Below are 72089 nucleotides of genomic sequence, written 5' to 3'. Positions count from 1 at the left end.
TGACCAATGAAGACCAACCGGGCCAATACATAGTCTCTCTTGGAATTCAGAGATGCCACAAATCCCCACTGATGATCACAGGGCATGTAAATTCTGACGATGTGACATTTTCACCCCTAGCCGTGAACACTGAGAGTAGAAAAAAGACGTCTGCAGAGAAATAACAATGGAGCAGATAGTCTAAGAATAGAGATATGAGTGAGGGAGAGAGAATTGGGGAAAGTGTGAATTAGTTGACTTGGTCCTGATACACTTCCCCCTCCGGGCCCTCTGACACCTGCTTGCACATCCTGAAAACAAGGTATTAAGTTGACTTCAAATATCCTTCTTTCGCTGTCCAGTTAAGGATACTTGAGCAATACAAGTCAAAACTCAGCAGCAGAATGATTTCCCAGAGCAATTCAGATTCCCCAAATTCAAGTATGTTCATTTACCACAACCTACTGATACATACATAAAAAATAGGTTCATCCGTTTTTTTACACTATAGCTTTTGACATAAAACACAGTAACGATCTGAAGTGAAAACATGAAAGAATTCCCAACAAACCCTTGTTTCCAGAGTCATCCCCAACAGCAAACAAAATTTGCCTATAGTTATAATTATACCATAACTGCTATATCTTTATGTTTAAGGCTTTAGTTTAGTTTTTTGGTGGTTATGTTTGTTTCCAAAATAATACATAGATATGGCTAAAAATTTTAAGTAGCAGAGAAGGGTCAAACTGAAAACCAGTGCTTTCTGAAAACCTGGGTTTCCCTGCCCTACCACTTTCCACTCCCCAACCCACTGTAAGAATCCATAACCTTTTACCTTTTATCTTCTTGGTCCAACAGTGATTACCTCCATGTTATAAATGAATGATTATATCGCTTTCTTGATTTGTCATCGTTTGACAGCAATAATTGATTTCCAGGTAAGAAAAGAAAGATGGGTTCACTTACATGTCAACCATGTATCCTCTCTTTCCAATTTTTTATATTTACCTTACCTTATTCCTTGTTTTAAAATTTTTTAACGTTTATTCATTTCTTGAGAGATAGAGAGCACAAGCAGGGGAGGGGCAGAGAGAGAGGGAGACACAGAATCCGAAGCAGGCTCCAGGCTCCGAGCTGTCAGCACAGAACCGATGCAGGGCTTGAACTCACGAACTGTGAGATCGTGACCTGAGCCGAAGTTGGACACTTATCCTACTGAGCCATCCAGGCGCCCCAACCTTACCTTATTTCTTATATTTACTTACATTGCCTACAATTTATAAAATTTTTTATACTTACCTAACTGTAGAAGCATAATGATTTTTTAGGCTTCATTACTGCATACCTTCCCTCATGGGAAGAGTTTAGTGTGATTTTTGCATGCATTATGCAATTGCCTATCTGTTCTCAGTTCATATCTCCACCTCTCTGTCTTTGCTAAATATTGTAGATCCTTTTAACGACAATTGTTAACCTCCCTTGCCTGTTGGCTTCCAGAGAGTTTTTGGCAGTGAAAAGCACTGGCAAGTTACTGGAAGGCAGTTGGAGAGAATAAACTCTTCCTTATTCCGTTTTCAGGCTGTGTCTCTGGCCACAACAGGGACACCAATCTTAATGATGGCAGCATCAATGGGACAGTGGTGGTGGCAGCAATGGGGGCTACAACATGCTGTGACTGAAAGATGCAGGGTTCCTAATCAGGCAGTGACTTCCAATAGCAAGAACTTTTGCAGCACTGTGCTGTTCTGGATGATTCTCTCAGAACTTTTTTCCAGTTAACCAATTCTCTCTTTGACTGTTTTTAATATGTTGGTTAACTCATCTACTGGGTTTCTTTTATGCTGTAATTGTTGCTTTGTTGATGGACAGACCATATTTCCCTCCCCCCCCCCCAATCCAAACGTATACTTCTTCAAAAGTCCTGGCCATGTGAGAGTCTAGGATCAAAGTCTCCAAAGAGGAGACTAAGACTAGGGATCATTTCTGATTTTCTCATAGCCATCAAAATAGAATTGCTTGGTTACCCTAATACCAGTAAAGCTTCACTTCCCACTTAGCACCTTGGTTTTTGGTTTCCCTGTTTGTTTTGTCCCTGCATATTTTTTCTTATACTTTCTTGGGAAATCACAAATGCACTTACAAAGATATTTGATATATTTTTCCTAGCATTTCTAGGTATTTTGTAGATTGTCCCCAAAATATATTTTCAGACAAGTTATGAAAACAAAACCAAAATCAGCATTTCCATCATTTTGGGCTAAGATTTAATTATCAGATTCCAACGCCATTAGAACAGGTAAGTAAATAAATGTACCTCTTTCTCACCACATGCACACATCAGTAGACTCTTGATCTTCTTTACTTTGAAGCTGAAAATGAAACACACACACACACACACACACACACACACACACACACATTTTATCCCAAAATAGTACTTCCTCTTAAACTAAGCTATAGCAACCTAGCTTTTTTTAAAGAATATGATTTTTTTAGTTTTATAAAATAATCTCCAATATATATTTGTAAAGCACTGTCACAACTATTATGTGAAATATGCTATCATTTATGTAAAAAAGCATGAGAGGGAAGTATTATATATATTTGCATCTACCTATCATCTATCTATCTATCTATCTATCTCAAAACAAAATAGGGGTGACTGGGTGGCTCAGTCGGCTGGGCGTCTGACTCCAGCTCAGGTCATGACCTCACAACTTGTGGGTTTGGGACCCGCGTCGGGCTCTGTGCTGACAGCTCAGAGCCTGGAGCCTGCTTCGGATTCTGTGTCTCCCTCTCTCTCTGCCCCTCCCCCATTCGTGCTCTGTCTCTGTCTCTGTCTCTGTCTCTCTCTCTCTCTCAAAAATAAACATTAAAAAAAATTTAAAAACAAAAAACAAAATGAAACGAGGGAAGGAGTCTTTCTATCTGCCTAAGAATAACTTTTTTAACTTAGTGATTTTTTAAAAGCACAGTACAGTATTTTTCACTGTAGGCACACTGTTGTACAAATCTGTAGAAATTATTCCTCTTGCATGACTCAAACCCTAAACCCATCAAAAAGCAACTCCCTGTTTCCCTCTCCCCCCAGCTCCTGGCAGTCACAATTCTATTTTCTGTATTTATAATTCTGACTACTCTGGGTATCTCCTATAAGTAGCATCATACGGTATTTGTCTTTTTGTAACTGGCCTATGTCACTTAGCATAATGTCCTCAAGGTTCATCCATGCTGTAGCACATGTCAGAACTTCCTTCCTTTTAAAGGCTGAATAATATTTCCTTTGAGTGTATATGCCATGTTTTCTTTATCTACTCATCCATAAATAAACATTTAGGTTAGTTCCATCTCTTGCTGTGTCGTGAATGATACAGCAATGAACACGGAGTGCAAATTTACCTTTGAGATCCTGCTTACAGTCCTCTTGGATAAATACCCAGAAGTGGAATTGCTGGACCTATGCTGGATCCATGCTTTTTTCCATAATGGCTGTGCCATTGTACATTTCCACCAACAGTGCATAAGGGTTTCAATTTCCCCCCATTCTTATCAAAACTTATTTTCTGGTTTTGTTTTGTTTTGTTTTGTTTTGTTTTGTTTTGTTTTGAATAAGGACAATCCTAATGGGTATGAGGTGTTATCTCATTTTGGTTTTGTTTCACATTTCCTGATGATTAGTGATATTGAGCATCTTTCCATATATCTGTTTGATACTTGTATGCCTTCTCTGGAAAAACATCTATTCAATTCCTTTGCCCATTTTTAAATAGGGATTATTGTTTCCTTGTCGTTGAGTTGTAGGAGTTTCTTATACGTTTTGGAGATTAACTTCTTACCAGATATATGTTCATATATATTTTCTCCCATTCTGTAGGTTGTCTTCTCACTGTGTTGATGATTTCCTTTGCTGCACAAAAGCTTTTCAGTTTGATGTAGTTTCACTTGCCTATATTTGCTTGTTGTCTACATTTTTTGGTGTCATAGCCAAGAAATCACTGCTGAGACCAATGACACAAAGTTTTTATGCTATGTTTCCTTCTGGGGTTTTATGGTTTCAGACCTTACATTTAAGCCTTTCATCTATTTTGAGTTGATTTTTGTGTAGGGTGTAAGAAAAGTGTCTGATTTCATTCTTTTGCATGTGGCTATTCAGTTTTCCCAGCACCATTTGTTAAAGAAACTATCCTTTACCCATTGTGCAGTCTTGGAATCCTTGTCAAAGATTGTTTCACCATATATTTGTGGTTTTATTTCTGGGTTCTTTGTTCTGTTCCATTGTTCTAGATTTCTGTCCTTATCCCAGTACCATATTGTTTTGATTACTGTAGCTTTGTAATATGTTTTGAAATCAGAAAGTGTGAGGCCTCCAGCTTTTTCCTTCTTTCTCAAGATTGTTTTGGCTGTTCGGGGTCCTCTGTGATTCCATATGAATTTCAGGATGGATTTTTCTATTTCTGTGAAAAATCCCATTGGGATTTTGATAAGGAGTGCACTGAATCTCTAGATGGCTTTGGATAGCATGGACATTTTAACAATATTAATGCTTACAATCTATGAACATGAGATATCTTTCCACTTGTTTGTGTCTTCTTCAGCTTGTTTCATCAAAGGTTTTTAGTTTTCAGTGTACAGATCTTTTACCTCCTTGGTTAAACTTATTTCTAACTATTTTATTGTTTTTGATGCTATTATGAGTGGGCTTTTTTTTTCAGATAATTTGTTAGTATATGGAAATGCAACTGATTTATGAATGTTGATTTTATATCTTGCAACTTTACTGAATTTGCTAATTAGTTCTAATCTGTTTTTGGTGAAGTCTTCTTCATATGCAATCATATCATCTGCAAACAAAGACAATTTTACTTCTTTCTTTCCAATTTGGATTCCCTTTACTTTTTTTTTTTTCTTGCCTGATGCCCTGCCTAGGCCTTCCAGTACTATGTTGAATAAGAGTGGTAAGAGTGGGCATGGGTCTTGTTTATTAGAGAAGAAGCTTTCAACCTTTCACCGCTGAGTGAGATAGCTGTGGCCTTGTTATATATGGCTTTTATTATGTTATGGTCCTTATATACCCAGTCTGTTGAATGTGTTATGAAAGGATGTTGTACTTTATCAAATGCTTTTTCTATATCTATTGAGATGATCATATGATTTTTACCTTTCATCCTATTAACATGGCATATCACACATATTGATTTGATATGTTGAACCATGCAGTTTAACATGCAGTTTGCTTAGTTAATATTTTGTTGAGAATTTTTGTATCTATGCTTATCAGGAATATTAATCTGTAGTTTTCTTTTCTTGTAGTGTCCTTATTGGGCTTTAGTATCAGAGTAATGCTGGCCTCATAAAATGGGTTTGGGAGTATTCCCTCCTCTTCAATTTTTGGAAGAGTTTAAGAAGAACTAATATTAATTATTCTTTAAATGTTTGGGAGAATTCACCAGTGAAATTATCTGGCCCTGAACTCTTCTTTCTTAAGACTTTTTTATTATTCCTTTTAGGTTTGTTAATATTTACCTTATATATTTAGGTTCTCCTATGTTGGGTGCATAAGTATTTACAAATGTTATATCCTCTTATTCACCTTTTATCATTATATAATGACTTCATCTTTTGTTACATTGTCTTAAAGTCTATCCCATCTGATATAAGTATAGCTACCTCATCTCTCCACCATTTTGCTGATATCACCAAGCTAACCCATTATTACTGACTCAGCTTTAGATTATTGACTCATCATAAAGAGAGCTAGCCTACTCAGAGAGAAATTACTTATCATGCATATATATTTTCATAAAATAACTTGATTTATTTTTATCATATTAATTATTTTAAATTTGGGTCTTTTTAAAATGTTTATTTTTGAGGAAGAGAGAAAAAGAGCATGAGCAGGGGAGGGGCAGAGAGAGAGAGGGAGACAGAGGATCCAAAGCAGATTCTGTGCTGACAGCAGAGAGCCTGATGCAAGGCTCGAACTCACAAACCATGAGATCATGATGTGAGCCAAAGTAGGATGCTCAACCAACTGAGCCACCCAGGTGCTCCTAAAGTTTGTTTTTAAATTAAGCCAACTTACTGCCATTATAAATAACTCTTACTCATGGCTAAAACAATGGTGTTTCCTATTGAAGGGGGCTATTAAGATTGTATGTTTAAGTAAAAAATGATCGCAAAGTAAATTTAAGTAATAACAATACAGGTTGTACAAGATACGGCAAAACTCATATGAATAAAATGTATCTGATAGAGCATTTTCTTGTTTTATACACCTGCAAAAGTACGGTTGGACTCACTTTCGTAGAAGATAAAGATAAGAGGGCCCATTTTGCTTCTTTCCACTTGTCTTCCTTTCTCCAATTTCCAAATCTATTAGCCATAGGTTTGCACTTTCAAGATTGGTAAGATTTACATTCTGTTTTTTACCCTGATTAATTTCCATTCATTTTGCGTACTTTATTCTAAAAGTGTATAACTGCGAGCATTTATATTACAATTATGTTTTTATTCCATCACAGAGCCATGTAGCACACCATCTTTATTTCCCCTATTTTACAACCATTTCAGGTAGAGGAGAACACAACTGTGAAGACACAACGAACTGTTCTATTACATCCTACTATTTTTTAAAATTATGCCAAATTTCGGCTTCCTGCATACTTGGACCATGACTTTCTTTTACAGTTTTCTGTATATGATTTCCCTTTTTCTTTTAAATGTTTGTTTTTATTTATTTAAAATTGTTTAATGTTTATTGATTTTTGAGAGAGGGAGACAGAGACAGAGTGAGAGCAGGGGGAGGGGCAGGGGTGGGGGGGAGACCCAGCATCTGAAGCAGGCTCCAGGCTCTGAGCTGTCAGCACAGAACCCTACACAGGGCTCAAATTCATGAACCGGGAGATCATTACTTGAGCGGAAATCAGACGCTTAACCGATTGAGACACCCAGGTGTCCTTAAATGTTTATTTTTATTTTTGAGAGAGAGCATGAGCAGGGGAGGGGCAGTGAGAGAGGGGGACAGAGGATACAAAGCGGGCTGCATGCTGACAGGCTGACAGCAGCAAAACTGATGCGGGGCTTGAAGTCTCTAACAGCAAGATCATGAGCTGAGCCAAAGTCAGATGCTCAACCGACTGAGCCACCAGGTGTCTCTGTATGTGATTTTTCTAAAGTTTCTCCATGCTTTTCTGTTTTTAAATTGTTCACACATACATTGGTTAAGTATATATTGAGTATATACCAAGTGTCAGGCAAGGAACCAATAGTCAATGATCCCCGACCTCATGGAGCTTACATTCTCTAGGGGAAGAAGGCAATAAATAATAGAGAAAATCAATGAATCAATCATATCGCATTCTAATAGAACAGAAAAGGAGAGACTGGGAAAGCCAAAGTGAAAGACAATCTGCAATTTTAAATATGATTATCTGGATACACCTCACTTGGATGACATCCGCAGGAAAACTTAAAGAAGATGTGGGACTTAAACGTATGGACACCTGGAGTAAATTCATTTATGGAAGAGGAAGAGCCAATGCAAAAGCCCAAGGGTGAGGGTGTGTCTGATGTCTTTTGAGGAATGTTGAGGAAGCCAGCGTGGTTGGAGCTGAGTGACTGAAGGAGAGAGAGGTGGGAGATGGGCGGCAAAGGGCCAGAATAAGCAAAACTTGTAAGCCATCATAAGAAGGATAAACTAAAGAAGCCAAAGGAAATAAGTAATAGTTATATAATAGTTATATAATAGTTATATATATTATATATATATAATATATATATAAAAGTCGCTAATTAAAAACCAAAAGTAATAGAAGATTTTGAGTGGGAGGGGCTTGATTTATGAGTTTTTTCTCCAATGCTTTAAAAATTGTTTTGTTTTAAGAAAATTTACAAAGATACAAAACAAGTGGGGAGAATGATGAACTCTCATTCAAGTAGCCACGCCTGACTGTCCTTGTTTCCTCCATAAACCCACCAACTTTTTCCTTCCCATCCTCTCATGTGACTTACTTGGAAGCCAGTCCCATCTCACACAGAATGAAATCCAGAAATCTTACCACGGCGTACCAGACCCAAGCCATCCAGTCCCTGGAGAGGAACACATCTCCTTGCCTCTGAGTCTACCTTCTGCCCTCCTGACCCTCCACCCCAGGCACACCCAGCCAGATGCCCCCTCCAGGTTCGCCCTCGCTTTGTCTCCTACCTCAAATGCTCTGCAGGCAGATATTTGCGTGACCGATTCCGAACTTTTTGTTCCAATAGTGGAATTTTTCAGAGACAATTTCTCTGACTACCCACAGGCATCTTCTATTCCCTCAGGACACATTTTTTCTTTTCTTCAAATGCTTACTACTGCCTGACTTGAAATCAAATATTTAACATTTCTTTATTATCTGTCTTTCCTCATTAGCATGGAAGCTCCATGAGGACAGAGGCTCTCTTTTCTTCGCTGCTCTGTCTCTGGAGCCTGATCACTGTCTGGCATGTAATAGGTTATCAGCAAATATATTCTGAATTTGTTCAATGAGCATTTTTGAAAGATTTTCATTTTTTAATTTGTTTAATGTTTGTTTATTTTTGAGAGAGAGAGAGGGAGAGGGAGAGATCAGGGGAGGGGCAGAGAGAGAAGGAGACGCAGAATCCGAAGCAGGCTCCAAGCTCTGAGCTGTCAGCACGGAGTCTGATGCAGGGCTCGAACCACGAACTGTGAGATCATGACCTGAGTTGAAGTCAGATGCTTAACCGATGGAGCCACCCAGGTGCCCCATTTTTGAAAAATTTTCAAATATGACTTCCCTGCTTAGCTGATGGGAGTACTTATTACACGAACATCTCATTTAACTCAGGCTTTAAAAATAACTAAAAAAGCAGAAATTTTATGAACTAGTGAAAGGAATGAATTACAAGACCCTAGTTTCTCAGCAGAGAAATAATTCAAGAACGAAGTAACTTAGGAGGCATAAGGATCCAGTTCACGATAGTGTAAAGGGGATTGTGGGAATGAAAATACTATTAAATGCTGCTGAAGTCATGTCAAAAGTGCTAGAAAACAGAAAATAAGATTTTAATATAACCTTTAGCAGTTAACTTAGAAAAAAGTCTTCTACACATGGAATAAAACTTGAAACAATGCATACATGCTCTTGCTTTTTTCCTGAAGACCTGCGATTACATGTTAGCAAAATGGTGAGCAAGTGCCTAGAAGCTTCCAAGCTCAGTGTGGCAGAGGGTCTAGTATGCACCTTTTGCAGCTGGAGGTAACTGGTGGCTGCAAAAGTATGTCTCTTGCTGCAGATTCTGTTCTTCTCCATAACTTTCATTTCTGACACCCAAAATGATGCCCAGATTAAATTTTTGTTTAAGATAAATGACAATGAAGATGAAGGCAAAACTTTAAAAGGTACCGCGTAAGGGGCATCTGGGTGGCTCAGTCAGTGACGCGTCCGACTTCGGCTCAGGTCATGATCTCGCAGTCCGTGAGTTCGAGCCCCGCATTGGGCTCTGTGCTGACAGCTCAGAGCCTGGAGCCTGCCTTGGACTCTGTGTCTCCCTCTCTCTCTGCTCCTCCCCCAGTCACACTCCGTCTCTTTATCAAAAAATGAATAAACATTTAAAAAAATTTTTAAACAAGGTACCTCGTAAGAAAATGTGTTTATGGATTTCCTTGTGTAACCAAAGAATTAAAAGCCAAAAGAGAACCAGCTGATACGAACGTGTCTACCAAGTTTTCACTTATCCATGTTTGGGGAGGTAGTTAGAAGAGAAGCTTTCTCCACCACTGTCTGAGTGCTGCCTTCTGTCTTCCCACCACCCACATCTCTCTCCAATTCCTTCTTCCTGCTTCAATCAGCCCAGGAAAGAGCAGCTGTTCTGAAGCACATCCAAACATACAATTTTGGGAAAAAAAATCAATGAGGCAAGAGAGTGGGGGGATGGATGGCATTCTCCACATAGGCTGAGAACCCCCTGATCTAGCCATTTTTCCCCCCACCAACTGTTCTAGATCCATGCTGCCCAACAGAATTTTATACAATGCTGGAAATAATTCTGTGTTTGTGCTGTTCAATGACATAGCACTAACATCATATGCCTGTTAAGCATTCACAATGTAGTCAGTGCACCTAAAGAGCTGAACTTTCTAAATTATATTTAACTGTTTTAAGTTTATTTATTTGTTTTTGAGGGAGAGAGAGAGAATGAATGGGGAGGGGCAGAGAGAGAGGGAGAGGAGACAATGCCAAACAGGCTCTGCACCACCAGCATGGAGCCTGACTTGGGGCTCAAACCCACAAACCATGAGATCATGACCTGAGCCGAAACCAAGAGTTGGACACTTAACCAACTGAGCCACCCAGGCGCCCCTAAATCGTATTTAATTTTAATTTCCATTTAATTAGCTGCATGTGGCTAGCAGCTACCATATTGAACAGCACAGTCCCCAGGTAGGGATGAGATGATGGCCACCATATAAAGCTGGCTTAACCACCTCCTATAGGGGCTCTTGTTAAATTAACCTCAGGTTTAAGGGTGTTTCTGTTTTTGTTAAATTCAGAGACAAGAAAGAAACCCCTTGTTAACATCCTGATATCCAACAGGTGAACTGCCCATCCTGCAACCTCAGGCAATTCTCAGCTTGCATGCTGGCCTTCTCGCCTCTCACCTACTCATAAACCTCCCCATTGAGTTACCTTCAGCATGCTAAATGCTGCACTATCTTTCATCTTTTAAAACATTTTATGTTGGCCTCATATTTTCCTCTGGCTAAAGGCCCATTTCTCTGCTCCCTTTTATGGTAAACTACTCCTGAAGAGTGGCCTACTTCTCTCCACTTTGCCAGCTTCCAGATGTCCTAGAACCCATTCTAATTGGGCTTTTACCCCCAGAATTCCACCAAAGCTTCCATTTCACCAAACCCACTCATTAGTTCTCGATTCTCACCATTCTCAGAGCAGCGTTTGACACAGCTGATCACGTATTTCTTCTTGAAATACATTTTCTTTTGTTTCTGCTTCACTATCCACTCATTGAACAAATATGTATTGACTGGTACTTGAGAAATAATCCCTGCGAATGTCTATTAGCACTCCTTTCTTTTCTCAGCTGCATGAATAGACAAAATGGGATAAAATAATTATTATAAGCATGTATTAGTAAGTTTGTAGCATTTTATAGATGTAATACTTGCAATAATAACAGCACAAAAGAAAGCAAAGCCATATAGAGCTACTTAGGAGAAATACTTCTATATCTCACCAGACAGAAGTTAGTGCAAATCTAAAGTAGATTCTGATAAGTTAAAATGTATATGCTAAGCGGTAGAACGATTACTAAGAAAATGACCACAAGATATGTAGCGAAACATTCTTAGGGAAATTAGAGTGCTACACTAGAAAGTATTCGCTTAATGCAAAAGAAAGCAGTAAAGGAGACACAGAAGAACAAAAATGACATGAGTAATACAGAAAACAAAAAGCAAAATGGCAGGTGCCACTGGCTGGCCCAGTCAGAGGAGCATGTGACTCTTGGTCTGGGGCTCGTGAGTTTGAGCCCCACATTGGGGGTAGAGATCACTTAAATAAATAAATATTGTTTAAAAAGTAGCATGGCAGACATAAATGCAAGTCTACCAACAATCATAGGAATTGTGAACAGATTAAACAATCCAATTTTTAAAAAACCCAGGGGCGGGGCGCCTGGGTGGCTCAGTCGGTTAAGCGGCCGACTTCGGCCCAGGTCATGATCTCATGGTCTGTGAGTTCGAGCCCCGCGTCGGGCTCTGTGCTGACCGCTCAGAGCCTGGAGCCTATTTCCGATTCTGTGTCTCCCTCTTTCTGACCCTCCCCCATTCATGCTTTGTCTCTCTCTGTCTTAAAAATAAAATTTAAAAAAAAAAAAAAAAAAACCCAGGGGCTAGCAAAATAGATTGAAAGACATGATCTAGCCATGTGTTGTCTGCAGGAGGCAAACTGTATTTTTTTCTACTTGAAGCATAATTCACATACAATGTGATATTAGTGTAGGTGTCAGGAAACATGTTTTCAACAAATAGGTTAAAAGTAAAAGGATGGGAAAAGAAATAAGAAGGCGTAAGATAGCTCGGATGGCTTTGCTAATATAAGGTAAAATAGACTTTAAAAGAAAAATATGTTACTATACATATGTAGGGACATTTTATAATTATAAAAGGTCAATCATAAAGAAGTTATAATAATTACAAACACACATGCATCTAACAACAGAGCTTCACATTATGTGAAGCCAAGGCTGACGAATTGAGGGGAGAAATAGGAAATTCAACATAATAGCTGGAAGCTTTATGCCCCATCTTCAGTGATGGACAGAACCACCAGACAGAAGATAAACAAGGAAACAGAAGACTTACCCAACACTAGTAACCTATACCTAGCTTACAACCCTCTACCCCAAAACGTAAGAATAATAGATTCTTCTCAAGCAGTGGGACATTCTCCAGGAGAGGTCACAAGTTAAGCTATAAAACAAGCTTCAGTAAATTTAAAAGAGCTGAAATCAGGGGCGCCTGGGTGGCTCAGTCAGTTGAGCATCCAACTCATGATTTTAGCTCAGGTCATGATCCCAGGGTTGTGGGATCAACCCTTGCTTGGGGCTCTGCACTGAGCATGGAGCCTGCTCAGGGTTCATTCTTTCTCTCTTTTTCTCTCTCTTTCTCTCTCTCTCTCCCTCCCCCGCCTCTCTCTCCCACTGCCTCTGTCCCCCACTTGCACTCTCACTCTCTCTCTCTAAAATTAAAAAAAAGTGAAATCATAAAAATTATGTCCTTTGATCACGTACTCATATTGAAAAATAATAACAGAAAGAAACCTGAGAAATTGACAACTACAGAGAAATTAGACACTACATTCCTAAATAATCAACAAGTCAAAAAAGAAATCACAAGACAAACTAGAAGTCTTTCAGATGAATGAAAATGAAGGCATAACAGAGCATATGGGATGTAGTTGTTTTTTTTTTTTTTAATTTTTAAAAAAGGTTTATTTATTTGGGCTGCCTCAGTGGCACAGTCAGTTGAGTGACCAACTCTTGATTTTGGCTCAGGTCATGATCCCACTAAGTGTGGAGCCTGCTTAAGATCTTCTCTCTCAGGGCGCCTGGGTGGCTTAGTCAGTTGGGCGTCTGACTTCAGCTTAAGTCACAATCTCACAGCTTGTGGGTTCGAGCCCCACGTCGGGCTCTGTGCTGACAGCTCAGAGCCTGGAGCCTGCCTTGGACTCTGGTCTCCCTCTCTCTCTCTGCCCCTCCCCCGCTCATACTCTATCTCTCCCTCTCTCTCTCTCAACAAATAAATTCTCTCTCTCTCTCCCCCCCCCCCGCCTCTGGCCCTCTCCCCCAACTCCAGTGTATGCTGTCTCTCTCTCTTTAAAAAAAAAAAAAAGTTTCAGGGACGCCAGGGTGGCTCAGTCGGTTGAGTGTCAGACCTCGGCTCAGGTCATGATCTCACAGTCCGTGAATTTGAGCCCCATGTCGGGCTCTGTGCTGACCGCTGGAGCCTGGAGACTGCTTAGGATTCTGTGTCTCTCTCTCTCTGCCCCTCCCCCACTCATGCTCTGTATCTCTCTGTCTCAGAAATAACAACATAATTTTTTTTTAAAGTTCATTTATTTAAGGAATCTTTACACCCAACCTGGGGCTCAAACTCACAACCCTGAGATCAAGAGTCAAATGCTCTTCTAACTGAGCCAGCCAGGCGCCCCTCAGTTAAGTAGTTTTTACAGGGAAATTCACAGCTGTAAAAGCCTACATCAAGAAAGAATAAATATTGCAAATTAAAATTCTACCTCAAAAAATAGAAAGGGAAGAGCTAACTAAACTCAAAGAAAGCAGAAGGAAGGAAATAAGATTAGAGTGAAGGCAAATGAAGTCAAGAATTAAAAAAAAAACAAAAACAAAAACAAAAACAAAACACTAGAGTGAATCAATGAAACCAAAAATTGCTTCTTTGAAAAAGATCAAGAGAATTAACAAACCTTTGGCTATACTGACTGAGAGAGTGGAGATTCAAACTACTAAAATCATAAAAGAAAGAAGGGAGATTACAAAGAGGTATAAGTGAATACTATGAACAGTTCTATCCCAACAAATTAAATGACCTAAGTGAAATGGTAAATCCCTAGAAACTCACACTGCCAAAAAAAACTTGAAGAAGGGATATAAAATCCAAATAGACCTATAACTGGTATAGAGATTGAATCATTTAACAAAACAAAACTTCCAACAAAGAAAACCTCAGGACCAGATGGCTACATTGGTGAATGCTACTAAATATTTAAAGAAGAATGAACATCAATTCTTCTCACAACCTTCTAAAAAATGTAAGAGGAAGAAACACTTCCTAATGCAGTTTATGACTCTGACATCAAAGAAAGAGAAAGACACCACAAGTAAAGAAAACCATACACCAATATCCTTGATAAATATAGATGCAAAAATCCTTGACAAAATGCTAGCAAACTGAATGCAGCAGCATATGAAGATAATTAGACACCATGACCAACTGAATTTACTCCAGGAATGCAGGAGGGATTCAACAGAACAAAAATCTATCAAATACCTCCCATATTCATAGAATGAAGAAAAACACCACATGATCATCCCAACTGATGCAGAAAAAACATCTAACAGAATGCCATACCCTCTCATTATAAAAATAGCCAACAAATTAGGACTAGAAAGGAACCTCTTCAACCAATAAAGAACATGAGTGAGGGGTGCCTGGGTGGCTCAGTCGGTTGAGCGTCCAACTTAGCCCAGGTCATGATCTCATGGTTTGTGAGTTTGAGCCCCGCACCGGGCCCTGTGCTGACAGCTCAGAGTCTGGATCCTGCTTCAGATTCTGTCTCTCTCTCTCTCTCTCTCTGCCCCTTTCCCACTCATGCTCTATTTCTCAAAAATAAATAAACGTTAAAAAAATTTTAATAAAAATAAAATAAATAAAAAGAGCATCAGTGACACCCCCCCCCCCAACCCCGGCAGCTAACAGCATGCTCAATGGTGAGAAAAATTGAATGCTTTTCCTATAAGATCAGGAAAATGACAAAAATGTCTGCTCTCCCCACTTGTATTCAACATGGACTGGAAGTTCTAGCCAGGGCAAGTAGGCAAGAAAAAAGCAAAACAAAACAAGAAACAAAAACAAAACAGTAAAAGGCATATCCAGATTAGGAAGAAAAAAATTAAAAGTATCTCTTTTCATAGAAGACATCATCTTACATATAGAAACCCCTTTTTAAAAAATGTATGCAGGGGCACCTGGGTGGCTCAGTCAGTTAAGCATCCGACTTCGGCTCAGGTCATGATCTCACGGTCCGTGGGTTCGAGCCCCGCGTTGGGCTCTGTGCTGACAGCTCAGAGCCTGGAGCCTGCTTCAGAATCTGTGTCTCCCTCTCTCTCTGACTCTCCCCCGTTCATGCTCTGTCTCTCTCTGTCTCAAAAATAAATAAACATTAAAAAATTTATGCAAAAACTATGCAAATTAACAAGTGAACTTGGCAAAGTTGCAAGATACAAGATCAATTGTTTTTTATATGCTTGCAGTGAACAAACCAAAATAAAATTATGAATTAATTCCATTTATAATAGCATCAAAAAAGACAAAATACTTAGGAATAAATTTAACTAAGGAATTACAAGACCTTCACATTGAAAATACAAAATATCATTTAAAGAAATTAAAGAAGACCTACTAAACAGGAAAAAAAACAACAACTCATGTTTAGATGTTAGAAGATTTAATATTCTTAAGGCAGCAGCTCTACCAAAACTCATCTACTGATTTGATTCCTATCAAAATTCCAACTGCATTTTTAACAGAAATGGACAAGCTGATCCTAAATTTAATTTAAAATTTTAGGATAACCCAAATAGCTAAAGTAATCTTCAAAAAGAAGAACAAAGCTGGAAAACATATACTTCCTGATTTCAAAACTTACTAAAAAGATATGGTAATCAAAAGCGTGTTACTGGCATAAAGGCAGACATAGAGATTAATGGAATAAAATTGAAAGTCCAGAAATAAATTCATACATCTATAGCCAATTGATTTACAACGAGAGTCGCAAGATCATTCAATGGGGAAAGAATATTATTTTCAACAAATAGTCCTGGGACAACTGAATATCTCCATGCAAAAGAATGAATTTAGACCCCTACCTCACACCATATACAAAAATTAACTAAAATGGATAAAAGATCCAAATAGAAGAGATAAAACTCTTAAAAGGAAACTGTGTGTAGGGGTGCCTGGGTGGTTCAGTCAATTAAGCATCCAACTTTGGCTTAGGTCACAATCTCATAGTTTGTGAGTTTGAGCCCCACGCCTGGATTTATGCTGACAGCTCAAAGCCTGGAGCCTGTTTCAGATTCTGTGTCTCTCTCTCTTTCTGCCCCTTCCCTGTGCTCTCTCTTTCTCTTTCTCTCTCTCTCTCTCTCTCAATAACAAATAAACATTAAAAAATGTTTTAATAAAATAAAATAAAAGGAAACTATGTTGGGGGGCCTGTAGCTGGTATATTAAATTTAAAAATATGCAGATTATAACCTGCCAAGTGGGGAGACACAAGCTATCAACACAGTGTCAATCAGTAGCTTTCTCAGCATCTGAGTTTCCTCTTTGAGGAGGTGAAAATCCTGGGATCTTTTTGATTAAAGGCAGTTTCAGTACACTCACACAAAGAAAGTCAAGTCACAGTATTAACTCCTTACATGTCCCAGAAACAGGAGCAGAGATGTGCAATGAGTTGGGGGAAAGACAGTCCTCTGTCCTAGGTCATGAGGGAGCTGGGGATAGAGAACAGGGTAGCAAGCATCTATTACTTACAAGGTGGTTGAGGCAGAAGTCACTAATTTTTTGCAGGCTCAACTCTAAGTGGTTATTTTAAAAGGTGCTCCAGGAAAAGAAAGTGGGAACTTGGGGTGCAAATCCTAAACTCAGGTCCTGATCTAAATGCCCAGACTCTTTCCCTCTCTCTCTGCCCCTTCCCTGCTTGGTCTCTGTCTCTCTCTAAAATAATAAACATTAAAAATTTTTTTTTTTAAAAAAGGGGCACCTGGGTGGCTCAGTCGGTTGGGCGGCCGACTACTGCTCAGGTCGTGATCTCGCAGTCTGTGAGTTCAAGCCCCTCATCAGGCTGTGTGCTGAAAGCTCAGAGCCTAGAGCCTACTTGGATTCTGTGCCTCCCTCTCTCTCTGCCCCTTCCCTGCTTGGTTTCTGTCTCTCACTCTCTCTCTCTCTCTCTCTCTCTCTCTCTCAAAAATAATAAACATTAAAAAACAAAAATTTTAAATGCCCAGACTCTGGATGTGAGCAGGGCTGTCATACCATAAAATACTTATGCAGCAACTCAAAAAAAGCTGTTGTTTTTTTTTTTTTTTAATATCAGGAACATAGGTCTAAATCTCCATGATCTTGCATCAGGCCGTGGTTTCTTAAATATGACACCAGAGCACAAACAATAACAAAGAAAAGAGATAACTTTGATTCATTAAAATTTGCAACTCTGGTGCATCAAAGGACAGTACTAAGAAATTTTAAAGACAGTCCACCTAATGGGAGAAAATAATTGCGGATTATATATCTCTCTCTCTATCTCTATCAACAATAAATAAACATTCAAAACAATTTTTAAAAAATGGTTAAAAGGGTGAATTTAGGTTGTAGGAATTTTTATTTCAATTAAGAAAGAAAAGAAGAAAAACGAATATGGCAGAAAGGAGAAAACAATTAAGAAGCCTGGTGCAGGTCTGTGTCCACAGCTGCAGCAGGACTGGACGGACCACAGAGCAGTGGGCACATCACAAGCACCCACAGCAGGAATCTTTATCCTGAGTGGTCTGTGAACTGCTAAAATTTAGGAACTTGCTACTGAAAGAAGAAGGAGAAAACGGATTTGAGGAATCAATTGGTGGCCTCTGTCAAATATCCCTTGACTTTTATCTTTAATGTTTTCTCAATAAAGCCACCAACAGGGAAAGTAAAACCAGTGCCATGTAAAGGCCGGGGCCAGAACTACAGTCGGTATTTCTGCCGATCATTCCCACCAGGTCAGGCGCCGTGCCAGACTGAGGCTTTGTTACCATCCAGAGCTCTGTCTGCCCTCACGCATTCACTTGGATCAGCTAATGCATTGGCAGACTCTGTGTCCTTTCGGGTACATTCCTTGTCATGAGTGATACCTGAGCAGCTCTAGTTAGCGGTACGCTCCAAGGCAGGGAAGAACAGCTCTTGCTGCATAACTTCCTGTTTTAAAATAACATTTTTCCTGGGGCACTTGGGTGGCTCAGTCGGTTAAGCATCCAACTCTTGGCTTCGGCTCAGGTTGTGATCTCCCGTTCATGAGTTCAACCCCTGCATCAGACCCTCTGCTGATGGGATTCTGTCTCCCTCTCTCTCTGCCCCTCCCCGGCTTGCTGTCTATCTCTCTCTCAAAATAAATAAAAATAAACTTAAAAAAAAAACTGCATGAAAATAACTTTTTTTTTTTTTTTTTTTTGCCTGTAAACATGCAGTTTGGGAAATTCTCGTTGAGGACAGCTCATCTCTGTACCACATTGTTCCACCAGAGCAGCTCAAAGGCTCAGGGGGGCATCTTCTGAAGCCTCGCTCACTCGCATATCTGCTGCTGATGATACTGATGATGGGTGATCAGTGCTGATGGTCTGCTAGGTTTGTGGCCAGAACATCTACAGTAGCCTTTCCATGTGGCTGGTGGCAGGATCCCCAGGTCAAGGATCCTGGGAAGGCCAGTGAAAGTTGCATTGCCCTTTATGACCTATCCTTCCATCAGTCACAGGCCCACCAGGAGCAAAGGGAAGAAGAGAGACCCCCCACCTCTTGATGAGAGAGAGTCTATGTCCATTGTAAGAAGAACATGTTGATGGGACCATCTTTGGAAATTACAATCTGCCACAACAGGCACAAGATTCAGAGTGTTCCTACCCAAAACCCATAGTGCGTGCGTGTGTGTGTATATGTGTGTGTGTGTGGTCTTTCTTCTTTAACCAACTCATATCCATGGGCTCCCTGCTGCCTAGAGTCTGACCTTGGCAAAAGCCCCTTATCTCTCCATGTCCCTGGCCACGGGACACCTTGAGAGGTGCCAGGCTTTATTTAGTACTTTATAATGAAATCCGCAGAGCTCTGAGGGTTATAAATCATGTTCCGAGAGTTTCGGCTTTGTGCTTAATGGCAAAGCTAAGACGAAATGCCTCCCTCTTGGGTTTCCAGCAAGTTATTAACTTGGGTTAGAAATATTACCACTCAGCACTTTCCAAAGTTTTCTAATAACCCTTTCATCTTGTGAGTACACATTATAGATCTCTTCTCTCTCTCTCTCTCTCTTTTTTTGTTTCCAAATGAAGAAATTCAAATTATCCTTCTTGGACTACCCTGAAGTACTTCCTTTTCCTAAGATTCTGCTTTTTATGATCCTCTCCTCTAACCAAGCCAGGCTTCTCGGTCTCCTTCCTTTTGACCACATGCCCAAGTTGTTACTCAGATAACAGACCATGGGCCACACACAGGGCATGATCCTGACAAGAGCAAGCTTATCAGTGAGGAATTCGTTCAGCTGCAAGTAACCAAACTCTCAACAGCTTAAATTGTGATTGATCTGCCTCACATGAAAAGTCCATAGATGGCTCCCCCTTCAAGTAGTGATAGACTAGCTTATTTTTTAATCTTTTTAATGTTTATTTTTGAGAAAGAGCATGAGGGAGGGGCAGAAAGAGAGGGAGGACACAGAATCCAAAGCAGGCTCCAGGCTCTGAGCTGTCAGCACGGAGCCTGATGCTGGGCTCTAACCCACGAGCTGTGAGATCATGGCCTGAGTCGGACGTTTAACCAACTGAGCCACGCAGGCCCCAGATAGACTAGCTGATTGGATAGCATTACTCTCACCAAAAGCAACCAGAAAGGCTGGACAAAATACAGGAAATGTGTCTGAGCCATGAGAGCTTCCAAGGTGGTGAGGACTGGAAGGGAAGTGCAAAGGGCCCGGTCCCACCAGATCAGTATATCTGAGATTGCGTGGGCACCAGCCCATCAGAATGGAGCACAGTCCTGAGGACAGATGTTGTTCTGGGAATTAACCTCGTACCTGTTGGAGGCTCTGGTGATCCCAGAGAAGGGGCTTGTGAGATAGGGGTGTCAGTGAAGGGACACTTGAGGGATTTCAGGGAAGTTGACTATTTACCAGCCATCAAAGCAGTCTTTCAAAAAATTAACTAGTACCAGTAAATCTTGGAAAAGTTAACTAACTACCTGCCATTAATCTGAGACAGGCAAAACCATCTGTCCGAGCCAGGTATACCAGGGTATCATTTGTGTACCATGTAATGAGTCCGACAAGTTTCTGAGAGGGCTTGATGAAGTCACAGGATGAGCGAAGGTGCTGAGGTTGCTATGGCAGAGCACAGCCAAGGCTTGGGAAAGCACCACACAGCACCCCCGCCTCTTGATTCATTTGGTTATGAAACAAGTATGCATTGCCTGGAGCCCGCTCCAAGGATTGGCAATCTCCTACACGTGGGGCTCTAAGAAAATGGGGGAGCCGCCCAAACCTGGATATCATCCCCAGAAACCTGCCAGCCTCTGTAATCCCTTCCTCTGGCAGAAGGGCACTGTGCTCGTGGTACCTGTACAATGTCGAGTATCTGGTCAAGGTTCCAGAATGGCTACTCTAGTCCCTAATGCACTGTCCCCTTGGGAAATGGGAGTCTAAGCCCGGCAATCTGGAACATGGGAGTGCCTGGGGAGCAGGTGCTTTGAAGGAACAGGGCACTTGGTTGGGTCACGCTGGGAAAGGGGAGGTCGACACCTCCAAGTACTTGGTCATTTTCCTCCCGTTTCAATGTGAGGCCGCACTGCGGGCCAGGTTAGCTTCACTCTTTGTTTTGGAGAACAATTGTGCTTCTAAAACTGACTATGAACTTTTGAAACTTTGAAAGCAGAGACAAATCTCCACTTAGAGCCAGTCTCCCTTTAAAAAAAAAAAAAAAAAGCCTATTTCACACTGTTTTTATCTTTCCCATTATATTTTGGTTTGACCTTTAAGTAAAGACCTTTCTTAACCTGGCAGCCATTTTATTCAGCTTCCGACTTGAGAAAATGTTCCCTGCCTGTTGAGGATGGAGGCGTTAAGCAAATGTTTGCCTAACCTTTGCTTCGAGCATAATCTTACCTTTTAATAAAATACACCCAAAAGGCTGCCCTACAAGTTTTTCATAGCTCTGAGTCGTGTTCATAGCAGGAAGTGGAAGAATTTAAGAACTGTTTTGTTTGAATAGTTAAGTCCTAGCATGATGAATCTGAAAGGGATGTGGCTCGGAATGGTATAAGAAGCTCTGAATATGAAATAGAGCCAAATACCATTCCATCTTGCTGCGGGGATGTGAGTTTGCCAGGAGGTCTGAGCACAGTTTGGAATGTTTGCCACCCTGAAATGGGAATAGACCTGAGCTGTTGGGAAGAGAAATCTTTTTGTTTTGGCTTTTCTCTTTGCTCTCAGGGCTGGGGTGGGGTGGGAACCTGAAGGAAATTTCAAACTTTGCACCCCTCTCTCTTCTACCATCTATTCCCCAATGAATAAGGAATCACAAATCTTTAAAAAAAATTTTTTTTAATGTTTATTTATTTTTGAGAGAGACAGAGCACGAGCAGGGGAGGGGCAGAGAGAGAGGGAGACACAGAATCGGAAGCAGGCTCCAGGCTCCGAGCTGTCAGCACAGAGCCCGACGTGGGGCTCAAACCCACGAGCCGCGAAATGATGCCATGAGCCAAAGTCGGAGGCCCAACCGACTGAGCCACCCAGGTGCCCCAAATCTTTTTTTTAAGTTTACTCATTTTGAGAGAGAGAGAGAAGGAGAGAGCTCACATGAGTCGGGGAGGGGCAGAGACAGAGGGAGAGAGAGAATCCCAAGCAAGCTCTGCACGGTCAGCATGGAGCCGGACACAGGGCTTGAACCTGTGAACCATGAGATCATGACTTGAGCCAAGATCAAGAGTCAGACGCTTAACCGACTGAGCCACCCGGGCGCCACAAGAAGGGTAAATCTTACAGGTCAGAATCCGAGACCTCCAGCGAGTTCTACTAGTGGACAGGGACCACTGGGCTTAGAAGACACACGGCCCTGCCCTGCCACGTCCTGCACCCCTGCATGCCAGGCCTTCTTCCCACGTCCTGTTCTGCTTCCAGCTTCCTAGCACAGGGGCTGCCGGCCAAGGACAGCACCAGTCACATGTTTTGTCTTGGTTTAGAAATGGGCCCTGAGACAAGGATACGAGCAGAATTAATTTTGGGGGAGATGATTCTAGAGATCATAGTGGGGGGCGGGAAAGTGAGGTAGGGAAAGAATAGACAGGCACCGAGGGTGTCTTATCAAGAAAGTTCTCCCCGTGGACACCTGGAACTGAGTTTCACCTGGCGCCTCTGGGAGACGGTGCAGTCTCTACACCCCTCCGAGGATGGGGGTGCTGAAGCTTTATACACCTACCCCCGCCAGTCGTTGGTTAAGGGCTCCTCCCAGGAAGTGTCAATCCCCCAGTACCTCCGGACTGCCATGAGCAAACTCCGGGGACTATAAAGGCCGCCAGGCAGAGATGCAGGTGTCTTGGACCAGGGGTCAAGAGTATCTGCTCTTCTTCCTCTCTATTGTTGTAACTTCTCCATCTACACTGGAGTGGGATGAGCCACCTGGCACACGGCGACTGGCATCTTGTGCCACAGACCCAGGTGGCCGAGACTCAAAGAAGCAGGAACCAGGAAACCGTATGCAGACCTACCTGCCAGTCCGAGCCACACTGCCAATCCGGCCTGTGCCTCAGAAGCTCTACATCGGGAAATGGGGGCATCTTCTGACGTTGGCCTAACATCCACTAAGCTGCTATTCACAGCTCACTTGTTTCTTTCACCTTGTGGGTGCCCCTTCCTTGCAGGAGACGCAAGGGTGTAGGACCTGGAGCGCCCAAGCCCACATCCCAACCCCTAGTGTGTATTTTAGCCATCCGATGCCCTCCTGTTGTTCAGTGTCGATTTTGAAAAATGTGATACTAAAAAAACAAGAAAACCAAAAGTACTAAGTCACATGAGGGCAGGAGGTTTTGAAGAGAAGGGCAAGAATGTTTTTTTTTTTCCTTTTAAAGTTAAATTCATTAGCAACTTCATAAAAATAAAAGATGAGGGGGAGGCTGCCTGGGTGGCTCAGTCAGTTAAGCGTTCAACTTCAGCTCAGGTCATGATCTCATGGTTCGTGGAGTCAAGCCCCACCTTGGTCTCTGTGCTGACAGCTCAGAGCCTGGAGCCTGTTTCAGATTCTGTCTCTGGCTCTCTCTGCCCCTCCCCAACTTGTGTTCTGTCTCTCTGTGTCTGAAATCAATAAACACTAAAAAAATAAAAATAAAAAAAAGAAGACACAAGCCCCATTCAAACTCACGAGCCATAACAAGCAGGGGTTATATTCAGGCTTCCGGTATGAGATAAAGTAACACATTTCAACTCAGGCTTTAGTTCTCCAATTACGTATCTCTTTTAAACAAACCCGCAAGTGTAATATGTGAGGGCTGCATGGCCTCTTTCTCCCCTTCTCAGAACTGGAGTGTGCGCTGAAAAGTACATCGCACCTGTACTTATTAACGTCTAAGTAAATTCTTGCTCCAAGGAATGAGAAATGTCAACACTAGGCTAAGCACACAGTGTTTAAAATTTAATTGTGTAAGGGAGGAAAACATTTCCCTTCTTACCTTCTAGGTTCTTTGGATGGCCTAATAATTGAATTGACATAAAACAGATTAACAGGAGAAAAACGGATTTAATTTTGTCCACACGGGAACTCATAGAAGCAGGATGCTTGGAGAAGTAACCAAAGCTAGCAGCCTTCTGCCTTTTACACAAAGAAACAACAAGCTGTGAAAATTGGACAAAACCAAGAGGTTTGGATTTGGGTAGCTGGTTAGTGAAGAGGTAGCCTGTAGCTTATGGAGACCTCTCCGCCCGAAATTCCCTACCTCTGGTGATCAGGATGCCTCCTCCTCTCCAGGGGCAGGGAGGGTATCCTTCACATGGGGAATTTATTTCCTGCTTTCAGGGGGACAAGGGAGGGTCAGAGTGTCCTTCTTGCACTGGCTGTTTCTTAAGTAACTCTAATTCAAAATAATCAATATGCCAAATGGCATTTTCTGGGGTGATGTATTCTGCTCCCCCTCAGTTGTATCCACAAATGTATAGATACTCCATAAATATATTTGTGTGCTTAGGAAGCTCTCCCAAGAAAGGTTAAACAGGATGACAATAGCAAAGGAGGAGGGGGGAGATAAAGGGAAAAAGAGATTCATGTCGGGTAAAGACAGTTGATGCTATTGAAATTGACAGTGCATACATTACTGAGAGGTAAGGAAGCACTATTTTTGCTTGAAAAATAATAGGACATTGTAATCATCTTCTGGAAGAAGCTGTAAAGCTAGGAGGACATGATAGCTGTTTGAAAAGCAATTAAGCAATCTCCTAGAGGAGACTGAAAGGGATGTAGGAAGAAATGCAAATAGCCTTCAGCCCCCATCATGTGTCAGCCCTTCACTAGCCCTGAACCTTCCTGCAGCTGATGAAGGGCGTTTGGTGAAATGTTACATCAGGAGCAAGGGCGTGCACAGCTACAGCATGAAGCAAAAGGACCATGTTTCAAATTATAAAGAAAGGGAATTGCTGATGGTCATTTGTAACGAGCTGATTGCAAAATGGAGGTTCTCTCTGTGCTGTCATAGCTCCAGACGGTGTGGCGTGCATGTGTCAGGATAACCCAACTCTATCTAGTGGTTCATTACAAATTTAGAAAACAAAGGACCTGGATGGCTCAGTCCGGAAAACATGCAACTCTTGATCTCAGGGTCCTGAGTTCAAGCCCCATGTTGGGGGTAGAGATTACTTTAAAAAAAGAAAGAAAAGAAAACAGAAGAGAGGAGAGGAGAGGAGAGGAGAGGAGAAGAGAGGAGAAGAGAAGAGAAGAGAAAGGAGAAGAAGAGAAGAGAAAGAAGAAGAGAAGAGAAGAGAAGAGAAGAGAAGAGAAGAGAAGAGAAGAGAAGAGAAAACACAGGGCCAGATAATTGCCTAGGCCTTCCTAGCATTTGCCACTCATTCAAAATTCACCTGCTGATTAATATCACCCCTTACAGTAGGCTTTCTCCACTTGAACATGACTGACGTTTGAGTCTGGATCATTCCTGAAGGGGGGGGCACTCTCATGCAGGATAGCGTGTTTAGAAGCATCTACCCTCTAAATGCCAGTAGCATCTCCTCCGTTTGTAACAATCAAATGTGTCTCTAGACATTGCCAAATGTCCCCAGTAGGAGGGAGGGCTATGAGGTCAAAATCACCCTGGGTTGAGAATCACCCTGTTAGATGAAGCAGAAACCCAGACTTTTTTTCTTTACTGCTATTTCAGCACGGTGTCATGGACAGCTTGTGAGCTTGAAGCCAGGCGGTCTATCTGCAGACCCTGCTCTCACGCTTTTAGGTCAGTGATCTGGGACACTGAGTCTTATACCTTTCAGACATTCTGTGGCGCCCCTAGAGGGGGCTGGGAATTGTGTTAATTTTTTCCTAGAGGAATTTCTACTCTCCCAGCTCAAGGTGCTATTGCTGCTTTTCTATAAGTGAATTAAATCAGATGAAACAATCTCTAAGCTCTGCAGGGTTCCATATTCAGAGCAAATATACAAAATGGGTCTGAAAGTGAAATGTCAGCTTTGCCCTAATGTGTGAATTTTCGAATCAGTTGAATTTATGAGAAGGTCAGCAGTAAAGGCATATTACTACCCCTATATCTATGCCATGTGACAGGCAGATTTTAAGATTGCACATATTTGGAGGAAGGGGTGAGGGTGGAGAGTCCACCCAAAGAGGTGGCCCTGATATTGATGATCCTGAAAGCTACGAAGGACGTTCACACGGTGGGCTGCGGACTCCTTTGGAAAGGTCTCTCTGTATGCCAGATCCCAAGCTCACCACTAGGTGTCACCCTGGTCCCTCCAAAGTTCCTCACTACAGCTACAGGGCATCAAAGTTTCAGGGACCTTGGAAGCTGATCAAGGGAGAAATCTGAGACTGGATTGGCCCCCACTGCAACCTTTAATCAGACATGGGCCAGAAGAAAGTTAAGCTTTCTTGCTGGGTCCAGACAGCCTCGGAGGCGGGGTGGGGAAGCCTCATGCAAGACACTGGTTTATAGGTGGTATTCCAAAATACTGGTTCTTTTTTCCCGCGATCATCTCTCTGCCTGCTTCGGTGGGATTCAGGGACACATCTCACCTAGAGTAGCCTTCTGCAGGACAGATCAGCATTGCAAGTCTATCCCGCTGGCCCATTCTCCTTGACCTACTGTCTCTCGAGGAGCCAGCGTGTCTGCATGTGTGGCCCCTGGGAGTCAAGACTCAAGTCCTGTCTTCTAATCCACGTGTGGCGGCATTAATCATTAGCAGTAACATAAGTCTCAGGGAAAGATCTAGAGTAGGCCTTAAATCATTTTGTATCCAAGAGCAGGGGAGAGAAGAAAGACCTGGGAACCCCTGAGTGACTGAGGGTCCAGTGAGGTGAGTGGGTGGACAACCAGGGACTACAACTCGGGTTTTCTGCCCTTAGTTTATAGAAATCTATAAGGGGGTGGGGGGATGTGCCTGGGTGACTCAGTTCATTAAGCGTCGAGCTCTTGGTTTCGGCTCAGGTCATGATCTGGTGGTTCTTGGGTCTGAGCCCCTCGTCAGGCTCAACTCTGCTCGTGTGGAGCCTGCTTGGGATTCTCTCTCCCTCTCTCTCTGCCTCTCCTGCTTGTTCTCTCTCTCTCTCTCTCTCTTTCTCTCTCTTGGAAAATAAAACTTAAAAAAAAAAGTAAAAAAGAAATCTAAAAGCTGGCATGGGTTCCCCCCAACCCAGCTTGACACAGAATTGCTTAAGCGGATTAACATTCCCATCTCCACGAAAGCATTTGGCCAGGATAAATTCACCTGCTGAAACAAATAGGAAAAAGGGGAGCGAGAGTAAGAAGAGATGAGAGGCGGGGAAAGCGGGTGAGATATTAGTAGCCTCGTCTTTACCTCCCAAATACACTCATTCCAGCACAGCTTACACTTGCAAAGAAATGATTAAAACAATTGCTCACGTGTGACAGAAAAGTCATTTCCATTTAGAAAAATATTTAAATCACAGCTTGGGGAGCATTTCTCTGTCTTTGTTAATGATGGGTTAGAGGGGGGATGCTCTAAAGCGTGCGGATCGATATGATATGTCATTTTCCTGATTAAATTACTGACATACAGTGGTATTCGCAGGTGATGCAGCTAAGACGTCGTAACATTGGAAGGCCTTTAAAATCCCCAAAATTGTATTTCAAGGGAAGAGCATGGAATAGTATTAGCTTGCGTAATTTCTTTCTTACTTTTCTTCCTCACCATTTCAGACAGATGAGACTGATTGTTGAAGAAATGAGATTTTCTTCCTGGTGTTCACTCTTATTTCTTCTCTCCACTCAGAGCTGAAATGCCCTCCCCTCCAGAGATTTGTTTAAATACTACATGAAGGCACTTGATATTTCCTTGTATTAAATCAGATCCGGGAGGGCACAAGCGTCTGCTCAGCCAATAAACATGAGAAGCAATAAATGCCCCCATTTATCTAGGGTCACGAGTGGGGGTGCTGAAGGCACCACCATCTTGACTTCTCTTTCTTCTAAGCTTATGAAATACGCTAGGGTTTTCTAAAACTTGACTGCACAAAACCTGCTGCCGAATTTAGTCACGCTGCCAACAATGAGCTAAGTCAGCTGTGACTCAAATATTTTTCACACAGACTGTCTTCACAAAAGCAGTTGGGGCAGGGGCTGAGGGGGGGTGGCGAGGGCCCCAATAACTTGGATGTTTCTGGTAAATTCAACTTGAGGCCCAACATTCCAACAATCACCCCAGTTACCCCATTTCTCCTAGCGTGTCTGAAAAACCTTGCTAAGCCTGGTTGGGAAAGGGTCTTATAAGTTCATGGTCAGGAATGGAAAGGATAGGTTTCCAATCTTAATGTCTGCCAGGGATTCTGATTTACCTCTCACAGGTTTGCATTCCCAGCCACTTGGCCCTTGAACAAAGGGTAGGACTTTTAACAAAAAGGATTGCTGTTAGTAGGAATATCCTGCTTGACCTGCAGGGATGAGCTCACGGTGCTTTCCTGGGATAATCAAAGCCCTGCCTTACATTGTCCTTTCTTGCCATTTGCTGACGTTTGTTCATTTGTTCGTTTGTTCCCGGCAAGTAGCCAAAAAAAGGGAATTCAAAAGCTCATACTCTGAACATGAGGTGTCCCTACACATCTATAGACTCATTAAGTAGGTCAGTGTCCTCAGTTTCTGCAGGACTGCAAGAGCTTCACTCAAAAGGACCCCCGGCTACTTACTTATTAGCCAGCCCAAGCATATGTCACAATGCCCAGCACTCAGACGGAGTATCTGAAATCAAGTCAAGTCGCTGTTGGCGGGGCATCAGATAGCAGAGAGAATCCGATGGCTTGCTGCCATTTACAACATTCCCTGAGGATAAGGGAGGACATGCGAGGGAAGGGCTGGAAGTTGGAGAGCACTGGGGCTTTATCTCAAGGGAACAATATCTCCCTGGTTTGCTCTGTTTTGCCAGGTGTTTTTTTAAATGTCTCTTGACAGACCAGAGACATTCCCCCGATAATGAAGGCAGGGAAGACGCACCATCCCAGACATTAGATCTCGCATTCGCCAAGCTCTGCATGTGCGTGTGTGTGTCTGTACTTTCGTGCTAAGTGTTTGCAGTATACCTTGCACACACCTTCAAAAAAGCCATGGAGAAACACAAAAGTGTTCTAGAAAGAAAAGATGCTCAAGATACATTTCTGATTCACTTAAAACAACAACAACAAAGAACCGTAGTTCCTCAAAAGTTTCAAACATGTTTTAAAAGCCTCTCATTTTGAACTTAATTCTACTACCATTTATTACATACCCACTGGTGTATGCTGGGTGATTTTTACATACTGTATCTTATTTAACCCGATCCTTATAATCACCCGCCAAAGTTAGTTACTATTATCTCAGAGGTATTATTATTCCCACGTGCAGGCAACTAAAGTGGGGGACAAAGAGGTTCAATGACATGAACCTGGCCGCACAAACAACAGAAGTCTGAGCCATCATGTCACACGATCTGCAAGAGCCCCAAGGGGTCTCAGGTCTAGAACAGTTCACATTACAGGGATTTCACCGGCTGTGACATAATATGGGGAACCCACCAAATGCAGCCTATTCAAATTACTTGTATTTATTTTTAAAATGACTTGGATTTATCATAGGATCATTTAACACAACAAAGGTGCAGCCCCTAAAGGTGCATTTAACACAACAAAGGTGCAGCCCCTAAGAAATCCTGTTCTCTAGTAATTTAGTCAGAATAAACTTCTCAGGATCCCTGGGTGGCTCAGTCAACTAAGCGTCTGACTCTTGATTTCGGCTCAGGTCATGATCTCACAGTTCATGAATTCGGGCTCTGCTTGGGATCCTGTCTCTCTCCCTCTCTCTCTGCCCCTTCCCCGCCTGTGCTCACTCTCTCTCTCTTTCTCAAAATAAATAAATAAACTTAAAAAAAAAAAAAAAGGATAAACTTCTCATTAGCATGCATTCCACACGCGCGCATAATTTTTAGAGAAGTAGAAGCCACGGTACCTCAGTCTCAGGTGGGTGCCTGTTGAGGTCCACGGAGGCCTTCTCTCTTCCTCGTGTCTTGTGCTTTGGATCCTGTATAAGGCTCTTTTCAGAGCAAGGGTCAAAATGTCTGGCCGGAGACATGAACTTCCAGCATCAGGAGAGCGGAGGAACAGTATTCACCCCTGCTGTCAGACAGAGTCCATGAAGCCTTGGAAACACAAGGTGCTTGTGGTCTGGTGGGACACGCCCCTTCCAAGGCTGATTTCCCAAGAGGTGTTGTTATTTACACCCTCACTAGGATGGCTATATGCAAATGAGACAACCCAACTTTGTTGAGCCTAAATAGGATTAAGTTACATGCTAACATCCATCTGGCTATAGGTCTCAAAGATACACAAATACATAGATATATTTGATTCTTGTAAGAATAATGTCTTGATTCTTGTAAGGTATGGTGGCCCTCAGTGGGAAGTAAATGACCCTCACTTGCTGGTGTTAATGAAGGGCTGTGGCCAGAACCGAGACTTCAAATCAAAATAATACACTCCACGTCAGGTCACCAAATTGCTAGTGGAATGACTTGGGACTATTTCAGGTAATTTCAGGTGTTTTTTCTTAAAGAGATGAAACGACAAAAAAAAGCATGCAATCTGGAAATATCTTTGATTTAGAAATTCCAGATGGTCTGAATGGGAAATTGCAATTTCTTATCAGTGAAGCATCTGGCAGATTACAGCACAGCTCCTTGAAGGAAAGCTGTCCTCCTTCCAGCCCTCTTGGGTCAGATAATACTGCTGCCACATAGGGGCCCCGGTCCTAGGGCCCCTGGATTCTATTCCATACCCCCATTATACTTAAGGCTCGCAACAACCCAGCAAGGAAGATGCTGTTACCCCATTGATAGCTAAGAAAACTGAGGTCCAGCAAGGTCCAAACTGGATCCAAGCATGCATAGATAGGGGACTGCAGTGCTGTAAGAAATATAGCCTATCTTGTTCCAGGGTGCCCTGGGCTCTCTTCTCCTCCAACTTCTCTGAGCTACCAATGACACAGTTCCCTTAAACAAGATTTCATTTCATTTTATTGCTTTCCAGTGTGTATCATGCCCTGACTGTTCTCACCCCTGATGGCTTTCAAGTACTTCTCTTGTCCTGTGCTGCCAACTCCTTTGAATAGCTCTGCTGTAGGCAAAGTCTCACCATTTGCCCTAAATTGGATCCTGAAATCTACTTGCCTGTGCTACTCATATATATCCCCCTGTACTGTTTGCTGTGTTCTCCGAGGTCAGGGAGGATGAAATTCTTTTTTTTTTTTTATTTGTTTCAGGTGTACAATATAATGATTCAACAATTCTATACGCTACTCAGTGCTCATCATAATAGGTGTGCTCTTAATCCCCTTCCCCTATTTCACCCATGCCCCCATTCTCCTGTCCTCTGGCAACCACCAGTTTGTTATCTGTAGTTAAGCATCTATTTTTGGGGGGCGCCTGGGTGGCTCGATCGGTTAAGCGCCTGACTCTTGGTCTTGGCTCAGGTCATGATCTCATGGTTGGTGAGTTCAAGCCCCGCATCGGGCTTTGCGCTGACAGTGCAGAGCCTGCTTGGGATTCTCTCTCTCCTCACTTTCTGCCCCTCCACCACCAGCACGCATGCTCTCTCTCTCTCAAAATAAATAAATACTCTTTAACAAAAAAAAGAGTCTATTTTTCAGTGTGTCTCTTTTTTTGTTTGGTTTCGTAAATTGCACCTGAGTGAAATCATATGGTGGTATTTGTCTTTCTCTGATTTATTTCACTTAGCATTATACTCCATCCATGTTGTTGGGAATGTCAAGATTTCATTCTTTATGTGGCTAATATCCCATTGTATACACATAAGAGATGGTGAAATTCTTATTTCTCTCCTAAGAGGAGACAGTACAAGCTACATGGAAAAATTTAAACACCACACACACACACACACACACACACACACCCTCAGCTTGGGAATACCAAGGAAACTTACAAGTTGGAACTCCTTCATTCCCTAGGCCTAGTTGTTTGAAGTTATTTTCTTTCATGTCTGTTGGGAGAGGTCATCAAAAGGATGTGACTGCCAATTGACCCTAGAACTGCACGGGAACAGTCCGTAGAGGCTCTTCACCTGTCTTGCAGCCACCCATGACAAACCTCCTGTGTAAGTCCCTTGCTTAAGGAAACTGCCACCTACCCTTATGGAGTGGTTTGCCCCTTTCCTTGTCTCCCCTTGCCCTCCCAGGGCCCAGTTTCAGATCTCATGGGAGCTCCTGAGGTTGCAAAGCAACAATGTCAGTGATTGAGAACATCTGAGAGATATGATATATCCTTGCTCATGGGGCACCTGGGTGGCTCAGTTGGTAGAGCATCCGACTTCAGCTCAGGTCGTGATCGCACGGTTTGTGGGTTCCAGCCCCACAGCGGCTCTGTTAGAGCCTGCTTCGGATTCTATGCTTCTGTGTCTCTCTGCCCCTCCCCCCTCAAAAAAAAAAAAACAAATAAATATTACCAAAAAAAAAAAAGATATCCTTGCTCATTGTGGGAAGGGAGGAAGGTTCCCCAAGTGGGGATGCATCCTAGAATGCCTCACTGCACCCCAAACTCTCAGTCCCCTACCCCATGGCTCCCTTTTCTCTAAGGTAGAGAGATCGGTAGACTACCAAGCCAGTGCCTGCAGTATAGGGGAATACTGGTTTAGGAAAGTTGAAATCCTGCCTTTTAACCTTGGGAGAGCTGCTTCAACTCTCAGGTGCTCTCGCTTTTTTAATTTATTTCTTTATGTGTAAGATGAGAGGAGGGAATGAAAATCAGTGTTGCTCATAACCTTTAATGTCAAAGGGATTCAGAGCATGCTACCCCAAAATATGCCCCTTTGACATATTGATTATTTTGAGCTGAAGGCAGTTGAGAAACCACAGATGCAGGAAGGGCTCTCTGACCTCCCCCCTGTCTACCGAAAAAACAGGTCATAAAATTTCTCATGAGAAAGGTGCCCTCCCTGCACTGGAAAGAGAACCCTCTTATCACCAGGCACTGGGAGTCGGCACTGAAATGGATCTGTACAAACAACCTACTGAAACAACCCTTATCTTCTGCTGGTTCCCTTGTATATTTCCTAGTCACTGTCCCACGATTTACTGCCCTGAGCCCCAGCCACTTTGTCATGTCTCACAATTTATTGTTCATTGTCTCAAGAGGTATAGAAGTATGTGGATCTCACGGCTTCTTTGGGTCTTCATTTTCCCATCCACATGTAAAAATATTAAATTAAACACATACGGTTTTCTCCAGTAATCTGTCTATGCCAGTTTAATTCTTAGGCCCAGCCAGAGACCCCAGCAGGTTAGGGACCTCAGCAGGGTCTTTCCCTACAATGCATACACGTATCTTGAATCTGGGGACTTATTAATATGCTGATTCTGATTCAGAAAGCCTGCAGAGGAGCCTAGAGTTTCTGCCATTCCAACCGACACCCAGGTGGGGCCGCGCTGCTGCCGGGCCAGGAATGGCACTTTGCCTTTTGAAAGGCTAGATGGTGTTTAAAGTCCCTGTGGTGCTTTCATTCTGTGTGATGGGGTTTTGGAGTGGTGATGGGGGTCCGGAGCTGATGGCCAAGAAGGAATTCTTGAGACATCTTTGGTGCAAAAAGGTGATTTTTATTGAATAAAGCACGGGGACAGGACCCATGGGCAGACAGAGCTGCACTGGGGTTGTGAGGAGTGACTGGTTATATACTATGGAGTCGGGGGACATAAAGTCAAACGGAGGCCTCCTTGAAGGACATCCTTGAAGGACGTTCACATGCCAGAGAGGACAAAGAAGATACCAGAGGCCTGGCTATGTCAAACTAAAGTTGTTTTTTCTCTAGTAAGGCGTTAATGCTAAGATAGTAGGGCATTCCTGGAGAAATGTTACACTCTGTATTTGCCTCAAGTATTTGTCAGTGGGCTGCAGGTTATAAGGAAATTTAATTTTACCCGCCAATTCCTTCTTGCCTTTGTTCCCACCTCACTAGGGAGGGGAAGTGATGTTGGGGCTCTAGGAACCCAGAGTCTAGGTTTCTGGAAATTAGAATATTGATAAGATTGCCTTTTTCTTGTAATTTACTAAGACATTTGTAACCTGATGGAGACTGTCCTGCATGGCTGTGATCTCTATCAGTTAACCATTAGTTTTTCCCTTTCCTTGGTTCTTGGGCAGCCGGGAGTGCCTGAGGAATGTCACGCCCATCCCACCTGGGGACAGGGAGGTTGTTTGTGGGGTGTCAGTTTGCCTTTTGCTCTCTCCTCATGTTGAGACAGATAGGCCCCCAGGAGACTGAAACCAATCAATGACCTCAAAACTCCTGGATGAGAACGGTTCTGGTGAATGGGAGCCAGGTGTGGCCAGGAGGGCCTGGAACCAGGAGCCGCATGCTCAGGGAGTGAGGTTAGATGCATGAGGCCAGACAGATGGGGCTTTGGCAGACTGAGGGTGTCATGGGGGTGCTGGGTGTTTCAAGGGATAATGGGGGTGCCAGCAGGTGAGAAGCAGATAGAAACAGAGGTAGGATAACGTCTCTTACCTTAAAATTGTGTTGAGTGCCCTGGATACTGCCTGAAATATTTCATGGAATACAGTAATAATGAGGGAGCATAAGCCAAGCTGACACCCCATAAGCCCATTCCCCTCCCCACCCCCCCCCCCCCACCAACGGGATATGTGTGACATTCTTCAGGCACTCCTGGCTGCCCAAGAACAAAGAAATAGGAAAATTTTTAATTAAATTTAATCTTATCAATCACATCAATAGCCTAGCCTCCAGAAACCCATAAATTCAGTTTCCCGGAGCCCTACCATCACCCTCCCCTCCATAGTGATGTGGGTAACAAAGGCAGGAAGGAAATGGTAGGTAAAATTAAATTTCCTTATAACCTGCAGCCCATTGACAAATACTTGAGACAGAGTATGACACTCCTCCAGGAATGAGAAGACTCCCTATTGCTTAACATTAATGCTTTGCTAGAGGAAAAAAAGAAACTTAGCTTGACTATTGCCAAGCTAGGCCTCTAGTATCTTAGGAGTCCTCTTTAGCATATGAAAATCCTTTTGGAAGCCTCCGTTTTGCTTTACCACCACCCCCCCACCCCAACTGAATATTATATAATCAGCCACTCACAACCCCAGTGCAGCTCTTTCTGCCCACAAGTCCTGTCCCATGCTTTGTTTAATAATATCACCTTTCTGCACCAAAGACATCTCAAGAGTTCTTTCTTGGCTGTCGGCTCTGGACCCCCACCAACATTCCAAAACCACATCAATAAGACAAACAAATAGACTGGTGGGTTTGCGTTTGGGGGGCTTTTCGGGGGGTACCATTTTACTTGATGGTAAATTCCCATAGGAATTTGGCAAAAACAAATTCACCCCAAGTCACAGTGGATGCAGCTGGAAAAATGACCCTGGGGTCCCAGTCTCCAACTTGTCATTAATGCCCTCCTCCTCATGCTTGTGGGATGAACAGACCACTGCAAACTGAGGAACCAACCCCATTTCCAGGCCCCTCCCAGACTTTTGATACCCCAAGGTGAAAAATGTCTTCAAAAAATTTTGAAGCCAGAAATTGTGAACTTTTTTGACTACAGACTCTTTAATTACACGTAAACAAAGACCCACAACTACATAAAAAGAATTACACCAGGAATACACAATCAAAGCAAATTTCCAATTAAATGTAGAAAAACTTGTGGGCCAATTGGCTCACCAGATTTCTTCACACATCACCCTTGACTGGGGGGATTTACATGGGAAGAGGAGATTCAAAGTTGAAACAGAAGTCGAGAAATAACCCACATGCTTTTCTTTCCCTCTGTCTTTTGACTTGACAGCACATATGAAGGGGAAACTATTCTACTACAAATATTTCATAAGCTACTCCACCCTTATTACATATACACATACTTATTTAAAATTTGGGGAGAGGTAAATCAATCATTTAGAAGATAAAATTATTCAGTGGAAATAATGGGTGAAATTTTTTAAAGTTTATTTATTTCAGTAATCCCTATGCCCAAAGTGGTGCTTGAACTCACGACCCTGAGATCAAGAGTCACATACTCTTCCAACTGAGCCAGCCAGATGCCCCCGTGAAATTTTTTTAAAGAGAAAGAGGCATAGTCCAAACGTCTATGAGTCTAAACAGCTCCCCCACTCCCACCAGCTTTATATCCCAAAGGCATCAAATATTAAAAGCGACAACAATCCTAGACAACAATCAACAAGAATACTCCTTGATGATATAGCCCCGTTGGATATATTATAACACTGCAAATGGCCAGAGAGACAAATCATTAGAAAACAGCATGTCCAAAGGAAGACTTATGACCTACCAAGTTTATATAAGGAGCCAAAGAGCTGGCAAGAATTACTATTTGGAAATAATACAAATAAACCATCTTCTATATGCATCTCTGCTTAAAAGAAGATTCTCTAGGCTGAAAAATAATCTCTGCTTTCAGTTCTCCCACTTGAGCCAAACATCGCCCTGCCGCAGAAAACTGAGTGGAAACCCCCTCCTTCATCTCCGACCGCTGGCCCCGAGGGCCCAGCCCTCCTGTAAGGTAACAAAGCCTCGAAACCAAAGTTAGGAATTAGGGATATGTATTTTTGTTGTTGTTGTTATTTCACTTCTTTTTCTTTATTTCTTGATGTTTCCTTTCTATTTGCAGGTTTGTCTACTTGCTCACTCACAGAAGAAGTCAATATCCTGGAAAAAAAAAGCTAAACAAAAACAACAAACAAACAAACAAACAAAGCAAAGATTGAACTGAGCAGACAGGCCCAGAAAACAGATAGCGTTTATTTAAAAATCACGGGTAATCAAAGGGAAATTTGGATTTAAAGTAAGGATGAACCCCAAAGAGTATAACATAATTATCACTTTAAGTCAAAAACTACTTAAAATGAAGGTTCTCAAATACACTTCAAATTTGTGGTTAGTTGACACATTCAAGTTCAATGCTTAGAAGCAATGACAGGTGAGCCCGGTGTGTGGGTTGGGCGATGTTTTGAAGTTATTTCATGCAGCAATTAGCTCCAGGAGAATCTCTTCAAAACAACCACCCTGCAAAGTAGCTCAAAGGGGATCTTTTATTTCTGTTCCGGGGTTTGCAAGACACCCGGGCATTGGAAAGAGTATAATTTCTTTTTCAAACATAAGTAGAATCTATTTACCACAGAAATAAATCATCCAAAGATTTCTTTTTCCAGAATGTTTCGATTTGATTAAATACAGGCGCTAATTTTTTCCTAGCCCAACTGTTTTACTAGCTAAATGTAACCATCAGTTAAGAGTGCGTTCATACTATTTTATTTTCTTTCTTTGTGACATGGCCTCCTTTCTAGGATAACTTGTATCTAAAAACAAAAGGGGGGTGGGGGGTGGGTGGGGAAAGTTCACTACTCTTTCAATACTGAGAGTAGGTGTAAATGCGCTCCCAAACCTCCCTGTTTCAAGGAAGCCCTCATTGCAAGTAGGGGCATTTGCTCCATGCATCTTGTAAGTGACATGATGCATTTTTAACACCTGCCTGCATTACCCCAAGATCTGAGTCTTTCTCTGACTCGCCCTGAGCCCTGAGACACTTACCGTGGTGGGGACTTCCTTGGTGGCTTCTTGGTACACATGTTGCTCCTCTACCAAGCTGCTGGGGAAATACCCCACGGTTCCCATCTCATCCTCCTCGCCATCTCCATAAACCTGAGTGTCCAGAAGAGTAACAGTTAGGGGAGGGCGGATATGAGCGCACTTCTAGAAAGCCCACTGGCATCACATTTGTTACTAAGTGCCTCGCTTCCCTCTCTGGGTTGGGGGTGGGGGTGGGGGTGGGGGACTGGGACCCAAATCTGAAGTTCACTCACAGCAACTAAGTCAACCCACGGAAAGCATGTATCTGTTTTTCTGTGGCCTGGTCTTACCAGTCTCACTTAGCATTCCTTTACTTTATGCAATCTTGTGAGCTGCCTGTAAACAAAGTCGATAAATTTCGTAAAAAGTGAATAGGCATTTTAACTCTAAAAGGACTGTCACTTCTCAGTTGTTAAAAATTCAAATGCACAGATCCTTGAGTGAATTTAAGAATTAATCCTTCATTACTTGAGAATCTATCTGTGAGGCTGCAGACGAGGAACAGGAAATCAGTACTGCTTCGTCCCTTCCTGGGGCCCACCCCTGCATATTTGCACCGAAGAAAGCAGATTCTCTGGAATTGAAGCGGGTGTGAAAGTTTCCTTTAAAATATTGAAGCCGAGACTGACTACCAACACGCATGCGTTTTACTTGGCAAATCCGCTCAAACATTTTTGAGTAAGTTTCAAACCCTTTGAGGCATTCAAGCCCCTGTGCGGTTAGCCGGTCCTTGCCAAAACATCACATACGCCTACATTTGGCTTTGTTACGGAATTGTCTTTGTTTCTTCGACATGCGATAAAAGCAAGTATCTGTGAATTTGTGCACTTGTCTGCCATCTCTCCATTGTTCTAAGGAGCTAGTTTTAAACATTACAATGCATTGAAGGTAAGTCCCAGAGAAAAAGTTAAGAGCACCGTATGTCAAGATGTATGTGTATTTGTAAGAATCTCCTCTTACACTGCCAGCCCAAAATTCTCCAGCTCCATTTTCTTTTACCAGCTTTGAGTAAACATAAATCTGCTGCCCTTTTTTAACATTAATGAACCTACAGTCTGGGGCATTGAAATCTTCTTGAGCTCTGGCCAGAGAAATAGTATCTGGAAGAAAAACAAAAACAAGAACAAAAACATTGCAATGACTACATTTTCGTCTCCTGGAATTTATAACAGTAAAAAGGCCAAGCTTATCAGAAAACTTAGAAATCAGAGTGATCAATAACTCCCGGCTCACAGCTCCTGTTTAGTTCAAGAAGAGTAATCTATCCAAGGTATTAAAGCTATATCCAACAGAATCCTAACCAAGTAAATTCACCAAAGGTACAGACCAGGAGAAACAATGCTAACACACACGTCAGAGAAGATTCACTTAGAGCCCTATTAGATTTCACGCTGTTAGTGGATTTTTTTTTCAATTATATAATGGAAAGATAATGAAAGGCATAAGAAAAGTCCTTACACACACACTCGTCATCTGCACACAGCTTCTTGGAAGCAAGTCTGTCCATAAATATTCCGTGCACGGCACATATGGCCACAAGACCGGGGAGAGAAAGTAATAAGAGTCTTGCCATCTTCCCTTTTTGCTGTTTTTGCTATCGTTCTTTAACTAGAAGTGGAAACTGACTGCAGTGGTTCCTGTCTTTTATGTGGAAGCCAGACATCTGGGCAAGTCCCCCTGGCCAATGGGAAGGTGCCCACCGTTCCTTCCTCTGCTTTCATAACATCTCCTGGGCTCCAGGAGCTATTTTGCATCTGGTTTTCCAAAGAGACTCAAAAGCTGTGTCCTTTTTTATACACAAATGATATCCAAAAATGGTCCACCATTGCTTTAGCTGTGGCATATCACATCAGCAAGGCATTTGTGCAAAGAACTATGAGAATTTTAAATTGTTTAAAACAATTTTTTTAGCTCAAGTCTCATATTCTCTCAACTTATAAGCAAAGAGGTACTGACTCTAGGAAATCTGCTGAAAATGTGAGATCTATATCCTTAGTACACATATTTTCATTGGAACAAATCCAATTAATAAACACCTTTATGGGGCTCAGTCAGTTAAGCGTCTGTCTTTGGCTTAGGTCATGATCTCGCGGTTTTGTGAGTTTGAGCCCCGCGTCAGGCTCTGGGCTGACAGCTCGGAGCCTGCTTCAGATTCTGGGTCTCCCCCTCTCTCTCTGCCCCTCCCCCTGCTTACACTCTGTTTCTCTCTCTCTCGTAAATAAATAAACACTAAAAAAAATTAAAAATAAGTACCTGGATTCATATAGTAGATAAACTGAGGATGCTTAAGTTTACAAATCATTTATGATAGGATTCTCGGAAGTCACATCTGTCCTGGGGCAGACATGGTTTGTAACACATGAGCTGTTATCACATCTAGACCCTATGATTGGGGAAAGGAAGGGATAGGCGGGATGGAAAGAAAGGAACAGTCTCTTTTTTCCTCTCTGAGATCTCTGAAATTCAGTCTCAAAATGCTCATGGATAGAGAAAGGAGAAAGCAAGAGGTTTCCGTTACGGCCCTTCTCCCTGCTTCCGGGAATCTTTCCCATGGAAAGAGGGGCCCTACTAGAAATCGCCAGAGTTGAAGTGCCAATACACAGCTCCATCTACTCAACAACTATTTCCTGAACACCTACTGTGTGCCAGGCACTGTTCTAGGCACTAGAGATATAGCAGTGAATAAAAAAGGCCCTGGCCCCAAGGATTTACTTTCTCTTAGGAGAGACAGATTTTAGGTAACTGCTTTTTATAGTGTTTGGGGCTGGTATCTCTTTCATAAGGTGCACCCCACCTCCATTGTTTCTAGAACAGAGGTCCCTGTCAGGATGCCCTGTCCAACTTGGCTGATGATGAGATCTCAGAGCAGAACCTCCTCCTCCCTCCCTCCAAAGATGAGGGACAAGCATTCAACTTACAAAATAGTTTTGTACAAAACTGGGGATAAACTGGTAAAGCAAAAATACTCATAGTATAATAAAAGGGTTTTCTTCGGGGGTGGGTGTGTATGCATGTGTGTGTGTTATTATCAGGGGACGATCTTTTCTACAGCTGGCCCAGATTTGGAAGCTTGTTTAATTCAGCGTCTTCATTGTAGATGAAGCAACCGCGGCCCAGCAGAGGCCAGAGTCACCTGTCTTAACCACCCCATCTAAAGCTTCCCCAGCAGGACTGTGTCCAGAGCTATCTCCATTCATCCACTGTCACATTAGAATGGAGGTGTTACATTCCTCATTTCCTGTTTTACTTCGAGGAAAGGATGAGTTAGAAATCATTTCTGAAAGCAGACTGCCAGGGCACTTTTCCTTCCTATAATCTAGGGGCCTAAGAGGGTCTCTGGGAAAACTAAAGCATTGATTAAATCTTCTTAATCCCGATCGGGCAGCTGTTTTCCAGACCGTTACAGTCTCAAGCCAGCCCTCAACAGGAGAGTTAAAACACAATTGCCGTTTAAGAGGCACTTAACAGAAATGGGGGCTGCACAAACTCAGATTGCCGCACCGTGAACAAGCCGCTGCAAAGCGGAGGGAAACGTTGAATAAAGCCACAACCAAGCCATCACAACAACTTAGCAAACCAAGGCTGATGCTAACACAAAGCCATTATTGGCTATTCGAAGGTTAGAGAAGTAAAGAAAAGAGATGTCAAGCCTGCTGAGTTCATACTGGGTAGGCCTGAGATGTCCTAGCATTCTGTAGTGGGCAGAGATGGGATGGAAATCGCAGTTTTGCTTGCACATGGGAAGTTAAACTTACAATAACTCAGTGATCAGTTGTACCTGGAGGCACGCTCAAGGCGCACAGATACCCGGGGTCCGGAGACGTGATCTGTCCTGAGTGTGCTTACTTTCTTTGGATTTCCAGATGTATTCTCCGAGCATTTAATCCCCAGGTGACATTCTCATGCTTTAGTTACTAAATTAGTTCTCAACCTGGAGTTCTTAAAATGGAGGCTCTGGCTGCTTCAAGGTCTAAAAATAGGCTTGGGTCGTGGATAGGGTGGAAGCCGCCTCTTTGCTGTGACCTACAAGGCCCTGGATGATCTGGGCCCTCTGCCCCCCTGAAGTCACTCCCTGTCACTCTCTCCCTTGCTTGCTCTGTTCCGGCCACACCAGCTGCTCTGTCTTTTGAAAGTGCAAAGCCCGTGTCTACTTCAGACCCTGCTGAGCTTATGGCCGGAGAAGCTTTCCCTCCACATATGGGCACTCGGGTCTCTGGACAATATGTCTCCTCACAGAGACCAGTTTCACAAAGCCATTCCTGCCATTCTCCAACCCAATCAGTCCATCATGCGACTGTGGTACGTTCTCATCACTTGTCACTACCTGACATGCCTTGTCTATTCACGTGATGGCACTTATTCCCCAGATACCACAATGAAAGTTCCAGGAAGTGGGGACCTTGTCTATCTTGCCCATCGCTCTATCATTAGCACCCAGAAAAATCCTCGGTACTCAAAAATAGGTATTCATTGAATGAATGCATGACCCTCCTGAAATTGTACGCTTTTATTTTTGTTTTTCCTGGGGAAAGCCCTTAGGTTTTATTACATTTCAAAAGAGGTTCGGGGCGCCTGGGTGTCTCAGTCAGTTAAAGGTCTGACTCTTGGTTTCCGCTCAGGTCATGATCTCACTGTTTCGTGGGTTTGAGCCCGGTGTCGGGCTCTGCGCTGACAGTGTGGAAACTGTTTGGGATTCTCTCTCTCTCCCTCTCTCTGCTCCTCCCCCACTCACACTGTCTCTGTCTCTCTCTCAAAACAAATAAAGAAAAAAAACCCAAAAGAGGTCCATAGGATGCTTTTGTAGTATTTTGGAGCCCCTAATGGCAGAGAAACATTGAATCATTTTAATAAAAGTAAAGAAGAATTAGATCAAGCCTTTGAATGAGATTTTCTGTAGTTTCCATCCTGCTGGAGTTTTTGTTTGTTTATTGGTTTTTTAATTGAGTTGCATTAATGGTAAAAATAAGGGTGCCTGTGTGGCTCAGTTAGATAAGCATCTGACTCTTGATCTCGGTTCAGGTCACGATCTCCTCATTCATAGCACCCAAAAATTAAGACTCACTGAGTAAATTAGGACAGAGACTCTGGGGTTTTGCCACCAAAGCATGGTTCCCAGACTGGCACCTTCAGCATTGTGTTACAAAGCCCCTCAGACCCCACTCCAGTCCTGCCAGATCAATGTACAGCTTAACAAGCCTCGCAAGTGATTGGAGAAACATGAAAGTTTGAAAAGTACTGTTCAAGGGCAAATCAATTACAGCACAAATTTTAAGCCAGGGCTTCACATTCCTCATCAGATATTTGCTGGCTACAATATTTCCAAGGGATAAAATATTTGCTAAATAACCACACAGAAAATACTTTTAAGCTTTAAAGTTAAAAAACATGAGCATCTTACAACACTTTCCAGTTTTTACCCTATCTTCTACTTATCAATATGCTGCTTTTGAAAAATACAATTTGAACTAATCTAATCATTACAACCTACTTCATAAAGGTAGAAATATGCTTTGTCCATTCTTAGCTCACGTTGGAATCACTCAAGGCCCTTAAAAAATATTGATGACTGGGTTTCATGCACAGAGATTGGGATTTAATTGATATGGGGTGTAGATTAGGCATCAGCATTTGGAAATGTTTCCTGGATGATTCCGATATGCAGTCAAAGTTGAAAATTAACCTTGAAGTTTAGACCCACATTAGCCGGGCACAACATCTACTTCCTCCCAAACTCCTGGCAACTCCCACAGATGGCAAGGGAAGGAAGGGCAGAAGATCCCAGCTTGATCAAATCAGCTTCAAAGTATCGTTGGCTCCTTTTTTCTTCCCCTTCTTCCCTCTTGAAGTCTTGCTTACCAGAGTTTGGCTACATTCGGGGAGATTTCAGCGAATAAGTAAATGCATGGAGGTTAATGGGAGCAGAGAAAGAGGTACAAATAAGGAGAGGGGGAAACCCAGAATAAACTTGGAGTTGCTGGGCTGCAAATAGGGGTACTACTGTAAATTCATTTTTAATATTGTATAGCTAATATTGTACAGACATAGCTATAACTAATATTGTATAGATATAGCTACAATTAATCTCTACATACGTGAAAGATTACACACAGGCTGAGGAACAGACAAGAGACTGAAGAGACACAACTACATATCACATGATCCTGGTTGGAATCTTGGGTCATTTTGGGGACATCAGGAAAATGTGAATCAGATGGGATACTGGATTTCCTGATCTTGCTGGTCATACAGTAGTTATGTAGCGGGGTGGTCTTGTACTTATGAAATACACAGAAGTGTTAAGGGGTAACAAGGAGTCAAGGCAGCACACTCCTAAATGGTTCAGGTACGTTTATGGGAGCCGTGTACTATTTCTGCAATTTTTATATAAATTGGAAATTATATCAAAAAGCTTTTGAAAGTAATCAGATGTCATTCCTGCGCTCAAAATCTTGACAGAACGTGTCCACACAGATTTGCATGTAAATGTTCATAAGCTCTTTTATTTCTAGCAGCCCCAAATTAGAAAGAACCCAAAGCCCATCCACTGGTAGAACTGCTGAAGCACGCAATGGAGATGAACTTCAAAAACATTGTAGACAGGGCACAACTATAGTGATACAAAGCAGATCAGTGGTTGCCTATGGTCAGGGATGGGGCTGGGGAATAGATCAACTGCAAAGGGGCAAAGGGAGCCTTTGTTTACAAGGGGTGACAGAATCCTCTGTATCTTATCACACAACTGTATACAATTGTCAAAACACATCAAACTGGGTCACTCCTCAAAACTCATTAGAAGTGGGTGAATTTTAGTGTCTGTAAATAACTCAATTAAAAAAAATCTGAGTTCTCCATTTCATAGTTTAAGCGAGTCCTTAAAAAGTCCTACATATTCCCCTTACTCTCACCTCACTACAGCCACCTTGACCTTTCTACTTTCTCTCATACAGACACTCAAAGCAGGGGCCATCTGTGAAACCTTTTCTGAGACAAGATAAGGACAGTCACAGAGAACAGGAGTTAGAAATTAGTAGCAACTGGCATTGGTCTAACAACCAGAAGCATGGTCTTATCTAGTAATTGATTGTACATTTTATAAAAGTACATGAACTTGACAACTAAGTTAGTTATTCAAATAAGAGATTCTAAATGTAGCCGCTTTAAGAATAAAAACGGTTTTCCTTTTTCCTCCTTATGTATGCACAAGAGTGATGGGATAAAAACCTACATGTCTAAAAGCAGACTTCCCGTAAGTATACAAATTCTAACTTTTGTTCAGGGAAATAGTGAGAAACACACACACAAAAAAGCAAGTGTCACTTTAACGTGTACTATATGTGAAAAAATTGTTCACTTTTAAAGATGCCCATGGTTTTACTAGCAGGGGACTGAATCATAACCCTAGGTATGAATCAAAAGCTAAAGAAAATGACCTTTGCTATTAAAGAATTAAAAACTGGTGTTTGAGAATTACGAGGTATCAAGATTAGAACTGGCAACCCTTTACAAGTCAGCCCACGTGTCTTAAAAAATATTATAGATTGCAACTTCTTTCCCTTGGAGGTCTTTCAATGAAGAGGTTAGATTATTAGCCAAGCAGGTATTCCTTCAGAACAATTCCACATCAAGAGGATGAGAACATAAAATGAGAAGTTCGAAGACAGCACTCCCTTTCCCTCTCTCTTCCTGGAAAACATAAGTACAGTTACTCCAAAATGACCTTTATTCAATTAAATGCTGAATGAAGAGCTTTGTGAAATGCCTACTAACTGCAAAAAAAAAAAAAAAAAAAAAAAAAAGCAATGCTCATTTATTTGAAGAGCACAAAGTTCAAATTTAGATCCTGCCCAGGTCTCATTTTCTTCTAACACCCAGGGCAAAATTTTTTTTTTAAAGTCTATTGAGAGAGACCGAGAGAGAATCCCAAGCAAGTTCTGTGCTGTCAGTCGCAGAGCCTGACACAGGGCTCGAGCTCATGAATGATGAGATTGTGACCTGAGCCGCGATCAAGAGTCAGATGCTTATCTAACTGAGCCACCAGGCACCCCTATTTTTACCATTAATGCAACTCAATTAAAAAAACCAATAAACTAACAAAAACTCCAGCAGGATGGAAACTACAGAAAAATCTCATTCAAGGGCTTGATCTAATTCTCCTTTACTTTTATTAAAATGATTCAATGTTTCTCTGCCATTAGCTGCCCCAAAATACTACGAAAGCATCCTATGACAGGTTTATACACTGTAAGATGTGTTCTAAACTAGTGTAGGCATTTGCTGACAGGACAGTGAAATGAATGAAACATTATGTATAGAGTACAAATAATAGTTTATTGTACAAAATTAAGGCCTTCATATTTCATAGTTCACCAGGCTAAACAAAGACCAGCTATTTAAATCATTCACCAAAATTTCACTTTCACTCCCCCTCACCCCAAACTATTAAAATGGGTTGACCAAATGTTATCAAAACAAACACTATAAATAACACCAAGTCCCTTAAAGACAACTATCCCATATTATTTCTTGGCATAGGTGATCTTCATGGCATGGGAAGGTGTGATTTTAAATCCCTGTAAAGCATCCCTGGCGGCTCCAGCCTGTCCGTCATTTTCAAATTCAACAAAAGCAATGTCATGCCTTCCAGGTACCAAACGTACCTCCTTGAAACCAGGAAATCTGTAAAAGGAGAAACAATTTACATAAATGGTATCAAATACATAAATGTCTGTTCTGTGTTTAAATTTGCTAAGCAACTTCCTAATACTGGTCTAGGAAATGTAACATGACCTACCAGAATCCTGAGTAGGTTGAAAGAGTCTAAAATATAATTAGGAATACGGTGAAAGAAGGGTCGGTATAATGTAAGCTAATTCTATTCTTGTCATTGTATCAAGGCTTGGTTTCCTGTTTTACTCATCAATTAGAATTAGTAATTCAAACATCAGAGGTACTTCAGCTTTACATATGCTCACTCCGCAGACGGACTTCAATTCAGGATTAATCTCAAACCAAATCTGTGACCCTGGAAGTACTGCTGTGTGATACATAAATGGATTCAACCCACGGAAGCGCTCCACATCCTGTTGGGAGGATTTCAGAACACACACTGGTTTGTGAAGAGACTTACTGATTAAACAGCATAGATAACATCATCTCATTCGTTTCTTCCGGTAAATTATTAAGGAATAAAATATAGTTTGGAGGATAATCAGGGACCTATTACAAAGAAAAAAGCAAAGTTAGCTTTCAGTATGAAAAGCATAGTACGCCATTTAGCTCTCACATTAAAATCTAAACTTCAGAGAGCTACGTTCCAGTTTATTAAGGAACACGAAATCGTAGCACTACATCAAACACTAAAGCTGAAAAACAAGGACACCATGCAAATAAACATAAACCTAACAGCAACTAAGGAGGCGTTCAAGTCACTTTATGCAAATTTGGATGACTGCAAATCTCATTACGTTTTAAGAATTTAATAGTACTGAAAACAATGTTTCAGTTGTAATGGGAGGACTCTGCCATCTGGATTACATAGTTCAAAGACCCTAACTAGAAAGGCAGCAATGCCCTCCATCTTCAGCTGGTTACCCGAGGAACAACACTCAGATACTCAATCTTCTGCATTATTTACAACCTCCCAGCGTTTAAGAAACTCTGGAACTACCACTTAGGGCCACGACTGGGTGACAATGTTTTCTGCGAGTAAATGAGACCTACAGAGCATCTACTTCCATCCAAGTAAGTAGAAACAAACACCACTGTTAGATATTAAACTAATTCTTTGGCACCCCCACCTGGGGTTATGAGGACCTAGAGACAGGGTCATCCTGTACCTGAGAGCCTATTTGTCTTCAGACTACTTTCATTTAGAGAAGATATGATGAGTAAAGAACAACATAAGGCTTAGAGAATGAAGTACTGGCATTTGTAAACTGTACTGTAATTGCCCAAAGACTTCAAAGAAGAGAAGTAGATAATATAGAAAATGTACACAACTTAAAGTCAGAGAAGGAAAGCTCAGAGATGCAAGGAATTCTCTGGATTTAAGGATCTTGTCAGACCTGAGCATCCAAGGGACCAAAGAGAAAACCATTAGTATATAATTGAAGCTTTCTCTGTGAGGCCTCCAGCAGGGAGATTTGCTAAAAGGTTTCTAAACCATCTATACAAAGGGACATGTATTTGTTCTCAGAAGAGCAAGGGTAATTGTAAACAACTTTGCTCTATTAGAAAAGATGGTTTAGTGTTTCAGGCAACTAGTATGGAAAGAGAGCCTGTCACCTGGCCAATTCCAGCAAGCTGTGTGTCTGTAAAGCCCTGGGCTTCAGACGTACTGTGGAGAAAACAAAAATGCTTGCTCCCAGCCTTCGCAGAGTTTAAAATCTGTCATTTTGATTCCATCACTGAATCATTATGGAAAGCAAAGAATAAAGTCAGGTTTCATTTTCTCCCCCTTAAAATAACTAAAATGTTTTGAGGAGTGAGTTTCTATATTAAAGTGCTATATAATTTATTGTCTTGTAGAGGAATTACTTTCAGTTTCTGGAGACATGCAAGTTGTGTATTATCGTAGTGGTTTATAATTTTATTTTAAAGAGCAAGCACCACATGGGAAAAATATTACCTGAGGATTTGGTGTTGAATTTCCTTGGGTATTTGCTGCATTTGGTGTTCCCTAAACAAAACAAAGAGAAAACAGTTAAACCTTCCAATCATGTATGCCTGGGTGGCTCAGACAGTTAAGTGTCCTAACTCTTGATTTAGGCTCAGGTCATGATCTCATGGTTGTGGGATCGAGCCCCATATGGGGTTCCATGTGGACAGTGCAGAGCCTGCTTAGGATTCTCTTTCTCTCCCCCTTTCCCCCTGGCCCTCCCCCACTCGCACACGCTCTACCTCAAAATAAACTTAAAAAATTTTTCCAATCGCTCTAAAAGAGTTTATAATTTTAATTACTGCATAAAATTAACATTAGTTTTTAAAAGACCACCTACTAAATGGGAGAAGACATTTGCAAATGACATATCCAATAAAGGGTTAAGTATTCAAAACATATTAAGAACTGATAAAACTCAACACCCAAAAAACAATCCAACTAAAAAATGGGCAGAAGACATGAACAGACATTTCTCTAAGGACATAGAGAAAGCCAGCAGATAAATGAAAAGATGTTCAACATCACTCATCTCCAGGGAAATGAAATCAAAACTACAACGATATAACACTTCAGATCTGTCAGAATGGCTAAAATCGGAAACACAAGAAACCACAAGTGTTGGTGAAGATGTGGAAAAAAAGGAACCCTCGTGCACTGTTGGTGGGAATCCAAACTATGGAGGTTCCTCAAAAAATTAAATCCAGTAATTGCACTACTGAAGATTTATCCAAAGAATACAAAAACACTAATTCCAAAGGATAGATGCACGTTGATGTTTATAGCAGCATTATTTACAAAAGCCAAAAATTATAGAAGCAGCCCAAGTGTCCATCAATAGATGAATGGATCAAGATGTGGTGTATGGGGGTGCCCGGGTGGCTTGGTCGGTTAAGCGCCGGACTTGGTTAAGCGCTGGACTTTGGCTCCGGTCATGATCTCATGGTTCATAGGTTTGAGCCCTGCATCAGGCTGTGTGCTGACGGCTCAGAGCCTGGAACCGGCTTCAGATTCTGTGTCTCCCTCTCTCTGCCCCTTCCTGGCGCATGCTCTGTTTCTCTCTCTTTCTCAAAAATAAACATTAAAAAAAAAAAAAGATGTGGTATATGTGTATACAGATATATATGTATACATATATACACACAATGGAACATTATTCAGCCATAAAAAGAATGAAATCTTGCCATTTGCAATGACAGGGATGGAGCTAGACTGTATAATGCTAAGTGAAAGAAGTCAGAGAAAAAGAAATACCATACAATTTTACCCATGTGAAACTGCAGAAACAAAACAAATGAACAAAGGTTAAAAAAAAAAAAAAAAGAGAGACAAACCAAGAAACAGACCCTTAACTATGGACAACAGACTTGGTGGTTGCCAGAGGGTGGTGGCTGAGGGGGATGGGTGAAATAGAGGCAGGGGATTAAGAATACACTTCTCACTTATCATGATGAGCACTAACATATAGAATTGTTGGATCACTATACTGTACACTTGAACTAAGAACACTTATGTTAAAATTTGAAAACTTAAACCCATTAACTTAAAAAGATTTCTTATTCCATTTTAAGAACTGCCACCTTAACTAAAACTAACTCGTCAGTTAATTTTGAAAGATCTAGTCCTAAATTTTAAGGACTATATCATAAAATTTAACCACCTCTAACCTTTAAGATTATAACAAAATTCATTAAAATTACATATTTATAATATGTAAATATAAAATTACTGAGAAATATATATGGAGAAACCAAGAACCTGTCTTTCTTAATTTTTTTTTTACTTTATTTTGAAAGAGAAAGTGCAAGCAGCGTAGGGGCAGAGAGAGGGAGAGAGAAATCCCAAGCAGGCTCCACACTGTCAGTGCACAGCCTGATGTGGATTCCATCCCACAAACTGTGACATCATGAACTGAGCCAAAATCAACAGTCAGACACTTAACTGACTGAGCCACTCAGGTGCCCCTCTTAATTTTTTTTTTTAAAGCAAGTACACAAAAGTCGACCATTATACTTCGTGAAACTGATTTCTAATCACTTTCAATCCAAAAGTAACTACTTTTATTTGGTATTTTAAATTAGATTTCTAATTTCCAAATTGTTTAAGGAAAGCAGTTTTGTGTGGCATACTGAAGATTAAAGATAGTATCCACAGTATTATTTACAGGCAGAAGTTGAGAAATAAGCCAATAGATATTAACAGATTTTGAAGAACGATGGAACTGGATGCCAAATTCAAACAAAACTGTTTCATATAAATCTGCAGATGTACAGGTTTATGTTTTAATTTGGTGCTTAAACATAAGTCTTGGAATCTTATAAGAACTCAACCATTCCAGCTTCTTAAAAGTCCACCTTGAAACACACACAGGCACAAACATACACACACGCCTCGGAGACCCTCCCGTAAGTGGAACACGGACCCCTCCATCAAGTCTGCAGCACCAGCAGACCCAGGAGCTTTGGTCTGTCTTACCTGGCCAGGTTTTTTGTTGGCAGCTGTTGCAGTCTGTTCCACTGTTTTTGCTTTTTTCTTTTCTTTCTTCTTTTCTTTGTCGGCAAAAGTGCCACGCATTTTAGATATTATATCAGAATCTGTTTTTGCATACTGGATTCGCTGTTTTAATTATGTGGAGACAGGTTACTTTCAATTACGCTGAAGGCTGTTTACACTACTCATTAATATTTCAAATTTCATTACACAAATACACTACATGCTAGTTTGTAACACATCTCTAAGGAAATCTGTCTAACACACACCCAGTGAAAATAAATTGTGGTCTATGATTCATAATTTTTAGACAAAGTCAGACTCAACTAGGTTTATCAGAAGAAAACCCACACATTTTCATATGGGAATAACAGAACTTTGCAATATCTGCACCACTGCTTCTCTCCATTTCATAAAACAGAAAAGTGCATTGGAAAGTTGTCTGCTGCTTAGCAGGGAGTCTCAATATAAGGGTCGAGCTGTGTCAATTAGCTGTAGAATGTGTCATATGGAATTTGAGATTTTCAAAGTTAAGTACTAAAGATTGAGAAGAATTTCCCTTTGAATCCAATCTATTTTTATATATTTTTTAATATTTTTATACATTTTTTTACATTTATTTAATCATTTTGAGAAAGAGAGCAAGCACAGGAGGAACAGAGAGAGAGGGAGAGAAAGAATCCCAGGCAGGCTGCATACTGTCAGCACAGAGCCCGACGTGGGGCTCAAACCCATGAAACCGTTGCGATCATAATCTGAGCTGAATTAAGAGGCGGACACTTAACCTACTGAGCCACCCAGGTGCCCCGATCTATTATTTTTCAACAAAATGACCAATAGCGGCATCAACTTAAACTGTAAAATGCTTTGAAAAGAAACAAAGGATGGCATCGCAACTAGGCACCCAGGCCACCTGCTCCTTACTATGCCTGAGCCAGCAGGGACATGCTACTGAGACAGCAGGCAGGCGTTTAAAAACACTGGTCTAGGAGAGCATTTTGTAAACATTAATGTACTTTCCAACTACCTTGAGTGCTTGTAAGACTGCAGATTCTGATGCAGTAGGTCTGAGTGAGGCCTGAGATCCTGTACTTGTACGAAGCACAAAGTGGACGGTGGGGCCCACACTTCGAGTAGCACGGCCGTGGCCTAGAGCATTACCACACAGCTAGATTCAATCACCCATCCCAAAATTGGTGCTAGGAGTTACAACTATTTTCTAGGGTGCATCTATCTGCAAACGGCAACTTCCACTTCAAGGAAACCTTTCTTCTCTGTAGCTGAATGAGCTGAAACAAGTTCTCTGACCATATCAAAACACAAGAGTCCTACAAATTACTATCTAAATTTGCCTTATAGAGTAAGAATTTAATCCTAGTCCGCAGGGAAACCAGAGACCTTCTAAAGTATCATGGGTTTAAAGGAGGAAATTTGTCAAAATCAAAAGCAAGTCTGTCTTTTCTTTACCTCAGCTAGAGATGAGTATACTGGGGCAGCAAGAGAAGAGCATGCCTACCCTCACCTTAGAATTCAGCACTTTCTCTGGCTGCTCCCGGCTGCTGCAGCACAGGGTTTCTAAGTGGTCTCATCTCTGCAAACAACTGTGGTTTTGCATGACATCATCTAACCAGAAGGAACAGACTTAAAATAATGCTTAGTCCCAAGGACTCCCTCTCATCTGCCCTAGTTCTTCAACCTTCTCCCTGACCTGAACAGATCTTGGGTGATCTTGTGTCTATCCTTAGGACACAGTCACCTGTGAAAATCTCTGACCTCAGCCACCATTCTTAGCTGCCTGGTCTACACTAGTGATTCTCAAATCAGAGGTGATTTTGCCCACAGGAGAAGGCTGGTGCTACTGAATGGAGACACTGTGGGTCGTCATGCTACTGGCGTGTAGTAGATAGGGGCCAGGGATGCTGTTAAACACTCTGCAATCAACAAGATAGCCCACCACGACAAGAGTTACTCAGTTCAAAAGGGCCAATGCTGGAAAACTCTGGTCTAGACTAAATACCAATTAGCGATAAAAGCAGTACACCCAGAGCTTAGAGAAGGGGCAAGTTTTACATTTATGCTAAAGGTTTCATAACAGAAGCCACTTAGAAAGATGGTTCTTCTGTTTTTGGCATTAAATAACCAAATATCCTTGAATTAGGGTTATGAGTTCCAAGTTATAGCAAATTTTGTTCATTTCTGATCTGGTATGTTGGGAGTTACAACAGGAGAGCAACCAAAACCACCTAAATAAACACAAACAAGACAGCGCAAAGAATGTTCTTCTCCCTCTTCCAGGATGCTGGAGATGTGGCAGTATCTGCTACCTTCCTGAAGGCAGAGAATGGAACTCATAAACTACTTTCAATGCAGTATCAGTCTACTGGACTTTTTCCATTGATTTAAAATCATTAGTTGCCAAAGTGAAGCCAGTGCCAAACACAGCCATTTCTAGCTTTCCTGTATCTCAGTAATAGGCACATGCAAACTTGTCATCTCAACAAAACAGCCTTAAAATCCTCTACGGGAAGAAATTGTTCCTCCACATTAATGTAATTTTAGACGTAAACTAAAACTCAGTCTTATGCTCCTGCCAAGTGAGATCTCCATTATGCTATTTCTTCATACGTACAAAGAAAAAAACCCTGGTTTCAGAAAATACCGTTTTATCAAAAAGGAGGTACGTGGGCACAATCCCAGTTTTCTGAGGTGGGCTTTTCCACACAGATGATGCCCATCAGATACGAAGTGATGGGAGAAAGGGAACTTGATAGAAAAGGAAAACTTGGCTCCAGTAACAAAAAGAGCCCACTCCTGAATTAAACAGCATGCTACATAAAGGCCCTCAAACTACAGACCACAGCCAACACCGCCTGTTTTTGTAAATTAGGTGTTTTGGAAGAGAACCACATTCATTCACTAGCATACCATCTATGGCTGCTTTTCCTGCTATGAAGGCAGAGTTAAATAGCTGCTGGGGGCACCTGGGTGGCTCAGTTGGTTAAGTGTCTGACTTTGACTCAAATCATGATCTCCTGGTGAGTTCGAGCCCTGCATTGGGCTCTGCACTGACAGCTTGCAGCCTGGAGTCTGCTTCAAATTCTGTGTCTCCCTCTCTCTCTCTGCCCCTCCCCTGCTCACACTCGCACTCTCTCTCGCTCTCAAAAAATAAAATAAACGTAAAAAAAAAAAAAAAAAAGATGCTGGAGAGGTCATCCAGCCCACAAAGCCTAAAATATTTACTACCTGACCCTTTAGGACAGTGTTTGGATCCCTAGTTTAGAAGAAAAAAAAAAAATCACAATAGTGGGTGTGATTGCACTGCCACTGGTTATATTAATATGACCTAGGTAGGCAACTTCTGTGCCTCATTCTCCATTTCTAAAATAAAGGGATTAGACCAGTATCTGCACTACCGACTATGGGCCAAATCTAGCCCATGGCCTATAAGGACTTTTTTTTTTTTTTTTTTTTAAACGGTTTTAAAGGGTTGTTAAATACACCCACACACATACACAAGAATATGCAACAGAAACTGTATGTGCATATACCTATAGCCTCAAATATGATCTATTCCTTTATGAAGTTTTTGCTAACCTCTGAATTAGCCCAAAGGATAGCCAATCCGCTTACATCTTACAGGTACTGAAAATGAACACACTGGGCACAGAGCCAGTTTACGGCAGAATGATGACCCAGGGCTTTGAAACTCTGGGCCTTGGCTTTCCCCAAGGCCCCTCCCCATCCCAGTCCCAGAAAAAAAGCACTCAGAAATCCACACCCAAGGTACTCTGTATTCATTCACACATTTGGAAACCCTTGCTTTATACCCTGTCTCTACTCTAATCCAACCCTCTACCATCTCTTACACCAGCGGCCTGAGTTCCCTTACATCCTCCCAGCCCTCCCACAGTCCAATCTTCTTCCAGAAGCTAAATGTGAATCTCAGTATGTCACTCCTTAGTTTAAAACTTTCTACGCATAACTATTTCACTTCTGTTCACTGTTATTCACCAACAAAACCTATGAATTTAAACCGATGATTTTTTTCTCAGATCACTGCTTTTTCTAGACTGTATAGCTTCTGATATGAGTTATTTCACTACGCTATTTTCTGAAACATCAACTGGATTTCCTTTGACCATGATTTTGTTTTATATTATTTTGTAAGTTTACAAAGGTTTTTTTTTTTTAACGTTTTGAGCTATTAACTTCTAGTTCTTTCAAGATAAGAATATTGCCAATACTGCCATTGTTTTTTTTAAACGCTCTACATCTTGGGGCACCTGGGTGGCTCAGTCGGTTAAGCCTCTGAATCTTGATTTCAGTTCAACATAATCCCACAGTTCGTGGGTTCCTGAGTACAAGCCCCGCATTGGGCTCTGTGCCGACAGTGTGAAGCCTGCGTGGGATTCTGTCTCCCTTTCTCTCTGCTCCTCCCCCACTCTCTCAAAATAAAAGTAAACTTAAAAAAAATAAACACTATATCTCATTGTATTTTGTTATTGCCTGTCTGTCATAAACTAAGTGAATTACAAACTCTACTACTAATGTGTTTCTATAAACATAAATGTGTAAATAAAATAAACCAAACTTGCTCTAACACATAACTAAGGCAGGAAGAAACACACAGTTTCATGCATAGGTCTATAAACTTAACACACCATCAATAGTGATTATACCCAAAATAATAACATGGCCTTACCATTGGTTTACCATAAAATGGAAATCCTTGTAATTGTCTCAAGGCATTTGTGGATGAACCCAGCTCCTTAAATATAACAAAGGCTTGACCCCTCATCTTCATGGTCTTTAAAGCTACAATATCTACCACGTGGCCAAACTGAGAAAACAGGGCATACAGGGATCTCTTCAATTCTGAGCAAAATTAGAGGGGAAACAAGTTATTTGTGAAAGAAACAATGACAAAATTCTTCATAAAATGACACTGCATCGAGTACCCTCCATCACACACTTATTTATACAAAGTTACACATTTTAGTAAACATATTCCACTTATTTTCAGCCCCTACCTATTTTTGCTTTTAAAAAGCCTTGAAATCCTCACACAAAAAGAAACAAGGCACTGTTGCAGGTACTGACAAAGAGGACTACATGACAAGTTTTGAAGCCGCACAAGTTTTCAGATGCCGGTAATTAAACATGCTTTGGTTGTGAATAAATGTTTTTTAAAAGCACTTACCTTCTTTTTTAATTTTGTCATTCATATTGTTGATATAAATTGTATGATTTGGTCTTATATCCATGTTTGCGGTTAAACAGCCTAAGGAGATAGTAAATAATTCGGTTATAAATGGAGAGCATTAACTCACTGTTGTATGGCATGAGGACATAAGGATTATTAACATCTCAATTTTCTTTCAATCCCAAGTGCAGGAAATATTAGTTTGTTAGCAGTCTTTAAAACCTCTCCAACACTTGCTAGCCCTTTTTAAATGAACAAACAAACAAACAAACAGTTCTCCGGCTCAAAACTTGATGGAGCACCGGGACCTAGGCAGATTTCAATAAGATTATTTCAACCAATGGATTTATTTTTATACTTATCTTTCACTTGTGACAAGCAATACAGTTTTTTCATCTGCCTCACTTAATAACTTTAATTTTTAATGAGATTATTTTAGAATTGAGTAGATTTTAAGAAAAATAAAAAAGAAACTAGCAAATGTATGCCCAGTAAAAATCATTAAGACGCAACATTAACAAAGTTTACCAAGCAATACCTCATGGGTGCACTTCAAAAGCACTTCGTACCTATTAATTACTTAATTTATATACACTATCACCAGCTGTCCTGACTCTAAGGTTAACTCTGCCTGAATTGAAATTAGGGAGCTCAGAGAGAGCAGTACTGCGTGATGGTTAAGAGCTCAGACTCTAGCACAGACCACATCTGAATTCAAACCCTATCTATGGTTATCACCAGCTGTTCCTTAATCTCTCGGGTCCATAGCGGTAAAACGGGGCTGGTTTAACAGCATTTACCTAGTAAAACTCAGAAGACTGAACGACACATAAACTTCAAGCACAGTTCTGGCATGGGCAGTAAGCACTTCAAGTAGCTGTTATTATTAATGGCTATTACAGGTTAAAGGACTTGCCCAAGGTCAGATAGCTAATAAACAGCAGGCCGGGCAATTCCGCGGGTCTCCTCGCCCTTCTCTTTCACACTAACCTCGCTACTTTACTTTTTACGTTGTTTTCAGGTGCAAACTGGGACCTCGCTTTATTTCCTTGGGTGCCCCCACATAATCCTTCATTTCACAAATTTCAGGCCCACTGCAGGGACCGCACTTAACAGGTGAAAGGTCATGCTTGTCAGGCTTGCGACCCCCGCCCCCCACTCCTTACCCGAAAAAGGGCTCACGTCGCGAAAACGACGAGAAGGAATTGCTCGGTCAAACTTAAAGCAGATCCCTCAGAGGGATGACTCTCGCAACACTTCATGTAGGGTTTGATGGTGGACTGGATTAGACCAAGGGCACCGAGAGTCCAAAAGGGGCTTCCCGCCTCTTCAGCCACAGGCACGTTCGACCAAAGCCCCAGGAAGCGGCCCCACGATCCCCGATGCCAACCCTTCCCACCGGAGACAAGGCTCCTAATTCCGGGTCCTGGCGGGACCAGCGCGTCAGTCTCAAACTCCCCCCGCCCCCTCTGCGAACGCCGAAGCGAACACGCGCCGGCTCCACCGCTGCGCCCCGTCCACTCCCGGCTCCCACAAGCGGGCGTCGGGCCCAGCGGCGGCCGGTAGCGGGGAGGTCGGAAACGGGCAACGAAAACACGTTCCAACTCACCTGAGGCCTACGCTGCTCCCGCAAAAACCGAAAGCCGGAAACCGAGCCGCTACCGGAAATTACGTTACCACGTGTCTCAATCAAGTGCCGACAAGTCGAGGAGTCGAGCACAGAGTCGATCGATGCCCTGCCGGCTCCTGCGGCGGCAGCTGGGAATCTATCTGCGCATGCGCACACCTGGGGAGCCGGAAGGGTGTCTAGGGAAGGGGAGAAGTTTGTAGGAACTTCATGGATTAAACTGTAATAGTGGGTAGGGCAGTGAAGGAAAGTCAGTGATTCCTTACCCAGCCATTGCTTTGTGCAGTTTTACCCCACACAACGGTGCCTTTCATCTTTCCAGATCCTATATAGTTTTACAGGCAGCCCCTCATACCAACTACTGGCAAGGTGCCCTGGTTTTGCCCTTCTGGGATCTCTGGTGGCCTCTGATCTTTAACCTCCCAAGTGTTCTCGGATTCCCGAGACTCTTGAGGGAACTCTCCTGAAACATTCCGCTGATGAGCTTGACTCTCAGAAGCAACTCAGTTTGAGGCTCCAAAGCAGAGGGAATTGATGTCTCCTGCTCTCCAGTAATAGCCAAGCAAGCACCCCTAAGATCATCTGCCTAAACTCAACTGAAACAAAACAAAACAATTCCTTACCACCCTTCCCATCTTCTCTCTCATACAAAAATGCCTAGATTGTTCTGGGACAACACAAGTTGTTGTTGATGCCTAGCTGAATGGGAATCCAAAAGAGGTACGTGCAGTCATTCTTCTATTCATCAAACGTGTGTAAAGTATTGATGAGGTTTTGGAATGGTGGGGGTTTGCAGCTGATGGCCAAGAAAAAATTCTTCAAGGTGTCTTTGGTGCAAAAAGGTGATTTTAATTAAAGCATGGGACCCAAGGGCAGAAAGAGCTGCACTGGGGTTGTGGAAAGTGACAGGTTATATACTATGGAGTTGGGGCGGTAAAGTCAAAAGGGGGGGGGGCCTCCAAAGGGACTTTTATATGCTAAAGAGGACTCCTAAGATACCAGCGGCCTTGCTATTGTCAAGCTAAGGTTGTTCTCCCTCTAGTAAGGCATTAACATTATGACCATATGGGGGTCCTGGAGAAATGTTACACTCTGTATTTGCCTCAAGTATTTGTCAGTGGGCTGCAGGTTATAAAGAAATTTAATTTTACCTGCCATTTCCTTCTTCCCTTTGTTCCCCACATCACTATGGAGGGGAGGGTGATGTTGGGGCTCCAGGAAACTGAGTCTGTAGGTTTCTGGAGATTAGGCTACTGATAAGATTGCCATTTTCTTGTAATTTACTAAGACATTTGTAAACTGATGGAGACTCATGTCCTGTAGGACTGTGATCTTATCAGTTAACCATTTGTTTTCTTTCCTTTCTTTGTTCTTGGGCAACCAGGAGTGACGGAGGAATATCACACAAAGGGAGGGGTTGTGATAGCTTGTGCTTGGCCCTCAGCTTGCCTTATGGTCCCTCATCAAGTATCATCTGAAATATGAAATAGTTGTTAAGAGCCAAGGGAAATCTAATCTAGTATCTTCTGTTAACCTTAAAAATAAAACTGTTATTTTACCAGAAAAAAAAAAGTTTATTTGGGAATGGCAGGCAATTATAAAATTCAAGATAAAGAAGTTACGGGAAAACCATTGGCCAACCCCACAAATACAGCAGAGGAATTTCATTTTTATGGAGAAGAAGGAGGAAATTGGGACAGGTTGTTTTGAAGGAAAATCCATTGTGTGTGTGTGTGGGGGGACAAGATCTCATGGTTATGAGGGTTTCTCATTGGATGAGTTGCAGGGATAGTGAATTTCTTGTAGAAGATGCAAAGTACATCTTTTTATATTGGGACCTGTAATTGATTATTCTTTCCTATGGAGGATTCTTTTGTTGGGTCTGTAAGTGACACTAATTTTGGAGCTTGTAATTGACAATGCTTCCTGTAATTGATGTGGTATTCCCCTTTCTAGCCTACCCAAACCACTTTAGTGAGGTTTTCCTTTATTAATTTTCCCAATTCCCCTTAACTAATCTCTCGGAGCCTGCTTTCCTCATCTGTAAACTAAGGATCATAATAGTACTTCCTTCTGGAAGGATTAAATATAAGGTGGTTAACACACTGTCAGACACAAAATAAATGGTTTATAGATGTTATTTCTAAATGCTGTCTATGATTTGTACATACGGATTAAGGAGCCAAATAGGTTTTATAAGATGGAGATTTTTATTTTTATTTTTTTAAAGATCACCTGAAGTTGCAACAACTTGAAAATAATGTAAGCTTCTTGAGGGTGGGGATTATCTGATTTGTTTTCTCAAGTACCCTCAGTGACTAGAAAAGTACCTGGTATTCATAAATATGTATTGAATGAATGAATGAATGTGCATGGAAAATTAGGTAGCACTAAACAAATGTGATATTTCATGAAGATGCACATAAGTGTAGGAAATAATGATAATCACAGGGATGCCTGGGTGGCTCAGTAGGTTAAGCAGTTGACTCTTGGTTGACTCAGGTCATGATCTTGGGGTTCGTGAGTTTGAGCCCCACTGTCAGTGCGGAGCCTGCTAGGGATTCTCTTTCTCTCTGTGTGCCCCTCCCCTGCTCTTGCTGTCTCTCTCTCAAAATAAATAAACTTCAAAAAACATGGTAATCACAGAAAAGCATTATTTTCATGTGTATATTGGAAGAAATGTAACTAGTCCTGTCTCAGTTAAGGAAATATGAATGAATAAAAAGGGAATATCCTTAACACCTTGAAAGAGAATATAAACTAAACAAAAATGATTTCTGAATAACAAAGGACAAGCATTAGTATGAATTAAAATTACATTAACATAGGTATCTGAGCAATTAATTAATTCTGTTTGACACTGCTGTGGATAGCTAAACTTATTTCTCTGAAAATAAGCTATAACCTGATAGTATTATACAAGTGCTTCTGGCCAAGAACTCCTCATAACTGTTTAAAGAGGATGAGGTAGGACTTTGCCAAGATGGGAAGAAAATACCACAGGAAACACAGAGACCTAAAGACAGAGTGCACATCATGTTATATTAACAACTAAATAAAGGCTACTACACATTACTATGCTGGGAGGAAGAAATCCTCTAATGCCAACTCAGTGACAATGATCTTCTAAAAAGACAGGTTCTTCTAAAAAGAGCCAGTGCATTTTCCTGTCCTTGGGCAATTGCTCTGGGCTTTCCAATGGTCTGTTAATGATCCTCCAAAGTTTCCTGAATGATTTTGAGAAACTGGTAATTGAAAGCAGGAATGAGAAAGGAATAAAGGGGACAGAGGAGCTTTTCTGGTCTTGTGAGAAGCCTTGCATGGCCTGGTTCTAGAACTACAGGCAGAGCATTATAATATCTGAACTTTGGCCAAATGTACTGTAAAGCAGCTGAGGCCAGACCCCTGGTTCCCAGACCTATTTTGAAAGCATAAGTGCAGCTATAGTTGAGTTCATTGCATGATTAACTTACCTTCACTTCCGTTTTGTCCCCTACTTAATTATGTTTTATGCACCTCTTTTCAACCAGAAATTTTACCTTTTCCACTCCTACTCCCTGTTTACTGACTGATGATGGTAGTAACCTAGTGGGGACTGGATGCTAACATTTGTATTGAAATTATCTGAGTACCTGATCGCCAGATCCCATGCCTCATTGCCTGAAGAAAGCATACCTCCAAATCGTTTCAAGGCACCCCCCTTGAAATCCCTTATAAGAAATCCCTTATCCTCCTCCTTCCCCAAACACGTATCGGCTGTTTGTAGGCTCAACAGGGCAAGGCAGTTTTGGGAATGACCCCCTGCCTTCTCCTTGGGCTCCCCTTCTGATGACAAAGCTTTATTTGCCTCAGAACCAGTGTCTCAGACATTGGCTTCCCGCTCATCGCGTGCACGGACAAGTTAGAGTTCGGTAATACAACTCTCATTCCTTTATGACCAAATTCACCTCTTGAGGGTCAGATCAAGAATCGGTGTCAAAAGCTTACGTGTTTTTAAAAATAATAGAAGAGCAAATGGGTTTCCTTGGAGTTCTGCTCAGTCCAGTCTCTCATATTTCAGTTAAACAACATGATTGACTTTCCTGTGGAACAGGTTTTTTATCAAACTAAACCCAGAGGCAGTGCTATAACACCTTAGCCAAGCTTTATGTGTCTACTGATGATGAAACTCACTTATTTTAGAGGTAGAAGAAAAATGACTACAAACAATAGGGAATAAACCATGTCAAGACTCCTAAATTACGAGGATGATAACCGAGGTGTCTCTTAGTGACTCCGCATACACAAATATTTACTTACCTTATCTGCACATGTTTTATGTTTCTCATTAAATATTTTCCGTATCTTGCTGCAGTGGCTCTGAGATGGAGCCATGTTTAAAGGAAAATGCATCATCAAACTGGTGGGTAAGTTTTAGCTTATTTATGTTAGATAGAGCCACAAATGTACGACAATTTGTTTGTAGCTTCTTTCTCTCCCCAGGTGGCGATTACATTACGAAATTTATGTAGAGTGAAATTATTTTCACAACAACCATTAAACAAACCCAGGCATTATTGTTGAGCACTAAATTAGGTTTACCTTTTCCTAGCTGGATGGGATTATGTTTGCTGAAACTTCCTAAAAAGCAGCCCCCCCCCCCCCCCCCATTCAGGGAGGAAATCATTTTGTGCAATTATTTCAGTTCACTTTGGCCCTTCCCTTTTACTCGTTTTGGACATATTCTTGTTTTCAGGGAAGAAAAAAAAAAACAAACCAGAAATGACTACCACCTCTGATATGTACTGCTGTGTTAATAATGGGGTGTCATTCACATTCAGATAGGAATCTGAGATAGGCTATAATAATATATGCATTCCTTAAAGTTTGGAAGCAGTAGTTTGCCTTTGAAGACCTGATAACTAATCAAAAGAAATGCGTGTGTATGTGTGGGGAGGGGGGGGGAAGGGACCCTGAACTTCTTACTGTTCAATATTAAGATAGGGGCAAGTTGTGCTCGCCATGGCGTCATCTGACCTCCCCTGAACTCTGCTACAGTAACATTGTAGCAGGATTCTGGAACAGAGAGTCTTGATACCTAGGCTTTTCTTTCCAGGAAGCAACTTTAATCCTGCGGGCACAGCTCAGTTGGGTTGGTACCCAAAGAACTGAGCCCTGAATGCCATGTGGCATAGTTTTTTTAAAATATATTTTTACTTCTTTGTCTCCCATATATGGTAACACACAAACATGCAGTCTGATTAAGTGGTCTCATGTTACAAGGTCCTGAGGGATGCTGTCACCTACATATCCAGGTTGCCTTGAGGCTTTTTTTCTTTCCTTAGGGAGGGGACCCTACCATAACATCACACACCTGCCATTCCCTTCAGTACTAGAAAAATAAGATGCCAGTCCCATTAGGCCCACCTAACAAGCAAAATATTATGCAGATAACAAGGTTTTTTTTAACGTTCTTTTTTTTTTTTTTTTTTTTTTTTTTTTTTTTTTTTTGAGAGAGAGAGAGAGCACAAGCAGGGGAAGGGCAGAGAGAGGAGGAGGCAGAGGATCCAAAGCCAGCTCAGTGCTGACAGCAGAGAGCCCGATGCGGAGCTTGAACTCATGAACCATGAGATCATGACCTAAGCCGAAGTTGGCTGTTTAACCAATTGAGCTACACAGGTGCCCTGGAAAGTTTTGTTTTGTTTTGTTTTTAATGTTGGACCTCAATGATGGAATTTCAAATGTGATATATCATTGATTTCACAGGCATACTCCAGATATCCTAATACCTAGTGCTGCTCAAACATTAATGTCTACATGGGTCACCTAGGGATTTTGTTAAAATCAAATTTTGATTGAGTAGATATGGCATGGAGCCTAAGAATCTGCCATTATTGCAAGCTTCCAGGTGAGGCTGACGCTGCTGGTCCCCCATGATATTTGGGGAAGCAGAATCCAAAGCATTTCCTCTTTGACAGAACTAATTTATTGGTGGGTGATCGAGCATCGCACAGCTGTTAGCTCTGAAGCCACAGAACTACTATCAGATACAGGCTATTGTCCTCTTGTGTAAACACAAATCAACTATTTCTTTCCAAGGAGGTATTACTTATCTGAAACTTTATTTTAACTGCCTTCTACTGGGCATTTGGAAATAAATCTTAAATGAGAGTGAGAAAGTTTGGAATTTGTATTCCTTATTGAAAAGAGACTGCTTCATTGTTCGTGAGGCTCAGGGTCGCCGTCTAGTTGGTGGTAAGTCATATCTGTGCACAAGCATTCTGGTTCTTCTCTCTTTCCGGGCTCATGGAGGGCTTGCACTTCTCCACACCTTTGAAATTTGTGTCAGAGTAATGTGACTTGTCTTGGCTACTGAAGCCTTAGGACATGAGGGTCGCATCACCTCCAAGCAGGAACATCAGGAGCTTGTGCACAATTTGCCAAGTGCCCTTTTCCTGGCTTTGTGATCGTGGAGACATAGCCAGAGAATGGAATCTCTGTTGGGCTTAGGTCCCTGACTGATTTCAATGATTGGACACCTACCCTACACACACGTGTGCTGCTTCAAATTGGTTGTGTAACATAAGCAAGGAATAATCAACTGAGATTCAGGGGGTATTTGTTAAGGTGGCCTAACCCATCCTGACTTATATAGGAATTGAAACCATCTCTGAGAAATAATTCTTAGAAAGTTCAAGAGTTTGGGGCTCCTGGCTGGCTCAACTCTTGATCTCGGGTTTGTGGGTTTGAGCCCCATGTTGGGTGTAGAGATTACTTAAATATAATAAAATCTTTTTAAAAAGGTGGAGGGGGGGACGACTGGGTAACTTAATCAGTTAGGTGTCCAACTTCGATTCAGGTCATGATCTCACGGGGTTCAAGGGCTCAAGCCCCACATCGGACTCTGTGCTGACACCTCAGAACCTGGAGCCTGCTTCAGATTCTGTGTCTCCCTCTCTCTCTGCCCGTTCCCTGCTTGCACTCTGTATCTCTCTCAAAAATAAATAAAACGTTAAAAAATATTTTTTTTAAAGTTCAAGAGTTTTACACAAGTAGTTTCACAATCATGGACTGGTTTTGAGTGCATATGAGGTTATGTAGCTGAGGTGGCTCATTTCTTTTGAAAGGGAAATCAAAGTAATCAGTTTATAACTGCAACTGGCCCTTAAACAATTCGAACTGCGTGCGTCCACTTATACGCAGATTATTTTTGATAAATTCAATACAGTACTGTAATTGTGTTTTCCCTTCATTATGGTTTTCTTTCTTTTTTTTCTTTTTTTTTTCAGTTTATTTATTTATTTTGAGAGAGACAGAGAGAGTGCAAGTGAGAGAAGGGCAGAGAGAGGGAGAATCCCAAGCAGGCTCCCTGTGGTCAGTGCAGAGCAAGATGTGGGACTCAAACTCACAAAACCATGAGATATGACCTGAACCGATATCGAAGAGTCAGGAGCTTAACCAGCTGAGCCACCCAGGCACCTCCCTGGTGATTGTCTTAATAACATTCTCTTGTATCGAGCTTACTTTATTGTAATATAGTATATAATATATATAGCATACAAAATATGTGTTAATCAACTACTTATGTTATCAGTAAGGCTTCTGATCAGCAGTAGTAGTTAAATTTGGGGGAAGTTGAAACGTTATATGCACATTTTCGACTGCGTGAGGGTTCAGCAAGCTTACCCCTACCCCTGCCCCCCACCGCAGTAGGATCAACTGCATATGATCTGTGTTTTGAGTGACCTTTGTGTAGTAACCTAATCCTGGATTTACTGGGCATATATGTTAGATGACTTATATAAGAAAATATCCTGCAGTCTAGCTGAGAGGAGAATTTGTGGTTGGTAGCATTTTCACATACCTTCAGAGAAGTGTTCTGAAGAAACAAAGAGATGTCATGCTCACACTCCATTTTAGAGTGGTCAGGATATCGCCTTGTGACAAGAGACCAAGATATTATAATACATTTCAGGCAAGATTTAACATCATGAGACAGTTTGGATTCTTATCACAAAGAAAATGAAGGGAAAAAATGAAGCCTCTAGTTTGAATTGCAGATTATTTTTGGACAAGACAACCCTGGAAATTATTTCTGTCAAGGGAATCCAAAACAATTATGTAAATGAGCCTGGTGCTTCCTATTCTATTTTGTTTAAGGTGAATGGGGATCAGTTCAACTCTTGTAAATTTCCCTAATATCCACTGGCAGAAACATCATCACATAGGTTAATGAGTTTATTAAAATGGATGGTGAAAAAGTAAGAAATAATATTTATCTCTTACTGATATGGGACAGTCTCTCCTTAATCAGTCTCTTTTTTTCAGTTTTAATATGAAGCTACTTTCTGACCTTTAATGTTACCAAATTACTTCAGCTCCTGAAAGATATTAATATAGCATAATACATTTTGTCATTTCAGTAGAAGGTTCTGAGTAAGACTGGTCAGTTTCGGAGCCTGAGAAAAATTAGTTGTAAGTTATTCCCTCGTGACTGAAATTGCAAACGTCAGATTCCATTACAGGTGGCTAACAGTGGAAGACTTCCTCCCTTCATTCAACCTAGGGTATCTTGGAAATCTTTGTGCACTGTTTATATAGCTTAAAAAGCTTTGTATAGCTTTATATAGAAAGCTTTATATAGCTTACAACAGGACTAAGACTTTGGGATACTCTTATCTTTACTGAACACCTACACATAATGAATCCTGTGCCAGCCACTGAGGACGTGATTGTGAGCAGCACAGACATGCCACCTGGTCTCATGGAGCTTCCAATCTCTTGGAGGCGTCAGATCCATAAGCAAATGCTTGTGAACGGCCACTAGGGCAATGTTCCCATTACTATTGCTGTGTAACAAACCACATGAGTCTAGGCCTCATGGACTCTATGGGTCAAGGATTCAGGGTGTGGCTACGTGATTCTTCTACTCCTCCTGGAGTGACTGACTTTACTCAGTGGGACTCAGCTGGTGGATGGATGGGCTGATCTAGAGGCTCCAAACAGCTTCACTCACATGTTTGGTGGTAGGAGTGTCTAAAAGACTGAGCTCACATGGGACTTTTAGCTACTCACTTATCCGAGTGGTTAAAAATCTGAGCCAGTAGGGTGCCTGGGTGGCCCAGTCAGTTAAGCATCCGACTTCAGCTCAGGTCATGATCTTGCGGTCTGTGAGTTCCAGCCCCAGGTCGGGCTCTGTGTTGACAGCTCAGAGCCTGGAGCCTGCTTCAGATTCTGTGTCTCCCTCTCTCTCTGTCCCTCCCCTGCTCATGCTCTGTCTCTCTCTGTCTCAAAAATAAATAAACGTTAAGAAAAAAAATTTTTTTTAAAAATCTGAGCCAGCATCCATGCATGTTTTCAGCTTGGTGGTCTCAAGGTGGTTGGATTTCTTATAACAGGGTCAGCTTCCTCCAGACCACATGTCTCAAGAAAATTAGGTGGAAGCTTCATGACCTTTTTGGACCTAGCCTGGAAAGTCACACAGCAAGACTTTTAGCAACTTCTTGTCTGTTAACAAGTGAGTCATAAGGCCAGCCTAGATTCAAGGGCAAAGAAATTGGATCCCATTTCTTGGTGTGAGACTAACAAGTTCACACTGCAGAAAGCTTGTGGGAAGGGAGATATTATTATGGACCTCTTTTAATGGTGAAAAATGTGTACTTAGAATTAGCTAGCAGGACTCAGTTCAGACGATCCCACTTTTGTTGGTAACATCCAAAGTACCATAGTTGGGAACTAGCTGAACATATGCCTTATTCTCATCATCAGGATTGATCAAGGGATTGACTTCGACCATATCAATGTCATACAGTTTCTTTATAGCCTGTTTGATCTGGTGCTTGTTGGTTTTGACATGCACAACCAATAGAAGTGTGTTCTTGTCTTCTGTGTTCTTCATGGCTAACTCAGTGGTCAGAGGGCTTGATGATGGCATAGGGGTCAATCAAGCCTGTTTCTCCTGGGGGCATTCTTCCGAGGATATTTGGGCTGCCTTCAGAGCCACAGTGTCTTGGGCCATCAGAAATTGGTTGATAGGCAAATCTTCTTTATGACTATCTTCACAATGCAATCTTCTAGAAAAAGAAAGAAAGAACACAGGGGATCCTGGGTGGCTCAGTTGGTTGAGTGCTTTTGACTCTTGATTTCAGAGAGTCATGAATCCTGGAGTTCTGAGATCGAGCCCTGTGTCAGGAGCTGCTCTGAGCATGGAGCCTGCTTCAGATTCTCTCTCTCTCTTCCTCTGTCCCTGTCTCCTGCTGGTGCTCTCTCTCTCTCTCTTTCTCATTTAAAAAAGAAAAAGAAAAAAAACCCACAGGGTTGGAGAGAAAGACTTCACAGAACTGTAGGTAAGAAAGAGTGGGCATTTAGAAAGGTAGTAAGTAAGAGGAAGGCGATGGAGACATCCCTAAGCAGAGTAAATACTCCTCACAAAGGCAATGTGGTGAAGAGGAATTTGCCAAATTTGAGTAACTAAAAAAACAAAAACAAAACAGTTGTAGCTGGAGCATGGAGAGTGAGGGAGCGGGTGAGGTTCAAAGATCAGGTAGCATCTTGCAAGCCATGTTAAGATATCCGAATGCTATGCTAAAAGCAGTGGAAATCAGATGTTTAAGCAGAGAGTGAACATGATCTGTGACTTTGCGTGGATCTTTCTGAATGAATTGAAGGGGTCAAGTCTGGGCCAGTGAGGAAATATTTGCAGTGCCCACACTGATGATAAGGGTGGCCTGAATTAATATGGCAGCAGAAAAGTAGACAGATTTGAGTTCTATTTAGAGATGTAATTGACAGATCTTGCTGGCAGATTGAATGTGAAGAGGGTAGGGATTGTGAGATGTATTGGTTTCCTAGGTCTGCTATAACAAATGTGAAAGGTGAAATAAAATGGAATAGCTTATGTCAAGGGGTTTTAATGTTTTTATTTTTATTTTTGAGACAGAGAGAGACAGAGCATGAGCAGGGGAGGGGCAGAGAGAGAGGGAGACACAGCATCCGAAGCAGGCTCCAGGCTCTGAGCTGTCAGCACAGAGCCCGATGCGGGGCTCGAACTCACGGACTGTGAGATCATGACCTGAGCTGAAGTCGGACGCTCAACCGACTGAGCCACCCAGGTGCTCCAAAATGGAGCAAGGAGGCCATTAAGGAAATGGGCCCTTATGCATGTCTTCACTAAATAAAACCATGAACCTTTGAATTGGGCCAAACTCCAAATACTCCAAGGACTTTGCAACCTGCTACAGTAACAGACTTGGCTTAGTGATAGCTTAGCAACCAGCTATGTCTACCAAGATGTTTTCTGCCACCAACACCAATCAAAATCTTTGTAAACAACCTCTACAAGTGTCCCATTTTGTTTTTTAAAACTCCTGGCTTCGGGGCGCCTGGGTGGCTCAGTCGGTTAAGTGTGCAACTTCAGCTCAGGTCACGATCTGACAGTTTGTGAGTTTGAGCCTTGCGTCAGGCTCTGTGCTTACAGCTCAGAGCCTGGAGCCTGCTTCAGATTCTGTGTCTCCCTCTCTCTCTGCCCTTCCCCCACTCACACTCTGTCTCTGTCTCTCTCAAAAATAAATAAACATTAAAAAAATTTTTTTTAAAAATAAATAATAAAAAAATAAAACTCTTGGCTTCTGTTCCTTAGTGGGACACAATTTCAGTTACTACCTGAATCTATACTCCCCAAATGATACTCCCCATCACTTTGCTTCAGTCATCACATGGGGGACTCCTGTGTGTCTGTCTCTGTGTCTCTTCTCTTCTTAGAAGAACACCAGTCATATTGGATTAAGGGCCCACCCTACTCTAGTATGACCTCGTCTTTACTAATTACATCTGCAAAGACCCTATTTCCAAACAAGGTCATAGTCACAGATGTCAGGCGTAAGGACTTCAACTCACCTTTTTTTGTGTAGGTGGCAAAATTTAACCCACAATATGAGGAAAAGAAAGGATGCCCCTCAGGTTCCAGCACAAATCCTTGAAGGAGTAGTAGTGAATGGTGTTGAGGCGCAAGCAGGCTGGGGGAGGCAGCTGGGGAATCCAGCATTTATGTTGAATGGGTTAAATGTCACTTAACAGTGAGATGCCCAGGTGGGGATGTCAAGCAGGTAGTTGGATAGACAAGTCTAGAGATCTCTGGGTGGATATCTGAACAAGAAGCCCAATGATGAGGGTACTGTATCCTGCTAGGTGACAAGCAAGAGAGTGCAGGATAACTGGATGGTGAGAACAGAGAGAAAAGCCTAGAGCCCAGGGGACCTCCATTGAGTATCTCAGTTCATAGAAGAGGAAATCAAGGCCGATGGTCTTCTAGTAAATGTTTAACAACTTGTTCTCACTTTGCCAGCACATATACTAACTACTAGCTCTCCAGGGGGAGGAGAGGAGAAAAAGCCCTGATTTGCAAAGTTCACCAACTCCTGTGGTGTCGATATTCCTGCCATGGTCACTGGCTTGAAAAATTCCTGAAAATTTAAAAATTGATTTCTTACAAGCTGGTACAAGCTGGCTTGAACACATCTCTCCTGCTTCAAGCTAAACCATCAGCCTACCCTTTATGGGCCTTAGTGTCTTTATCTATGAAATGAATGGCTGCTCCAAATGGTTTCTTCAAAGTCCCTTCCTGCTCTCACCTAGTGCAAATCCTAACAGCAAAACTTGGGGTCTGTCCTGATGGTCATGGGCCTTTTGAACACAGTATTTTCCAATTAAACAGTTGAATGGGTAAGGTATAAGTAGTGACACTCCTGTTCAGTGACTGTCAGCTCCTGGCTTTCAGATTTATAGGCAATCACATAGAGGAGGAAGGCCGGAAACTACTCTCTCGCTCTCTGGAGTCCTGTTGGCAAGTCTAAGCTCTCTTTATCTCTCCTCAATTTGCCCTGCCCTTGCCCCAACAGGTCAACTACAGGCTACCCCTTGGACAAGTTCTGCCCTTGAGTGTGAAGAGGTCCATAGAAGCCCTGAAAGAGGACTCAGGCCACAGACAGAGGATTCTGAGGTCTCTGGACTCAGAGCATAATCTATTCAGAGAAGAGTTAGAGGTTCTGGTGGTTACAACTACTTGGCCCCATGGACTTGGAGGGGCTTTTCTTCCCCCTCTTGCCTAAGGGAGATGTTGTCAAAACACATGGATTATATGAAATCAAGTACGGTTAAACCTTGGTTTGTGAGCACAATTTATTCTAGAAACATACTTGTAATCTAAAGCTCTTGTATATTCAAGCAAATTTCCCCTTAAGAAATAATGGAAACTCAGATGATTCGTTCTACAACCCAAAAAATATTCATATAAGAATGATTATAATACTGTAATATAATACAAAATAACAAACAAAATAGAAAATATAGAGAAAATAAACAAATTAACCTGCACTTACCTTTGAAAACCTTCGTGGCTGGTGTGAGGGAGACCAGAGAGAGGAGGGTTGCTGTGTAGGACAATTTTCACTATCACTAACGGAACCACTGCTATCTATTGGCTCAATGGAATCTTTTCCTGCATGGGGCCATTGTATATACTTGCATGGATGTTGACTACAGTACAGTATTAATAAACTCTTGTCATATGCTGTATTTAATGTAACTGACAATAAGGCAGCAGAGGAAAGGGTCCAAATCTGACCTGGAATGAAGCAAAGCATTCCTAAGCTTACTCTTGTTTGGAAAAGCAAAGGACTGTCCACGGGTACTTTGAAGTGACAAAAAATACACTAGCGCCAATAGTGGGCACCTTCCAACATTCTGAAAAATCACGGATTTCTGCCAAACACCGTGGCCTAAGACTGAGCATCCGAGCATGGGAGACAGTCACTCGCAATCCCACAGCAAGAGAGAGAGAGAGAGAGAGAGAGAGAGAGAGAGAGATAAGAACCATTGGCTCATTTGTGATCATGTGACTTTCGGTGTCACATACTACTCATATTGCAAGACACTGCTCATTTATCAAGTTAAAATTTATTAGAAATGTTCGCTTGTCTTGTGGAACACCCACAGGAGAAGTTACTCACAATCCAAGGTTTTATTGTAATAGGAAAGAACCTACTACATGTGTGACACATAGTAGGTGTTAAAAATGGCGGACTCCATTTCTTCTCATGGTTGTATTTGACTAAAAGAGGTTCTTTCTATAGGAATTAAATATATATGTATTAAGCACATGCTTTATACTGTGGGAGACACCAGCTGTGTGTAATACACTATCTCTGCTCTCATAGGCATTAAAAACTTGTTGAAGAAAGAAGACACTTCAAAGGTGTAACTGATCCAAAAGGCACTTTATGAAATGTACAAAATGGTGCATGACCTGGCTGTATGGAATACAGAGAAGTGGGAGAATTTGAACTTGGAACTTCAGAGAAAGCCACACAGAAGATGCTCTGGGAACAGACAGACAAATAAGGTCATATTCAGGGTCCATAGTCAAATTCAGGGACCCTGAGTGGGCTATAGAGTTGGAAAGTAATATTAAATAAACTGGAAGAGACAATGCTGATCAGTGTCTATCTTTGATGCTAGAAAATGAAGAGCCATTGAAGAATTGCTTTCTTTTAATGCTAAAAAAAAGTTAAAATAGTTACTCAGAGATTTTTAGGGGTTTTTTGCATGCAAATTGACCTTTGCAAGGGAGATGATCCAAAGGCTATTAATGAACCAAGGCAAAAGAGGATTTATGAAAGAAAGGAGAAAGGAAAGAGAAAAACTATGGATGGTCTGGGAAAAGTGAACCTTGGTTTACTCGTTTT

The 72089-nt window shown here is 41.8% G+C and overlaps 2 protein-coding genes across 3 annotated transcripts; both read right to left on the bottom strand.

Annotated features, from left to right (window-relative positions):
- Window positions 1-36447: 36447 nt before the first annotated feature.
- Window positions 36448-38965, bottom strand: OTOR (otoraplin). The gene is made up of 4 exons (XM_042930168.1): window positions 38851-38965; window positions 38353-38492; window positions 37354-37464; window positions 36448-36471 (listed from the first exon to the last, which is right to left on the bottom strand). Exons 1-4 carry the CDS (start codon window positions 38963-38965, stop codon window positions 36448-36450), a joined length of 390 nt encoding a protein of 129 aa, XP_042786102.1.
- A 6734-nt stretch (window positions 38966-45699) lies between these two features.
- SNRPB2 (small nuclear ribonucleoprotein polypeptide B2) lies at window positions 45700-57438 on the bottom strand. 2 transcript variants are annotated; one of them, XM_042931670.1, is made up of 7 exons: window positions 57352-57438; window positions 55740-55820; window positions 55242-55414; window positions 50525-50665; window positions 48020-48070; window positions 46520-46608; window positions 45700-46068 (listed from the first exon to the last, which is right to left on the bottom strand). In XM_042931670.1, exons 2-7 carry the CDS (start codon window positions 55801-55803, stop codon window positions 45909-45911), a joined length of 678 nt encoding a protein of 225 aa, XP_042787604.1. In that variant the 5' UTR covers window positions 55804-55820; window positions 57352-57438; the 3' UTR covers window positions 45700-45908. The 2 variants fall into 2 exon arrangements, with proteins under 2 accessions (XP_042787604.1, XP_042787603.1); XM_042931669.1 differs by lacking the exon at window positions 57352-57438 and adding an exon at window positions 56909-56997.
- Between the last annotated feature and the right edge of the window lie 14651 nt (window positions 57439-72089).

Source organism: Panthera leo, chromosome A3 (assembly GCF_018350215.1).
Source record: "Panthera leo isolate Ple1 chromosome A3, P.leo_Ple1_pat1.1, whole genome shotgun sequence".
NCBI lineage: Eukaryota > Metazoa > Chordata > Mammalia > Carnivora > Felidae > Panthera > Panthera leo.
This window is presented reverse-complemented; position numbering and strand designations above follow the sequence as displayed.

What these genes read in the sequence shown, in the direction of transcription:
- OTOR (XM_042930168.1), bottom strand. Translation starts at nt 38,965, where the DNA reads ATGGCAAGACTCTTATTACTTTCTCTCCCCGGTCTTGTGGCCATATGT. An exon ending in TGCAGATGACGAGTGTGTGT is followed by an intron (nt 38,493 to 38,850) that starts GTAAGGACTTTT and finishes TTTTTCTTCCAG; the next exon opens with ATACTATTTCTCTGGCCAGA. An exon ending in CCAAGGAAGTCCCCACCACG is followed by an intron (nt 36,472 to 37,353) that starts GTAAGTGTCTCA and finishes TTTTTTTTCCAG; the next exon opens with GATATTGACTTCTTCTGTGA.
- SNRPB2 (XM_042931670.1), bottom strand. Translation starts at nt 55,803, where the DNA reads ATGGATATAAGACCAAATCATACAATTTATATCAACAATATGAATGAC. An exon ending in TGACAAAATTAAAAAAGAAG is followed by an intron (nt 55,415 to 55,739) that starts GTAAGTGCTTTT and finishes AATTTTGCTCAG; the next exon opens with AATTGAAGAGATCCCTGTAT. An exon ending in ATTCAACACCAAATCCTCAG is followed by an intron (nt 46,609 to 48,019) that starts GTAATATTTTTC and finishes TCTTTGTAATAG; the next exon opens with GTCCCTGATTATCCTCCAAA.